The sequence below is a fragment of the Athene noctua genome, chromosome 6 (assembly GCF_965140245.1).
Source record: "Athene noctua chromosome 6, bAthNoc1.hap1.1, whole genome shotgun sequence".
Lineage (NCBI taxonomy): Eukaryota > Metazoa > Chordata > Aves > Strigiformes > Strigidae > Athene > Athene noctua.
Window position 1 is genome coordinate 49,752,893 of NC_134042.1, and position 69,605 is coordinate 49,822,497.

General features: G+C 55.0%; 2 protein-coding genes across 5 annotated transcripts; both read right to left on the minus strand.

Annotated features, from left to right (window-relative positions):
* Nucleotides 1-1,009: 1,009 nt before the first annotated feature.
* GNG2 (G protein subunit gamma 2) lies at nucleotides 1,010-26,138 on the minus strand. The gene is made up of 4 exons (XM_074908962.1): nucleotides 25,857-26,138; nucleotides 6,010-6,076; nucleotides 4,737-4,852; nucleotides 1,010-3,695 (listed from the first exon to the last, which is right to left on the minus strand). Exons 3-4 carry the CDS (start codon nucleotides 4,821-4,823, stop codon nucleotides 3,567-3,569), a joined length of 216 nt encoding a protein of 71 aa, XP_074765063.1. The 5' UTR covers nucleotides 4,824-4,852; nucleotides 6,010-6,076; nucleotides 25,857-26,138; the 3' UTR covers nucleotides 1,010-3,566.
* Nucleotides 26,139-32,978: 6,840 nt separating this feature from the next.
* FRMD6 (FERM domain containing 6) lies at nucleotides 32,979-51,867 on the minus strand. 4 transcript variants are annotated; one of them, XM_074908966.1, is made up of 14 exons: nucleotides 51,775-51,867; nucleotides 42,860-43,042; nucleotides 42,074-42,164; nucleotides 41,730-41,809; nucleotides 40,888-40,964; nucleotides 40,008-40,194; nucleotides 38,317-38,472; nucleotides 37,326-37,391; nucleotides 37,171-37,239; nucleotides 36,798-36,972; nucleotides 35,522-35,857; nucleotides 35,282-35,407; nucleotides 34,199-34,290; nucleotides 32,979-34,077 (listed from the first exon to the last, which is right to left on the minus strand). In XM_074908966.1, the coding sequence occupies exons 2-14, from the start codon at nucleotides 42,956-42,958 to the stop codon at nucleotides 33,793-33,795; spliced, it is 1,839 nt and encodes a 612-aa protein (XP_074765067.1). In that variant the 5' UTR covers nucleotides 42,959-43,042; nucleotides 51,775-51,867; the 3' UTR covers nucleotides 32,979-33,792. The 4 variants fall into 4 exon arrangements, with proteins under 4 accessions (XP_074765067.1, XP_074765066.1, XP_074765064.1 ...); XM_074908965.1 differs by having other exon boundaries at nucleotides 41,694-41,809; XM_074908963.1 differs by having other exon boundaries at nucleotides 41,667-41,809.
* Nucleotides 51,868-69,605: the final 17,738 nt, after the last annotated feature.

A 69,605-nucleotide genomic window follows, 5' to 3' on the forward strand; every position in this document is an offset into this window, starting at 1 on the left:
AAGCTGGCCCGACGGACACAGCAAGGGATGGGGAGCTGAGAGTTGAGCCTGCTGGTGCAGAAAACTCAGGGCACGCTTCTGCCATCTTCCCAGGGGTGCGCAACATTACCCTCTCGCTGAGATGCTCTTAAACTGTGTAGAAAACTAAAATACCTACACAGCATCGGCACCGGGCTCCGTGGTGATGGGTTTCATTGCAAAACCCACACTGCCACCTTGCTCCTTGCCCCAGAGATGACCTGAGGGCTAAACAGACTCAAACTGCAGCCGGCTGCTTAGCTGGGAAATCTTTCGCCTGTGAGGGCCCTATGAAACCGGAGTGAAAATTCAGGATGTGCTAAATTTGGTAGGAGAAGAGCATCCTTCTGGAAAGCTCCGAGGAAGGGAGGTGGGTGCAAGGGGGAGCACAGGGAATGTTTTGCTTTGCTGCAGCCCTGGTAAACTGGGCGTGGGGTTGAGCTGCTGTCCTGCTCTCCATCACCCCTTTCTGGCCTCCCACTGGAGCAAGGACAGGGCTCAGACCCTCAAAGTCTCCCCAAAACAGCCTCAAATGAGGCCATTCCTGCTCTGGGCTATGGGCTGGACCACAGCGAGCTGGATCCTGTGCTGGGCGTGCTGGAGGTGGCACTGGGAAGAGCCTGTACTCACTGCCAGGGAGGGGAGAAGCGGGGCGGGAGGGGGAAGGAATAGACAACAAAGTTAGAGCTTTTAGGCATCTTTCAATTTCTGAGCGATGGTGATTTTGAACAAGGAGCAGTGTCCCACCCTGAATAAGCCCAATCCCCCTGTGCTGGCTCGTTCTGCAGGAACAGAAAGCTGCAGCTCAGCAGGGGCTGAACCCCCTAAGAAGCTTCACTTTCCCTCACCGATGAGCACCAAAGCTCCTGCCAAACCCCACACCCCGGCAGGGAGCCCCCCTAAACCCACTGGGAACAGGATCCAGCCACAACCAGGATGGGAACCCACGTACCCCAGAGGCCGGCGCACACAGAGCATAGTCTCCAAAAGCTTGAAACAAATCCAAAATTTTATTTCCAACGAGTACACAGACCACGTGGGATGGGGATGCGCTACATCACAACGCCGACCTCCCCGTGCTGGCTTTCGGTTACAGCCACCCCCCTCCCCAAAAGCCTGGCAGTGGCAGGTTGGCACCGGCAGGACAAACTTGCCCCTGCCACCAGCAACCTTGGCAGAAAAAAAAAAAGTCCTTTTCCAGTACTCCAGAAATTTTTCTTTAAAAGCCTGGGGGTAGAGTTGAATGTCATTTGATACCACGCTGGATATACAGCATCGGGATGGAGAGATGACTGGTATTTTTGTTGGGGGGGGGGGGGAAACGGTCTTGGCAGGCTATCTCTACTTGGCTAACAAAGACGTATCTGTGTAAATATAAATACTGGGGTGAAATACCTGGCAGCACACCAATGTCAACACCACTACCAACATAAAATAAAGACCAGCAACGTAAAACACCTTCAATGAGTAGTTTAGGCTAATTCAAAATTCCCCCCCTCCCCCCTACTCCTCATGCAGCTTTTTAAATTCGTTTCTTTATTAAGAATTCGAGTTGTAAAATACGTAAGTCGTTAAAAAAATTATTACAAACCACTTCATGACAGCATTTGAGAAGGGTTGGGGTGTGAGCCCTGGGTCAGACCGGCTGTGCTTCACCCTCTGTGACGGTAAATCAGTGTTAAAAAGAAAAGACAAACCCAGGACAGGGTATTTACATGTCTGCCTTGTAACACCAAGAGTGAAACCAGCTGCAGAGCAAACGACTTCATCCATCCTTCATCCTAAAGCTATGTGAACTGTAGTAGAAAGATCGAAACAGGGAGGTTAGGGGGGCCGAAAGCCACCATGGGAAGGCTGGGACCATCTAGGCTACTCGTGTCATATAAACGTTCCCAGATGCCAAAAGTTTTGAGTCCAGTGTTAGAACAACTGGTCTTCTCTGTAGAAGACTAGAAAAAGAGTATGAAAAGGTAGAAAAACCAAAATGCACTTGTTAACGGGCTAGAAAGATTTGCCAAAAGCTACCCAGAGACTATTGCCCTCTTGAATCCACAGGGATTTTTAAGCTGATACCTGATTCAGAGTTATAGTTTAGTGGGGTCACTGCAGATCCCCCAAACCCTTACGCGACACCCACCTAATTTTGTACTCAGATCCCCAAGTTATGATTCCCAAAGTTTCCCAGGAGTGTAGATGAGCGGGGAAAGCCAGGAGGTGTTTAGCAGTGGAAAGGAGAGGCAAGCCACATCCGCAGAAGTATTAACCCGAGGCGGAGCCAGAAAAGGTGGCATGTGTCCCCCGAAACGCTGGCGGCGGATGAACCGGACCTGGGAATAATTTCCCAGCCTGACGTGGAGCTCAGGCTGTGTGTAAACAAGGTATCAGGCAACTCCGTGAAGGGGTGGCCCCGCGGCTCCCCAGGCTGCTCCCCCTGCCCCTACCCATTGCGGCGGGGCAGCAGCGGGAACGGGGGAGCCAGCGGGTGTGGGAAGGGGCAGAAGCATCCCACCATGGGACAGCATCCCGGCCCAGCCCCAGCGGGGAGGAGATGCTGCCGGGAAGCTGAAAGAGCAGGACAAGAACCAAGCGAGGAGGGCAGAGGCACAGAGGTGTAGGAGAAGAGGAAAGACCCGGAAAGAAGCGGTCAACTTTGATTTTCGGATTTCTAGCTACCCCACGATGCCTGGGCTGGCACCTACCCTAACGCAGGAGGTATTTCAGGCACATCTAAGGCAGGAGTTGTCTTTGCTTTCGGCATCGCCTCGGTTTCCTCCCTACAGCTTCTCCCACCAGCACGTGGTGTCAAACGATAGAAAAGAAAAGTCTGGAGCGGATGAACAAAGATAAACTCTCATGCACTACCACCGAAAGTCGTCACAGGAGTATGAAGCACCAACCACGACATATGATTCACTTGTACTTGCAGAGCCAAAGCTATAACCATATACAAAATGTTAGAAAGTGGGGCTCGCTAGAAACACGGAGCTGCCAGCACATGGGGTGCGGGCAGGAGCTGCCGGCGTCCTCGCTAACCCGCCACGGGGCCACTCAACCCCTGTGCTACGCTACCGCCAGAAATTAAAAAGCACAAGACCAAACATTGAGTAACATCATAGTCATCTAACCTGTCGCTATATATCTGACAACTTAAATAAAAAATAATACTTTGGAAAGAAACCGACAATATCATTCCAAGAAGGTTATACACATCCTTAGCAGTTACTTTGCTCAGCACAGCTCTGGTGCTTTAAATATGGAACAATCAAACAATTTTGTGAGCAGAAAAGTGACACAAATTTATTCTTTACATAATTTTTTTTTCTTTCTAGGCAACTCTACAGACTTCAGATCTTTTGCCTTGCAATGCAGATCATCTTATTCCCCCAAAGGTGGCCAGGTTCGTTAAACATGCACATCTCTGTAGCTTCCAGGCTGTGTATTTTACTTATTTTTGTTTAAATTCTGTGGACTAGCAGGTCGTCCCCGTTCCTAAAAACTCTACATCAGTGTTCAGGGTGGCCTGAGTGCCAGTCAGGCTCCTCGAGGGTTTACAGGATCACACAGAAGAACTTCTTCTCTCTAAAGGGGTTTTCTGAGGCTGGGACGGGGGTCAATAGAGGGTCCTCCTTGGCGTGGGCTTCGCAGTACGCCATCAGGTCTGCTGCCGCTTTTGACACCTGGAATAAAATGACCCCACATTAGGGATAGGCTGCGCTGGGGACATCCAACCTGAGAGATCCTACCGGTGGGGCTGGCCTCGCAGCATCCCCAGCCCAGGGGGTATACAACATCATACCAAAGACCTGACAGCACGTCCTCGTCGGGGCTGGTTTTTCATCTCTGGGCTCTAAGCTCGCCCGTCAGTACGCACTCCCGTGATCATCCTTTAGATCCTTCTCCCATTCGCATCCTTCACCCGACTCGATCGTAGACAGGACTGCCTTTAGCAGGCACCGATTCCCTGCCAGCTCTCCCTCCATCCCTCAGCAGGGATGTCCACAGCTGCTATAGCAACATTTGCTGCCCGCAGCCAACGACTTGGCTATTTATTCCAGACACAAGCCGCCGGAGCTCGCCCCAGCTCTGAGAGGGGAGGTTTTGCTTGCAAGCACCCAGACGTGCCTGCAGCCAGCAGCCGGCCCTGGAGCACCTCTCTCCCCAGCACTGGCTGTCATCCAAATCCACCTCGATGGAGAAAACAAATCCTCTGGGCTCTCAAGCGTGAAGTCAATGAGCTTTCGCGTGCCCAGAAGCAGCAATTCCACCAGGGTGGAGCAGAAGCAGTCTGAGCAGAGGAGACATCTCCTAGGAAGGACTGGGCTTATCCATAAGAAAAAGGCTTCAGGACAATGCTGCTATCAGTGGTCTCCCCACTAACCTCAAAGCTGAGCGCCAAGCACTGCCCAAAGGACAGTTTTAACAGCAACTGTGACAAACAGCGTGGGTTTAACCTGTTCCCAAGAAGGTGAGATGCCTCAGGGAGGGTCACTCCTTCCCACCTGCACAGCAGGACTCCAGGCAACACTTCCCGCTGCCTTCCACAGCCAAGCATCTCCTGCTGCCTTCAGCCACGACCATCACTTAGACCAGCATCCTCCATAAACACCGCCCTGCCACCACGTCCCAGCTCCCACAATGTGCTTTTGGCAGCTGCTCAGCAGCAGACACCACCTCACAGCATCCCCCTGAGCCAACAGCCAACCCCCCAGCCACGCTACCTTTATCCTGTCGATATTGGCCTCCATCTTCAGCTGCTCCACCAGCTTGCGGGCTTGCGCTATGCTAGCAGTGTTGTTGCTAGCCATGGGCGGGCCAGGCGCGCTCTCCGGATAAGCTGCGGTCACAAACACACGTTGGGCTGAGCACAGAGCTGCTCCCAGCAGCTGAAATCCCCAAAACGATGGGTTGGGGTTGCATGTGTGGAGCTGTTAAGAGCTGAGCCATGTGAATGAGGGTGTTGAGGATGGGAGATGCAGACCTGGGAATTACAGCCAGCGTTTAATCCTGGGTTTATACAGGGCCAGGGAGCCTCCAGCCTTTGTGGGTCTGCGGGTAGTCACACGCTGCCAGAGGTACCCTCCTGTGCCCTCCCCATCGTCCCCAGAGCACAGGATGCCCTATGAGCTGTGCTTCGGGGACACTGGGACCTTCTAGAGCAGCAGCAGGACCCCAGCTGAGCTGTATTTGGCTTTTGCTGTTACAGGAAAGGCTGTGGTGGCAACAAAAGGAAATCAGAGAACGGGCTCGCCCTGAGCAGCCCTGCGCTGCCCGGAGCTGCCAGTGCCAGGCTCATTCCCCTGCCCCAAGCCAGTGCCCAGACTGTGTCCGGTGTCCCTCAGACTCTCTTGCTTTGTCTCTGCTGCCAACTTGAACATTGAGATGCTAAACAGGATGCTGGAGTTTCCTGTTTCTTGAGATTTCTACCCCAGGCAGGCGGGGGACACTCATTAAGTCCACGCAGTCTCAATCACGGATGTTTTTCCGTTACCTTATAACAGCCGCAAGCTCTGGCAGCGGTGGCCAGAAAGCCAGCATTCAGCTCCTCTGGCAGCTGATGCTTTCACAAGCAGCGAGTATCTTACAGCTGAGGCACCACCATCCTGTGCTGCCCCCCCACCCTCCTGGCTGGGGCTGCCCGTGAGCTCAAAAATGGGGGTTTTGGGGGATGTCCTGCAACAGCAGGGTGCAGTGAATCCCCCCGGCCAGCCCCTCAGGTGATGGGGAAAGGATGGCACAGCCCTAAAATGAGGAGCTTGTAGTGTTTTAGGGAGGACACCTTCAGCTAAAGCCCATCTTGGGGGATATAAGGATGTTTGGACAGAGGCCCGTCCTGGGACTCACAGAAAAACACAACTTGACACTGAGCAAGGTGCCCCTGCTCAGAGGTGACCAGAGAGCGAGTGGTGCTGGGGCCAGGCAGCATTTCAGGATGAGACCCCTCCCCAGCCAACCCCTGCCCACTGGGGAGTACGAGGAGGAGTATTTTTTTACCAGAAGCAGGTCTCTCCGGTGATTTGTGCCTCTAGGGGAAGATCTGCTCCTCTCAGCCGTTTGCTACCTTTAAATAAAGAGAATATTAAAAAAAAAAAAAAAAAAAAGGAGCCAGGTTAGGTTACTGTGATGCCAGTCAATGCAACGAGAACATTATTTATGGCACCAAGAAACCCAGAGCCCTTGCACACGCTGAGTTCCGTACCCCGCTGGGGAGGCAGAAAGGCTGTGGGTTTCCTTCCGTATCCCCCTCCTCCCTCCCGTGCCCTCCAAGTACAGCCCCCAGCAATATTATTTGTTTGCATTCAGTGAGGTTTTCAGCACAGGAAGAGGTTTTAAGTCAGCGGGCAACTATCCGAGGGCTGTTGGCAGCCAGGCTTTCAGCTGTTCCCCAGCTTAGGGCGAGCCCTGCCACGGTGCATCGGTGCAGGCTGTAGGGTGCACAGCGAGAGGGGATGCAATTTAACCGTCTGGTGCACAGAGCACATGGAGGGGTGGAAAGAGCATCCCCCGGGGAAGGCTGCCAAAATCCTCCCCCCTTTGCTGCAGCCCAGCTCCCACGGAGCATCCCCGACAAGCCTGAGCTCCTGGCTGGGTCCGCTCTCGTCAGGCAAAAAGCTCTGCGGCATCGCTTGAGGTTTAGCTCAAGGTTTCGCACTGTTTCCGTGCTGGTTTTTCTCAGCTCTCCCCCATTTTTTTGGCTGCAGAGGCATTTGAGCAGCCAGCTAGCAGGGTACCTCTCTCCCCCTTTTGCTTCCAATTCTCCCTACAAAGCCATGAAGTGGGCAGCGGTGGTGGTGCCACCACACTTCTGGCGTTGGCAGAAGGATGGGAAAGCCCGTGGCCATACAGATTCGCTGAGGTGTACATCAAACCAAAATGCTGTTGTGTGGTTTGGATGCTGCAGAGGCTTTTCTAATGCAGCAAATGTTATTCTCGGTGATGTTGTGCCATTTCATACAGAGGACCGTGGTCTGTTGCTGCTCCAGTGATGGGGAGTCGCTTAGGGACTGAAGTTTAATGTCATGGAAGGAGACACAGGAGTGGGAAGGGCTAAGAGCTGCTGTACGGCTGCTACAGCCCTGATCTGTTGAAAAAATAGATGTATCCAACCCTACTACCACCCTCATGCAAGGAAACGCTCCCATGCTCGTACTACATCTAGCCCTGGAGTCACTAAGATGGAAAAGAGCCCCAATAGCAAGGCCAGAGAAGCCCGAAACCCCACTGGGACAGAGGAGGGGGCATCTGTGTGACCACCCTGCCGGGCACGGGGCTGCTGGGATGATGCTGGGGACGCAGGGACAGCTCAGCCACCTCGCAGGACCCTGGTGTCACTGGGAGCTGGCCACGCTTGGCCCCTCCGCAGATACTTCATGTAGGAATTTGAACCAGTTTGGGGCCAGCGATGGTTTTACAGTGCTGTGAGCAACTGGGCATGCTTCCTTCACTGTGAATAACAGAAAAATAGCAGGTGACACTTCGAAGCGAGCCTGTGAATATCCCCCACCGAAAAAACAACCCCTGCAACAAGCCCAGGCACCACCGTGGGCAGCAGCAAAGCTGTTCAAACAGAGCAGCCACAAAAGCAGGGGTTTTTTTTCCCCAACGTGAGGACACCCCACCGTACCCCCAGGAGGTTGTGGAGCCACCGGGAGTAAACCCAAAGCCTCCATACCTTTTCGTTTGGATTTAAACCGAACTGCTAGAGCATCTTCCTCTCCTTTCACCCCCAGAGCCTCTTTACTACTAATTGCAATCAATGAAACTACACCCTGGCAGGAGCCTCTGCAGCACCAGGGTGACTAAAACGCTTGCCCACCGCAGTCACCCAGGAACAACGCTGCCCCACACCACAGCAATATCTGTATTTATTTCTCTTCCCCGGGACCCAAGGAGGTGCAGGGTTCTGCCGCTGGACCCCGTGCTGATCTAGAAAATACTTATTGAAGTAGACAGTGGGTAGATGCTGAAAGCATCAGACTTCCGACAAATTAAAACCACCCTAGAATGTATATAAATCCTCAGATTGGAGGGAAAATGCCAAAATATTTGAGAATGGCTGTTAGAAGGAAATTTTCTTTCCAGGCAGCTTATTTCCTATCATGTCAGCCCTGGCAGAGCTCAGCTCCTGACCTTCACTGTCCAAATCCCAACCACAAAGCTAAAAATCACCACGCTTCCCAATATTTCCCGATTCCCCCCATCATCACGGGGCTGTTCTCACACTGTTGTGCTAAACTTTGCTTGCAAAGAAAAGGGTTTAATGACACTCACAAGGGAATACAGACGGCGTCTTATTTCACCCGCTTAATGGCTTGTGTGCCTGGATAATAGGATTCCTGCCTTGGAGCCCACAGGTTAATGAGTAAGGATGCTATTTTATTTTCATGCTAATGATGTTTAGCATGTACAGTACATGGACATCATCTCTTTGGGGCTCTGCACTGTAATTACAACTCAGGATCTCGCCAGGTCGTTCTGATACTTGTCTGTTAAGCAGAGGGGTCACGGGTTATTTACTGCATGTGGCAAGAGGCTGAATTCATTTAAAAGGATGCAAAAACACTTGGAAATTTTGGTGCTGATTTTTGCTAGCTGGTACCTATGCTCCAAGAAAACACCTGATTTATTTTTGTCTTTGAGTTTAATAAAGAGCGACTGATACTCAGATGATTTCCTTCTTTCACCAGCAGCACCCAGCAAAACAGGTACCAAAATTTGGGTTTTAGTTGGGCAAACGGTGATGGATGCCCCTGACATCAGGGCACCGATCCGGCATTTACAGCTGTGTCTGCTCTTGGTCCGCTCGCTCCAGCTTTGCCAAAACCTTCAGCTTTTACCCATGACATGGAGTAACAAAACCCAGCCCGTGAGCTGCCCACTGTCGCTGTTCCAGAGGGTGCACAGTGAGCTGCTGCCCAACGGGATGAGATTGGGGTTTCATTTGCTCTGAGTTAAAACCCACCACTGCTTCAGGCCAAGGGACAACCAGTCTTCCTCCATCCCAGCAAGCTCAGCACATCTACCTTGCTTTCTGCATGCGTTTCTCCCTCCCAGCACATTTATGGATCCGTTAAATATTTTTCTCACCCAGGGGAAAGCATCGGTGCTGCTCCCATCCCCTGCATCCCTCGACTGAGGCAAAATGCCCTCTACAACCCAAAAAAGCTGCTTGCAAAAGAAGCGTTTCTTTACACCAGAGGACTCAAACTCCCCTGTAAGCTGCCATCCTACTGCTCCCTCCCAAAATGGGCTCCTATGGGGCTCTGGTATCCCGCAGCTGCCAGCCCTACTTGCAAGAGTAATTAGCCTTCGTTTGCCAGCTCCTCGTCAGCACAGAGCTGTGCTGAAAGGCTGCAGAGCCAGCGCTTGGGCAGGGGGGTCCCCGGCCTCCGCACGCCTTGCACTGGCTCCATCACCAGCCCTAAACCCACCAAATCTGAGCCTGGCTTTTTCCCCCCCTTTCGCTTGGGTTTTATATCAAGTTGCACATGGGTGGAGACTGAAATTCTCCTAAATATTTTTTAAAATGGCATTTTAAGGCTGATTATTTAGCCTAATTACCTTAAATAGGCAGCTATCATTATGGAAGGGGTATCTCGAAGTCCATTTTGCACTGGGTTGGGTCCATCGCTGTTCAAAGCCAGCGCTAACCCTGGCTGGGACACCCCACATCCTTGCGAAGCATTTTCTTACACCCTTGAAGGTGCAAAAAAGCATCGAGTGAGATTTTCCAGGTGTCACGAGACACCTCCTGCGTCTCCAGGAGTCTGCAGCCTTTGCCCACCCAACGGTGGTCCTCTGCGTTTTTAAACCTGTGGATCACATCCTCTCTCGTCCTCCAATTTTCCAGACTTTTTTCACCTCCCAGTGGGTTTTTCTCTGCTTGGCAGAAAAACATTCTCCCCACACCTCCTGGCTGAACTGAAAGGAAAAGCGGCAGCTCTGTGGGAAAGAAACTGAAAGCGCTGACACCTGCCAGGGCAAAACCTCTGCCGTAAAGACCTAAAGCAGCTCCCCAGAGCACCGCACGGCATCACCCACCACCGAGAGCAGCTCCTTTTCAGAGTGAAAGCAGGGGCCTCCCTGCTTCTTAGTTTCAATTCAAAAGTTATGTTTTCCATCACTGATGCACCAGTATTTTCCACCCAGTTAGGAGCAAAGTGGGTGAACCCCACTGGGGCAGCCAGGATTTGGGGGAGCGCAGGGCTCAGGCTTGTTCCTACCAGGAAGGCATCACCCAGAGGTTTTTTTGGTCTAGAAAAGGTGCCAGGCTGGGTATCGTAACGGAGGGATTTGTTCCAGCTCTCACTGATGCTGGGATTCCTCCTGGCCCCTGCACACAGCAGCGGAGGCCAGCCCAGCTCGGGGCATGCCAGGCGCGCAGGGCCAGCGTGGTCCCTGCTGAGGCAAGTGAGTTTTCCTGAAAATTGCCTTTTTCTCCCTAAAAACCAGGTGTGACGTGGCACAGGTACAGATATAGCATGGATAACTGAGCATACAGCCGTGCTGTTGTGTCCCCCCCGCAGCCAGCGCTGCCAGTCACCGGCCGGCTGGAGCGTGGGAATCCCTGGTGTGGGGCCGGCTGGTTTTTCAAGCCATCCTGTTGCTTTTGCTAAAAGCCACGGCTAAAAATAGGCGGCTCGGCTGAAAAATAATTACTAAATATACACAGAAAAATATAAAAATATTACAGACAAAAAGAAAATAGCAAAAAGCCATGTTTCCAAGGAGTGGGAGCTGGTGTAGTTGCACTGATCTCAACAGCAGTTGCAGACCTGGCTGGGAAAGGAGCTTTAATACACCCAAATTACATGTGTTTCATTATTTCCTTAAGCAAAGAAAACATTAGGAGCTAGATTTGTGCCTGTGGGCTCCCATCACATCCCTTCGCTGGGGCAAAAGACCTTAATCCTCAGCGGCTGTTACAGCCACAGCTCCCAGCCCCCATCCACAGGGATTTTATTCCCTTTCCCAACGTTCCAATTCATACACCCAATGGCCAATATGGTGTTTAAATCACCAAAAAGCAGCTTGCAGGTCAGAGACAGGCTGGCAAATAAATAAATAAATTAAAAGATGCCCGAGTGGAAAAACCAGCCTGTTTCCATGGAAACGGCTTCGTTATCACACCAGCATCCGATCTCTCCCGCCAAACAGGGGTGAGGTGGGATGAGTGCCCGTTTCAGCTCTGATGACAGTGTTTCACCCATGTCGGAGGGTTTTAGTGCCTGGCCTCCCACTGCAATCACGGAGGGTGCCAAGTCTGTTGCCCATCTTAGCCTTGTGTGGCCCTATTCAGCCATATTTCACCCCAAAACCAGCGACAGGGGCAGACCCAGCCTGCCGCTGGCTCAGCCAGCCCTGGCTCCCCCAGCAAACCTGATTATCAAGGCAATGCAAAAACATCAGGAGCAAGAGGGAGCTGCCACAAAGATTTTTCTCTTCCCTAATTTTGCTGGGGCATTAAATAAAGAGCTCAGCGCTGGAACTGGCTTTGCAGAAAGCCTGGCTCGGGATGTCCCCTCCACCCACCTTGTGCTGCCGGAGCCACCCACAACTCCAGCCCAAACCTCATGAATAGCTGCAGTCGATAGCACGTTTTTCCCATGAATTTTGCGAGCAGTAAAGGTTTTAGCAACGTCCATCCCTCTGGAGATTTGAGTGTGTCCCAGCACAGCCCACCTGGGATGAGGCTCCAGGAGAAACCTCCTGCCCAAGAGGCACATACAGACCTGGAGAGGAGTCGGGGGTGGGGGGCAGCTGTGATGGAGCCAGGTGGCTCCAGCCCCACGGGGACATTTTGGGTCTTGTAGGGATGTCCCTTTTGCCTGGAGAAGTCACCACGCCGTGGGTGTCACGCGAAAGTGAGAATCTCAGCTTTTTATTTTCTCACAGGCATTTTAACGGCTCAAAACGAAGGCAAACAGAAATCAACCTTGACTTCCTTTTCTTTCTTTTTTTTTTTTTTTTTTAGCGTGGGGGTTTTTTTGTTGTTTTTTCAAGAAATGATGCGGGTGAAGGATCAGCCACCAGCCAGCACAAACTGGAACATCTGCTCCGGTCCCTCCTGCCACCATTCATAGGAAATGGTGCCTCTCTCCAGGCGGGTACCACGGGAAAGGAGCATCGACCCAAGGCTCCACCACTGGGGTTGCCAATTCCTGTGCTGAAGGTCAGGAGTTTAACAGCAGCATCATTTCCCCAGCTGATGAAGCTGGAGGTTTCCACCAAGCCAAAAATCTGTGTGACCACCCACGTAGGCTGCCCCAGGACCTTTGGGAACATACCCCTGAACAGGAAAAGCTGCCATTTGGGGGAAAAACCTGGGGAAAAGTGTTTGGTTTTAATGCACAAGGGGCAAACCCAGCAGTGTGCACAGATCAGGCACTTGGGAGGACGGGTGCCCCAGGGAGCTTGGCCAAATACCGGAGAGTAAGCTTGCCCAAATACATGGTCTAGTGGTCCAAGCAAGCGAACCTGCTGCTGAGCATCACCTTCTTCCCATGGCCTGAGTTTTCATCCCGATTAAAAACACCCATCATTTTGCTGACTCACTTCTGACCTCCCCTCGGCCCCTCACCGTGCTCTCTGTACCCACACACGCTCCTGGTGATGCCTCCCAGGGACAAGCAGGGGCAATGTCTGCTGTGGGGGGGACACAGCCAGGCTTCTCGCTACCTGATTATGCTGTGGCACAGAAAGAAAAAGGCCTCGGCTGTCACGTTTCGGTGTGACACACCAGAGGAGACAGATAAGGGCACACATCCTGTCACGCCAGCCCCAGCACCGCCTTTTGGGCTCTCCTGCAGCAGAGGTTTTAAGCAGAAGCTCCACTTCTGCTCTCCCCGCCAGGGCTGAGCAACATCACCACTGCACTTCACTAAAAATGAAAATTATTTAAGGGTTGGGAGGGGTTTTTTGTTGTTGTTATTGTTTGTTTTTTTTTTTAATTTAATGAAATATTAAAACATACCCAGAGGTCAGTGGGAGGCTGCAGACTCGCTGCAGTGCACGTGAGCGGAGGAGTAGGAACACAGTGAGCCTCTGCCCTGCAAACCCCCCGGCAGGCTTGTAGCAAAACCCTGGCAGTAAAGGACACAGCTGCTCCCCTGTTCAAGCTGCAGTTACATCTTCATCCTACCCAAATTTAAAAAACCACTACTGCTCTCAGCTGCTGGCATTTTATTTTTATGAAACTTGCCTGAGAGGAGAACACGCAGCTCCGGAAATTCCCTAAAACCACCGGTACCCCCCGGAAAACCAGAGTTTCTCAGAAATGCCCCATTAGCTGCCTCCTGCAAAGCAGCACCCACACTGTCTAGGGCATCCCCAACCTCCCTGTTGGGCTGGAAGATGGAGACATCTCCACAATCTTTGAAGTCCCCTGGATAGACCAAAGTGTCTCCAGCACACAGACAGAGCAGTAAATATGGAAAAGAGAAAGAGGAGAGAACGGGGCAGAGAGGAGAAGTGCTGAGGAGGGATGTAGACAGGTCACACTTCACCCCAGAGTCCTGCAGGTGTTTTTTGGCAGAGGAGCTGATGGGAGCCCCTCTGCCATCTGCCACCGGCACAGGCCTCCCCTCCCCATGTGCCTGCAGCCCCCACAGCAGAGCTCTCACCTTCCTTCCCGCTCCACCAACATGGGGGGCTCCCCTGTGGTCCCACATCCCCCCTCGAGTGTGACACCCAGATTTCTCCCCATCAGGTCCACGAAACCATTGGAAAAGTGGCCACTAAGCCTCAGGGCATGACAAACCCCCAGGTTTCTCCCACACTGGAGGGTCTTTCCCCTGCCTGGGGGTCAGCCCAGGCTGGAGGTCAGTGGCATTACCTGCTCTCCTGGTCAATGCACCTTTTAACGTCAGTTGAAACACTACACAGATATCCTTGAAAATACTTGAATGTTATTTTGCATTTCTACTGCAGCAACAGCTAAGGAAAGCCTAGTATCTCTCTTATAACACGCTGCACCCTCGCTATATAGCGCAGCAAACCCTGTCTTTATGATTATTCTCTGCCTGGCAAAGTACTTCCCAGGCTGAAGTGACCCTGATTTAACCACATCGGGGCAGCTGGTGATAACCCAGCTCTACCAACACCCCCACACGGATGGAGCAGCAGCTCTACAGTAAAAGCACGAATGAATCAACCAAATAAAAAATTCCTGTTGAAACCCTGATTGTCTCTTGACGACCAAATCCATCCCATGAAACCCATTTCCTACTGAAGAAGTGGCAGCAGGCTGGGTAGTCCTTCATGAGGCAGAAGTTTCTGCTGTAAAGGAGGCTCTAGGAAACATGCACCACCTCCTAGCTGGCCAGAAAAGAGCAGAAACCCTCAAAAAACCCTCTTTTTTCCCCATGGAGAGACCTCTAGAAAACCAAAATCACTCTTTAATTAGACACACCTATGATTTCTCAATTCCTTCCCCAAAACAACTCAAATTGACTCTGAAATAAATTCTTCATACACACCTTTCTCAAAAATCCCAGTTCCCTGCCTCTTCACCCAGAAAAAAAAGAAAAAAAAAAAAGAGAGATGGTTCAAGCTGCCGAGGAAGCAATAAGCTCCTGTACCAGGAAAAGGAGTTCAACATCTGTTCATACAGCTCTGAACTCCTGACCCTTAATTAAGGGAAGCAGTCAAGAGATATTATTTCATGTTAATTAACTGATCCATTCTTGGGTTTCAGTTTTTTTAACATCCTGCTTGCCAGGGTCCAGATACAGACCTTTAGGGTAAGTGCAAAATGAGGTTTGAAAGTGAAGGGATGAAGGGAGAGCTGCAGGGCGGAGGTGTTTAACCCAGCATCACATTTGCAAAAGGGTTTGGGTTATTTGGCTGTGTCAACACCTCTCCCAAAGGGACAAACCCACCCCGAGCCTCATGCAAATTCACCCTGAATTCAAGGCCACAGTGACTTACCAACTGCCTGACCATCAGCATGGGGGTACAGCTACCCCAAAGGAATTGGGGCAAGCCATTGAGTTGCCCTGATTTGGCTAAAATGGCACATTTTTAAGAGACAGACTTCCTGTAACACCAGCAAATCGGAAGGAGCATATGGATTTTGCAGTAGCTTGTGCCACACCGCTAGGTTTATCCTTCTGTAAAAGCATTTTTCAGCCCAGCTAAAATAAAGCTAAACCCGCTCCTTTAGCATACAATGCCAAGGGCCTCGCCTTTCCACCTGAATAACTTCTGCAGCATGTGAAGCCCTCAGCTGTAGAAATCATCGCAACAAGAAATCATTTCACCTGAATCAAACCTTTATTAGAATTTTATTTTAAGTAACACTCACACGAAGCCTAATAACCCTTTCCAGCCGCTGGGAATCACCCAACAAGTTACATCTGCAAAGAAACAACCCCGTTATCTGTCCCATTAGTTTAAGGCCCACCAGGAATTACCTTAGACTGCTTTAATTAGGTATCCACCGTACAAAAGAATTAATTAATTAGTGATAAGCACCTGAACCACATTACTCATAAGGCTCTGTTTCAAGCTTCAAATACAGCAAACAGGTCACAGCCTATCTGTTGTAGTAGAGCAAAGCCCTGGTGTTGCTGCCACCTGGTATTTCTCTTCCCATCCCTGCTATTAAAGCAGCAAGGCTGGGAGGTTTGTGGGTTTGTTTTTTGTTTTTTTTTCCCTTCATTATCTCTTTTTCAGGTTTTTCACAGCATCTAGAGCTGGTGCTTTCAGAGCCACTACTCAAACAGTGGGTGTAGCACATGGAAATGGGAGAGCTTTGTAATTACTTTCTGAGACTGGGTGTGCTTTAGGCACGGGCTGTGGGGTAGAACCCTGTATTTGCAGCTATGGGTAGCCTGCAAAGGTTTCACTACAAAGCTGTTGCGCTGCAGCGCCACTAAGAAACCTATTAAATGAGTAAAGCCTTTGCTGATGGCCAGATCCCAAGCTGCAGGTGGAGGATCACCACTCAACATGAGTGATTTTAGCAGGTTTTTTGGGGGGGAGAGGAGGGAAGAAAAAAAAATTCCCTGTGCTATTCTGTATTTTCACCATCAATAATTTTGAAAAGTAATTTATTGTGGCTTGCACTGCCTCTGGCATTTCATGGCCTGTTATTTCTCTGCTGGCAAACCTGAGGCTACCAGAAGTGTTTCTCCAAGCTGCCAGTCCTGGGCAGGGGTGCGGAGCCCTGGCAGTGCCGCAAACCAGGTTAGCTGGGGCTGGCTGGGGAGAAGTAGGTTGCTCCTCTGTCCCCGGTCGGTGAGTTGACCCATATTATCTCAATTAAATTTAACTTCTGTGGCCCACTGCTACCTCTTTTTTTTTGCCTGTAACCTAATGCATTTTGGTCTAAAGTAGGACCCGGTGACGGGGGCAGCGAGTACACCTGGGTCCTTCCCGATGCGATGAGGAGAGGAGGGCATGGCCGCGGTGGCAGAACTGGGACAGGGATGTGGAGGGGGATCGAGAGGTGGCAGCTTCTCTTTGCTCAAGTCCTCACCCACCTGTGTTTCTCCTGACCACAATGCTCCTGCAAAACTGCACAATTTGCTTTTTCTCTCCCAAGCTGCGTCCTTGGAGCCTTTCCCACGCTATTCCCCCGGCTTACTGAGCCCCTCTCCATCCTCATCCCCTCCCCGGCATGCTCAGCGCTTACTAACCTCCGTATACAGCATCTTGGTTTTCCCATGGAGCCTCAAATCCCTGAACCAGCCTGTTTTCCCCTTAAAACGCAGGCAAAGCATCCTTGCCACGCTTCCTGCTGAGTCAACGGCCCTGATTTCACCACCACGCTTTATTCTGGCTATATCGTGAAATGACACATGCTCAGCAAACACTGATATTACGCAGACGGGAGGAGAACGCCCAGGCTAGCAGCTCTGGGGTGGCTGTGTTTTTACACTTGCAATATCAAGCATTGAAAAAAAAAAAAGAAAAAATTTAAAGCCAAAGAAACTGTGCAAACAGCAGATTAAGCAGCACAAGACGGTGCTGCACGTGCCGGCTCGCCCTCCCCTCCCGTGCATCGATACCTTCTGTGCTGGAGATCAATCCATCCTGGCCGTGCCATGGGCTCCACATGCTTCATTTATCTCCCACCCTGTGCCTCCTCCCAGGGCTTTAATCCTTCTGCCAAATGAGCCAGAGCCACTGCGTTTGGGCCCCGCTGCTCTGCGAGCTGCTTTCCAAAGGGCAAGCGCCTTTCCCTGCCTACCTGGCTGCTGGGAAACCTCAGCACAGGGCTGTACAGTTGACTTCGATATTTTTCCAACATCAGCTATGAAAATCAATGAAGGCAGCTGCTCTTTGCAGAGCCGGGTTTTGGTTCCAGGTAGGATGGAGGAGCAGCATTGACTTCAAGCCGGTCTAACTGTTACATCAATTAATGCAAACACTTACACAGGGCTTAGATTTAGGCTTAAAAAAAAAAAAAAAATCGGTGCCTCCTTCATTTACTGCTTATACCTCCCCATAAGCCTGGGTTGCTGCATTAAAATCATCTTTTTATTTCCCCCGGCACAGTGTGGAGGGAGGAGGCAGGGTCCCCCCCGCCGGCATTAGCTGGGGAGCGAGGGAAGCACCGGACACAAATACAAACCCCCCAAGCGAGGATGTGAGGCTGAGCAGCAATTATATTAAATCAGCTGATAAATAATGCAACGTATTTTGATGGTCCCAGCCCTGCAAGCACCACACAAACACCATCACGTCTCCACGATATTAAAAATACAAGGGATGATGTGCAATCAGGTCAGCGTGACTTGAATAATTGAACCTAAAGCCTTTCTGAAACGCTGTTCTCAGGGCACGCCAGAGCTCTGGCCCCACGGCAGAGCCACCAGAACTTTGCCTCTTTGCAAGGTCCTACACAACCAGATGGACTCCACCAGACCTGGTGAACATTCAATGCATTCCCATCCAAGGTGGGAGGCCTAGAAGACTAATTAGAAGAAGTCTGAATAGGTTGAGAGGTTGTGGATGGCTAAGGAGCCCCCTAAGGACCCCAAATCACTGCAGACCCACCAAGGGGTAGGAGGTTCCCAAGAAAGCACATAGAGATGTGGAGAAGACCTGGCCATGTTTCTGTGTGACACCTTGGGGGCACCTGGACCCACATGTCCATGGGGACAGCACTGATCTGCCCATGGCCCTGCTTCGAGCAGAAGGTGGGACCAGAGACCTCCAGAGGCTCCTTCCAACCTAAATGAGTCAAAGACCATGCTGGTTCGTTACTGAAATCCCTGCTTGCTCTACTGAAAAGTGCCTGAGGGATCCAGAAAAGGAAAACGAAGGGGAGGTGGCACAAATCCTCGAGCAGCTCTCCCCATGGCCACCAGCTCTTGGGACTAACGCATCCTCCAGCCAAAACTGCAGCCAGAGACTTCTTCCATAACACACCTTCACAGCAAAGGTTGTCCCCCCTCAGGCTGTCATGGAGAGGTAACCATCTCCCCATGCTCTTCATCCAGCTCCTGTCAAAATGAGTCAAATTCCAGAGCTAATACAAGCAGAAGGAACCCCTGGAGCCAACACAACCACAATGCAAGTGAGATAAAACTGCATGACGTGCCAGTGGAGCATCTTCCAGAGCAGGTGAGGAAGCCAAAACCCAACCGTGAGGACAAAACCCAAGCTCCTCACACATGGGCAGCCATGGGTGAGGAAGTCTCCACCACAAAAATACGATGGTCAGATGTTTTCTGCACACCCGCTGGGACCCCAGGGAGGAGGATGCATCTCGCAAAGGATCTGCTGTCCTGCAGCAGCTCGGGGCTCACGAGAGCCTCGCTGGGGGGTGGAGGGGAAGCCTCAGCCCAAGGCACCTCCCATGAGTGGCTGTGGTCAGAGCAGCAAACAGCATAGCTCCGCTCAAGAGAATCTTTATGGAGATCACGAGAGGTCTGGTCTCGTCAGATAAGAAGAAAGAGCAGGAAGTGTCACAAGGTTTACAACCCAGCAGCTAAAGATCGAGTCTGCTCACCTCGAGGGTGACTAACGCCCTTTGTACAGCTCCCAGTACGCTCAGGCCACACTTCAGGGCTTCCCACGCCTGCAGAGAGGAAGCACCCATGATAATCCCCCTCCTAACAGGTACCAGCACTAAGGCTGCCTGTGCCCCCATAATACCTTAGAAAAATGGGCACTGAGAACTTCCCCTGTTCCGTTGGTCCTCAGGAGACTCAGACCAAGGTCGTGGTGCCCCTCCATCTGAGATGACCCTTTCAAGAGGCAAAAGGCAGCGAGGATCTGGCAGGAGGGTTTGGGAGCAGTGATGCAGTGAGAAGATGGTGCCCCTGGGCTCCATGAGCATATAGGGACCTCCAGGGACATTTATTCTTCCCCCAAAGCCAAAAACCTCAACCAGCTGGATGTGGCCTGTATGTGAGGAGCCACTAACACCATATTGAGCTGAGAAGGTCTCTGCAGATGCTGGGGACACACCTAATCCTCATCAGAATGGTGTCTGTAGATGTGAAAGCAAAAGAAGCAGCGGGGAAGAAGGTGGTGTCCTCAAGTCATCCCCCCTACTTCTCCTGCCCCGCAGTGTCCCCTGCGTGCACGGCCCCAGGCTCTCCACAGGACACAGCCCCATCCCCACAAGATGATGGATGCTTAGTTACTCTCCTGCACCCCCAACACCTGACTGTTCCTCCCAAGGTCTGGTTGAGGAGAAACCCATCAAAATGAAGAATAAACTCTTGCGAGGTGATTTCTGCTGAAAATGGCTCACATGTCGCCTTCCTCCTGCTGATGGCAGTGGGGAGAGCAAGCTGAAGCCCTGGTCCCCTACCCCGACTTGGCTGGCAATCACCATCCTGATCTGAGCCCCCATGGGTGATGGATAACTCACCAAAGGGGTTTGAGGCAATCCAGCCCAGACCCGCTGCGAGGCTGAGGCTACACAGCTCTTTGTGTTCAGCCCTTTGGAAAATCCAAACCCACCTGATGCTGTGGAGGAAGGAAAGGGACAAGCCCTGAGCCCAAAGCTCATCTTGGGAGTGCTCCTCACCCCAGCTCTACCCCAAGTTTGGCACCACAGCTGTAAACATAACGAAGCCCTAACGATGATTCCTGCTACAGGCAGAGACACACTGGCACTGTCCTGGCATCCCCTGGTGACAGCAGGATCGTGAAGACACATTTCTGGCACCTCTCTTGCATTTGAGATCTGTTTCCTGACTCTCAACACGTTCTTTATTCTGATTCTCTTCCCTTCACTGCACCCACTCCAAAGCAAAACCAAAGACACGGGGACCAAAAAGGAATTAAGTCAATACTGAGCATCTCACATCTGCTAGAAACTGGTGTTTTCTCACCCAAAATGGCCCAAAAAGCACAAATCCTCCAAACCCACGGTTAGTGCAGTGCATTCAGCCTGCAGGAATTCACGACTCGGGGGGGGGGGGTGGGGGTGGGGGTTTAAGGTGACTGAAGCCTGGAGTGTCCCGTCAGCATCTCCCTTCAGGGGATGACGCCTCAGGCTCGTGACTCTCGGATGCCCAGTGCTCCCCACGCCATCCCGGGTGGATGCTGCAACAGGTTAAATGCTCCTGCACTTCATCCAGCTTCAGGTCCCAGCTTCTCCTCTGGGACACGGCTCAGATGAGAGTGGGCAAGAGAGAAAACACAGCTCCTCCATGTCCCTGCAGGTGCTGGTGGGCACACAGGGACACCCTGCCTGTCCCCAGGCTGGGGGAGCTGTAAGTGCCCTGGTCCCATCACAACCGCTGCTTCTCCCTGGCTGCAAGGACTCGACACCACGTTTCCTTATCGGCAAACAAGCCAAGAAAAATTTTGATTAAAAGAATCAGCAAACCTGGGCGTCAAGCGTGAGCACAAATCCTGCCCTTGCACAAGCCCGGGGCTGGATGACGCTGGCATTCACCACCACTTGGCATAAAACCCAAACCACTGGTGAACCCCTCCCCAGTTTGAGCCACGAGGAGGTGCTGGGCTGGGACAGCCCTCTCGGTGTCATGCCGGGGATGCTGTGGGGACTGATCCGGCCGCAGGATCCATCCCCAGCTGTGCTGCCGCTGAAGGAAGCAGGTTTCCTACCACAGCGGCGCTGACACAGAGAGGCACTGAAACGACCCGACTATAATTAATGCACAAACCCACCCAATTCCTGTCACTGCTTTCCCTGAGCCAGGGGAGCGCCGGGCTGCTGAGCTGCTCCCGCAGGGGCGGGCAGAGGAAGGGGTTTAGCACCCACTTATCAGGGCATCTTCCATAATCGGGTCTGTGTTTCTGTGCAGAGGTGCCGGTGGCACCGACATCCCCGGGGTGCCCCCCTGCAGCTGGTGGCTCTGCCCTCGGGGATGGGTACAGGCAGCTCTGCCTGCACAGACGGGCACAGGCAGCTCAGGGAGGCAGCTCAGGCCATAGCCAGGCTTTGGGGCTGGGGTGCAGCCCCCCAGTCAGGAGGATGCTGTAGGCAGCAGGAGGAGGGATGCTGAGCAGCACGACGAGGGGTAAAACCAGCAACACAGCAGAGTTTGCAGTGGGAATATCCACACAGAATCATCAAGGTTGGAAAAGACCTTGCAGATCATCTAGTCCAACCATGAACCTCACACTGACTGGACTACTAGATGATCCGATATTGTGCTGGGGATTTCTCATCCCATCCTTTGGTGGGATTTCGCATGATCCAGGTAGGAGCACTGATGCTTGAGATCCCCAAGGCTCAGGCAAGGCTGCTCCTTCCCACCCAAACTCATCCCTTTTACAAACCCAGCTGCGCAGCTGGGACCTTCCCAGCCAGGAGGGAGCATCACAGGAGGGATAGAGCCAACTTTCCTTCCCAAAGCCGTCGGGAGAGTAAGATAAACCTGTTAAACCAAGACAGCAACCCAAGTAAAGGAGCTTATCTGCTGTGGCAGTGCCTCCACCCCACACTGGGGTGCCCCACTGTGCTGGGTCCAGCACTTTGGGGTTCATAGCAGCGCCCCTGAGAATAACCAACCTGCTGCCCAGCTGGATTTTGGATGCTAGATGAAAGCATCACCCACCACCGGAGACCTCCCTGCGATGCTGGTCTACTGACCACAGGCCAGCAACACCTGGACCTTCCTTCGGATAAACTAATTAGCCCGAGTTACAACAATAGCAGACAACAGGGGAAGAAAATTGCTGTGTGAAAAGCAAGGGAAGGATGAGATAAGGTGAAAACTAATTGTGTTTGGTGGGATAAGCAGGTCCTGGTGCAGCTCCTGCCCAGGAATTGAGGGTTTCTCAACTGTATGCAAAGAGCAAGGTGGTGATTTTTTTTAAGGTTTGGTACAATGACATTTTGGGGATTTTTTTTTTTCACCAAGCCTGTGAGAAATTTGGTTTGGTGTTTGAAGTCCATCAAGCCTACATGAAAGGCAGGAGATGCCTGATTTTAGACTTTCAGCCTCAGCACGGCTGCATCCTCACCCATCCTCGGTGATCCAGGGGCTGGCTGCATCCAGCTCCCGCTGCCTCCCAGCCCGCAAAGTGCTGGCGCTTTGCTTGCACGGCTCTGATCGAAGCCATCGTTAATTAATCACTGGCCTGACCCAATGCCCAGACTCACGGACACCATCCCAGCGACTTTGGGTGGGTTTTGGATCAAACCCTACTTCTGCGCGGAGCCAAATCCATGTCGTCCCAGCAGCTGGAGCTCGTCCCTCTCCCCAGCTCAGACCTGCCTCTAAACGGGGCGAGTGCCAAACGGCTCGTGCCAAGCGTGTGCGGAAAACCGGGAGAGACAGCCTGCGTTCCCCCGCAGCCATCACGCGCTCCCCCACGAGCAGCAGAAGCGGGAGCCCCCCCCCCTTTCACTTCTCCCCATGAGTTTGAGGGGGGCAAGACTGCTCCTGCGCTTTAAAGGGACCAGTTTTGGGGGTGTTTGCACCATGCATGTTGCGTGCTGAAGAAAAAAAAAAAAATACACACGAAGAAGGGCTGAAGCCCCACTGTAAGCGAGCAGGCAATAAAATTGTGCAAGGGCAAGCACAAAAATCCCCTTGCTAATGAACCATGCTGCACCCCCATGCCCTGCCCGGCAGTGTGGGGTAGCATCTCCCTCTGCCTTTCCCCCCATCCCTCCTCCCAGCAGCTGCGGTGACCCCACAAAGCAGCTGAGCAAGAAACCGGAGGGGAAGAAAACAGTGAGAAAAGAGTCTGAAAAGGAAGAAAAATTGAAAACCCACTCGTTCCTCCCGCTTTTGCACCGGCTGTGAATGCACCCGGCTGTATCCTGCTCCTGCATCCTGCTCCGGGCGCAGGAATTAAATGTTTGGAGAAGTCGCGCTGAGAACTGACACAACTCGTGCCAAAACTGGTGCTTTTCTCAGGGCAAACCCCTTATTCCCAGCCCAAAACGGGGAAATGGGCCAGCCGGAGGGAGCAGGCAGTACAGCCCCGTGGTCCCAGCAGCAGCACATGTGTCACAAGCGGGCTGGCCTCGAGCATCCTGGCACCGAGGCACGGGACAGAGAGGCACGGCCACTCCCGGACAGCGCTTTTTGGGGGTGTGTGGGGGGTCCACAGGGCTCCGGTGCTGGCTCACCAGCCCTAATTACTATGGTAACAGCCTGCGCCGGCGCCTGGCTGTCCTCCTTCGGTGACTCACTGGGTTTCAAAAGGAGAAGTGGTGCCTCGGCCGCCGCCGTTCGGAGGCCAAAGCACTGGAAGCTCAGCGGGCGCAGCCACATCTGCGGGGCCGTCAGGTGGGAAGGCATCACCCACCCTTCCAAAGTTTGCTTTTTTATGGTGTTTTCTGCTCGCAGATGCCCCAGCGCAGGGTAACAAAGCAGCAGGATGGCTTGGGGATTCAAAATAATAATAATAATAATAATTATTATTATTATTATTATTATTAATAATAATAATAATAATAATTAGAGCTTCATCATCAGCTCGTAGCCATCTAGGTGTGGAAATGCCATCGGGCTCCTGCTCTTGATAACCCCCGCGGGTCAAAATTTCCCCAGTGGACAATGATAACCCTGGTGCCCCGAGGCAGCCCCGTGCCAGGCTCCGGTGCACGCTGGTTCTTGTCCCCACCGGGGCCAGCCACAGCCAGGGTACGGCTGCTCATCCGAGCCCGCAAGCAAAATGTGCCCCACGGGGCCACCACCGCCTCACAACTGCGAGTAGCCTGGAGAAAATGCAATGAGCATCCTTAACACTGGTGTGTGCAGCGCTGGGAGCAAAGCTGGCAGCTCCCAGGGAATTTGGGAGAGAGGATGTGCACGCGTAGGCACTGTGTTAGTAGTGGTGGGACCTGTGAGTCCCCCCCAAACTGGGGATAACTGGCTGACTCCAGTTGTCATGCAAGTGATGCTAAGGCCGCCAAACTCGTGTCGCATGTGAGCAGCTGGCGGCGCACAGTGCCAGCGGCAGCAAGCAACAGCCCCTGCTTCCTCTTGCAAGGCTGAAAAAGCCAAAAAAAAAGCACCAAAACCCGTGCCAAAACTGATACCCAGCTTCGTGGGGAGCTGGGGCTGAGCTCCGCACCCCCACACCCCCCAGCACCGGGGGAGAAAAGCCCCGTTATAACCCCGGGAGCACCTCGAATCATCCTTCTGGAGGAAGGCTTCACCCCGGGGCTTTCCTGGCCATAATTAATTGAGTCATATTTCAATCCAGCCAGCGGCCATATGGTAGAAAAGAGGATTAAAATCGCATGCTCCAGCTGCATTCAGGGAAATCCAGTTATAAGGAAAAATCCTCCATGCCTGGCCCCAGCCTGCTGCCAGGGTACGTGCTGCTGCCATCCACACAGTCCCGGCCCCTTTCCCTCTCCTGGCCGGGAAGCACGGGCTCGCTTATGATGGTTATTCTGTAATTTGGGGGCCCAGAGGGGAAAAAGGGCAATAAATAACATTCCGGACCTGCAGCGATCCCCTTGCCCTGCAGGCAGCAGGTACAGGGGTAGCAGATGATACGTGCTCCCAGTCACCACCCTTGGGGGTAGCAGGCTTTAAGTTCATTAGTAACTCATTAGTAACTGGGGAGGGGATCGCTGTGCTTCAAGATTTTCCTTAAATATAAACACGTTTTCCACCGAGGAGGCAAGAAGGCAAAAGTTTTTTGCTGGATACCCCTCCCGTCGGGGCAAGCGAGCCCTGGACCGCCTTTCCCCCAGCACATCTTCCCGGCTCTGACCGGTGATTTTCCCAGGGTTACTTTTCCCGAAGCGCTCGCCCCACAAACCAAAAAAAAAAAAAAAAAAAAAAAAGAGAAGGATTTTGATGGAAAAGCTGGAAAGAGGGCGGCTGCCGTGGGGATGGCGGGGTGGGGCGTGTCATCACCCCCAAATCCCTCTTTCCTACAAGCAAGGCTTGGGGGCCGAGGGGGCAGATCCATCCCAGCTGAGGTTCCTGCAGGGATTTGGGGTTGGGAAAGTCTTCCCCCATCCTTCCCAGGGAGGAAAAAAAAAAAAAAGAAATAGAGCAAGAAAGAACACTACGCCTCATTCATCCCCGGGAAAAAGCCTTTCCTGTGATGGCAAAGCCGTTGATTAACCGAGGATCAAACCCTCTAAATCAAACCTTTGTTGGGGAGACTGAACTCTTTGTGCGAGGTACCTTTCCCCCGGCTCCCAGCCCCGGTAGCTGACCTCCCCCCCCCCCCCGCAGGTGTCACCGTCACCCGAGACTGTGGGGTCCCCGTGGGGCGGCCAGCGTGGGGTGGGGGCGATGCGGGGATTGTTGGGGGATTTTTTTAAATTTTTTTTTACTGATTTGGGGACCCACTGGCAGCGGGCGGCCGGGGTGGGGACCGCCCTGCCCAGTCCCAGTGTTCCCCAGTGCTGTCAGTCTCAGTCCTCCCAGTGCCCCCCCCTCACCCCCCACCCCCTACCCCCCCCGTGTGCCCGGCGGTACCTGGAGGCGGCCGGTGCTGCCCCGAGTCCCCCCGCGGGGCGGGCGGCGGCGGCGGGACGGGCGGACGGACGGAGGGATGGATGGATGGATGGATGGATGGATGGATGGATGGACGGAGGGATGGACGGAGGGATGGATGGATGGAGGGAGGGATGGAGGGAGGGCTGAGGAGGGAGGGCTGCGGGCCGGAGGCAGGCGGAGGGTGGTCAGCAGCAGCCCCGAGCGGCGAGTCCCCACCCAGCTTTGTCTGCGCTCATCCCTCTGCCTACAGGAAGCGGCTCGGCCCCGACTTCCTCCTCCTCCTCCTCCTCCTCCTCCTCCTCCTCCTCCTCCTCCTCCTCCTGCTCCTCCTGCTCCTCTCCTTTCCTCTCCGATCCCTCGGGTTTTGCAGATCTCTCCTCTCCAAACCCCGCCGCCTCCTGCCCCTCGCCCTGTCCCAGTCCCTCTCCCCCTCCCCGGCCTGGTCTCTGTCCCCCTCCCTGCCCGTTTCTGCCCAGTCCCTCCCGCTGACCCTTGTCCCTGTTCCCCACCCACCCATCCCTGCACCCCACACCCCCCCTGCACCCATCCAACCCCCCCTACACCCCACCCACCCATCCCTGCACCCCACACCCCCCCTGCACCCATCCAACCCCCCCTACACCCCACCCACACATCCCTGCACCCCACACCCCCCCTGCACCCATCACACCCCCCCTACACCCCACCCACCCATCCCTGCACCCCACACCCCCCCTGCACCCATCACACCCCCCCTACACCCCACCCACCCATCCCTGCACCCCACACCCCCCCTGCACCCATCACACCCCCCCTACACCCCACCCACCCATCCCTGCACCCCACACCCCCCCTGCACCCATCACACCCCCCCTACACCCCACCCACCCATCCCTGCACCCCACACCCCCCCCTGCACCCATCCCACACCCTGCACCCCACACACCCCCCCCGAGTTCCATCCCACACCCTGCACCCCCAGCCCCTCTGCACCCACCCCTGCCCTCTCTCACCCTCCCACACCTCACAGCTCCAAACACACCATGCCTGGATCCCCTCTTCTGAGCCCCCCCACACCCCACAGCTCACACCTCTGCCCTGGTGTGGGGCATCCCGACCAACACAGCCCCGCCCCACCCCAGCACCCCCAAGCCCTTTCCCTGCCCCCTCGAGCCTTTCCCAGCTCAAAAGTTCCCATCAGAGCCCCAACCTGCCCCTCCAGGGCACAGCCCAGGGGAACACCCAGCACTCAATATTTTGTATTTTCTTTTTAATCAATGTAAGCCCAAATGCCACTTTTTTTGGGGTTTCAAGTGGGAGATTTTGGAGGCACGAGAGAGCTGGCGAGCGCTGGTTGGGTTTTTTGAAGGCAGCCTTTTCCTTCTCTCCATCTGCACCCCGAAACTTCTGTCTGCTCATGGCTGTCCCTTCAAATCTTTCCTCTGGAGGGCTCAACAGCCTCATCTCAAACAGGAAAATATGTTGATGTGCTCCCCGGGCAGGGCTAGGAGTGCAGCAGAGCCGGGGTGCAGCATGCCACACCCCCCACACCCCCCCAAACCAGGGCACTTCAAGCCATGCCAGTGCCCCCAGCAGCAGCAGCACCGTGAGATGCAGCTCCCCGCAGACACGGGGCATCCCCCAAAAGGTGGCTGGTGGGAGCCCTCTGGGGCTGGCAGCTATGGGCATAGTGGGGGGGGGCTGCGTGTCACCCCTTGGCCAGCCAAGCTCTGCAGGGTTCGTGGCGGAGAAGCTGCCATAAAACCAGGTTTCCCCTCCCGTTTCCACAGCAACACTCGATGACTGATTTCTTTCGCTGCCCTGCTCAGCCCTGACACCCACAAAACCCACCCGCAGCTGCCCCCCGGGGCCCTGGCACCCCCTCCACCCCACCCTTGGGCAGCACCCAGCACAGGGCTGGGGCTGGCAGGGTTCCCCCCACCAAACACAACGCAAGGAACGGGCAGTACATCAAAGTGTTGCATCCACTGATAATTTCAGGGTGCAAAAGGTCCCCAGGCTAAAGAGACACTGGCACATGGGGTATTATTGTAATTATCACCAATTAGTCATTGGGGCCTGATTAGGGTGATGTCGATGGGTCTGTCCAGCAAGGTTTGTTTTGGAAGAGCTGATAAAAGGAGGATGTTCTGTGAGGCACCTGCCTGGGGACAGCCAGCCCTGCTTAATGGCAGGAGAAAGCACCGCCTGTTTTGATCCAGCGGCAAAATTTAAAAAGTTTAAAAAAAAAAAAAAAAAAAAAAAAAGCTACTGCAACATTTTCACTTTTTAAAGCGCATTTTGCAGTTGGCTCCGTAAAAGTGACATTTGCACGTTGTCACCCTACATAATCTCAAGGCTTCGGCCTCTCGGGCTGCCACGGAACGGTGACAGGAGGTGGAAAATCTGCCAGTGGAGCGACTGGAGATGAAACAACCCGGAGTGCAGCCTTTTTGTGAGAGCTTAAATCTGTGAAATGGTAACGCGGAGCAGCAGAGGGGCTGCCAGCAGCGGGGAGCATCCCAGGGAAAAGGCCAGCGTGGGTGCAAGGCTGCCTGAGGACACGCCAGGGTGGGAACTGGAGGACCTTTCCACCCCCGGGGACCTCTCCCGTGGTGAGATGAAGGAGCAAGGGAGGCCGAGCCATCAAATGCCTCCAAGACGGAGGCGGATTCATTTAAAAGTGTAACTGGGGGTTATGAGCCTTCACCATATAGAGCCTACGGGGAGGGGAGAGCCCCTTCCCTCTCCCCCCATGCTGGCACGCTCTGCAGGCTCATGCAAAAAAAACCCATTCAACATCTGGTTTTAGGAAAATGTCAGGTTTTTATAGGCCAAGGATGAAATCTGGAGACTATACTTAGTAGCAGACAATGCAGCACCCCTTCCCAGAAGTCGCTCGCTCCCTCGTGCTCCTCCCTCCTGCGTGAGGCAATTAGCTGACCCAAAAATGTCCGGTGTTAGCAGCAATCAGCAATTAGGGGCTGAGACCCAAAGGTCAGCACCCGCCTCACTGAGGACGAGGGTTATTTTTAGAGGACAAAGGGAAATCTCTGCTAACATGCAATTATTTTCAGAGCCTGTAGAAAAGGCACAGGGTGCTCCCTGGCAGCGCTCCACCATGGGTGCTGAGGGTGCCAGGGGAGGGGGGCAGTGGGGATATCCCAAGCCAGAGGGGCACAGCCCCAAATCTCTGTCCCCATCCCTCCTGCAGGGTGTTTGGGGAAGGGATGGGTGGCAAAGGCAGGCAGGCTCCAGCACAGGTCCCAGGGATGTCCTGGGCTCCTCGGGGGGGTGGTGGTAGCCCCAGTGGTCCCAGTGTTAGCGTGGCAAGTGGTCACACCCAGGCCGCCAGGACAGCAGCACGTTCTGGGAGAAACTGCTCAGGAAGTTTTACTGATGCTGCTTCCCCATGGGAGAACAGGGGCTTCATCTTCATCTTCACATAGAATCACAGAATCATCTCGGTTGGAAAAGCCCTTGCAGCTCCTCCAGCCCAACCATGACCCTCACCCTGACCGTTCCCAGCTCCCCCAGATCCCTCAGCGCTGGCTCAGCCCGACTCTTCAACCCCTCCAGGGATCCCGGGGACTCCCCCCTGCCCTGGGCAGCCCATTCCAACGCCCAACAGCCCCTTCTGCACAGAAATCCTTCCTCAGAGCCAGCCTGACCCTGCCCTGGGCAGCTTGAGGCCATTCCCTCGGGGCCTGGCGCTGGCTCCTTGGCTCCAGAGACTCATCCCCCCTCTCTGCCCCCTCCTGGCAGGGAGTTGCAGAGGGCCAGGAGGTCTCCCCTCAGCCTCCTCTTCTCCAGACTGAACCCCCCCAGTTCCCCCAGCCGCTCCCCAGCAGACCTGTGCTCCAGACCCTGCCCCAGCTCCGTTGCCCTTCTCTGGCCACGCTCGAGTCATTCAATGGCCTTTTTGGGGTGAGGGGCCCAAAACTGAACCCAGGAATCAAGGGGCGGCCTCACCAGTGCCGAGCACAGGGGTCAGATCCCTTCCCTGTCCCTGCTGGCCACATTTCATCTTCATCTTCTGCAGGAAATCAGGATTTTGCTGCTAATAACAGTGAACCCATAACATCAGACCAAGCAGCCATCCCTTATTTTCCTTCTCTCCCACTTGTATCTCAGCAATTAGGATCAGGTTGGGTGCAAGAGGGTAAATACGCTGAGGATCAAGAGATGCTCAGGTGACTGGGGAGGGGGACATGGAAAGGCTGTGGTTGTTAGTACCTTATACAACAGTTTTCTTTAGCTGGAGGAAGTAGGTGCCAAGATCAGCAAACCTGGCAAAATCAACAAGAAAAGAGCTGGCTAATTATGTTCTGAGGAGTTTAATTAGCGCTAGTGGCATAGGAGATCCGAGGGTGGCCCTGAGTGTTGGAGAAGGGGAAGGCTGTGCCACAAACCCTCTATCAGACACAGGAGAATCCACATGCTTCGCCCAAAAACATCAACTCAGGAAAGAGAAAATGAGTCCCCCCTGCCCATGCGCTTGCACAGAGCAGGGCCTCAGGAAATCCTCATGAGAAGAGGCAGCAGCTCTGCCAGCTTCTCTGCTCTGGAAACAGGGGAACGTTTTTTGGGGGAGAATCATTAGGAAAAAAACAAACGATGCCTTGCTCAGCAGCCCGGCCAGGACCAGCGTGAGGCTGCAGTGAGCTGTGGGCTCACAGTCCGTGGGGATGCTGGAGCCCAGCTGACACCCCAGGATGACCCCTTTGGCAAGCAGGGGGGTGCCCCAGCCCCGTGCAGCACTGACCCCCCCACCCTTCCCACTGGGCCCACCCAGCTCCATGACAGCAGCCACCAAACAGGGCTGAGCAGAGCCCCCAGTGTCCCCCCCCAAGCTCCTAAAGGTTGGGGACCCCCCCAAGCACCCCACTCATTGGGGTGCATGGCCCGAGCCATCGGTGTAGCACGGCTACAAAGAGAACAGGCACTCCCATCTGCCCCCCACCCCGTGCCCCCACTTATTTCAGGAGCTCCTGCAGGTCCCCCTGCGCCTCCTCCCAGTGCAGGAGCACTGGAACTGGATTCCACTTTCATAGAAATCACTAAAAAACAGGATTGAAAGGACCAGCTCATCCATTCCCCTACCCGAGGCAGGACTTGCCTCAACCTCTGCTCCTGCCTCAATCAGCGTTGCTGGAAGGGAGAACACAATAAATATAACACATTTGTTAAATCCGTAAGTGTTTCATCACTCGCTTAAGCCCAGGAGCATTTGAAAGAGTCAAAATAATACAAACAACTGTCACTTTATTGTCATTTCCAGCCGTACCGCAAAAGGCACACAACAAACTTCATTGGTACAAAATAATTTCGCTGCGGGGTTTTTTGTATAGTTTTCCTTGTGGGTTGGTTTTTTTGTTGTTTTTTTTTTGCAACACAGTCACTGGCTCTCCCATCGCCCTGACGGGAAGATCCTTTCACAGAAAGGACTATTTCGTTCGTGCAGACAGATAGCTCATTATTGCCAGGGAAGCGGCACGAAGGGCAGGCGGGCACGGCCACCCCCTGCCCCCGCGGGACCCGCGCGGCCACTCTGGCCACCTGCGGAATAAATGGCACCTCTGTGTGTCCCCCCCCAACTCCCCAGCACGGCCCCACTCCTGCTTGCCATGGGGTGATCTCCATCACAGCTCCCCCCCAACCCCCCCGACATCGCTCCATCCCTGGCTGGGCTGCGTCGGTCTGGGTTCGGCTGCAGGATAACAGGGTGGGGAAGGGGGGGGGGGCAAGAAATAGAGAGGCCGTGGTCTAGCTGCCCCCCCCAGTGCTTTCGGAACAGCGTTCAGCATTTCTTTACTTTACCCTTTCGCTCCCTCCAACTACGTGTTTCTGCAGAGTAGCGGGTGAGGGTCCCATGGAGGGCACCTGGGCTCGCCAGCGGATGGGGTGCCAGCAGGACCCCCCCAGCTGGGTGCTGCGGCCCTGCTGCCTCACAGGGGAGAAAAAAAAAATTAAAAAAAAGAGGTTGGGGGTGAATTTAGGGGATTTTCCAGCCTGCGTGGGTCCAGCACAGCAGACACAGGTTGCTGGTGCTCACACCAATCCCCCGGCACACCGCAAACCAGGCTGTGGGTGGGGGTCTGGAGTGGGGGTGCTGCTAGCAAACCCCGGCAGCCCAGTCTGGGATGTGGTGCCCATGAGAGAGGCTTCTGGGGTGTTTGCTGGGGGCCTCCCGAAACCAGAGCGGGGCACATAGCCCCGAGCCCCAGGGCAGCATCCCTCCAGCTGCCCCGGGTGGCTTTAGGGGAGATAAAGAGGCTTTAGGGGCCACCAGCCTCCCACCAGCATTTGGCTACCTACACTATTTTCCCATAATATCCAACATCTCCGCGTGCCAGGGGAGATCAAGCTCCGGGGTGGGGCCCACTCCTCTCCCCTACCAGCTCCCACATCCCAGTAACACTGAGTTTTTTTGCACTGTGCCAATAGCTACACTCCTTTTCTTTTGGTACCAGTTCCCCCTTCTTGGCTCCCTCCCCCAACATTTCTTATAAAAATAAGATTGTGCTTATTTATAAAATAATTATATATATATATTTTTTTTAAGAAAAGTTTCCAGTTAAAAAAAGGTGGTATATCAAAATACGGCAAAACTTTGGCTGTCAATAGCTAAACTCTAATTAAAAATATTGACTAAAAAGGCATTGTGCTGTGAATATTAGCTGCTGTAATGCTTTACCCTCTGCTACCGATGGTAAATCTTACTCCAGGGCAGGTTAACTTCTCTAGGACACACTCAGAAGCTGCCCTTGGGTTTTCCTAACACATCACCATCATCCTTTAGCAGAACTATTCAAACTGTTAAGAGACTTAAAGACGCATGAAAAGCCTTGGTAAAATACAACGGCGACTGCACCGGGAAGAGCCACACTTACAACGCGGTTGCATACATATTCTTCTCAAGAGGAAAGTCTATTTTCTCACCTTAGTGCTTAGAAAAAAAAAATATGATTGTTTATACGGTTCATTAAAGAAGAGAGGCAGATCCTTTGTATAAAAGGTATTTTAGAGCAGAAGTAAAATGCAAATGGGTCTATAAGATCCAGACATATATAAACATACATACCTCGATATATTTATATATGTAATCTCTATATATTCAAAGTTTGGGATGCATTATTGCAATATCCTTACAGGTGACCTATTTTTTCCCATTCTCCTTTGCTTTCGGTTTTCTTGGATGGGTTGTTTTTTTGTTTTTTTTGGTTTGGGAGTTTTTCTCTCAAAAAAAAAAAAGAAAGAAAAAAAACCAAGCTGCAAATGGCTCCAAGAGCTCCCAGCCACCAGCTGCCACGCTGGGACCGCTCTGGTCTGACCTCCAGTACGTGTTTTTTGGAAGAACTGGGTTGATACTCTGCCCCAGAAGCTGCTGGCTGTGCCTTCCTCCACGGTACATCACCCGTGCCCGGAGATCCCCCCGGCTGGTTATTGCTTAATTCTCCCTCTCCATACTGGCCTTTAGGGTATTTACATTTCTTTGGCTTGACTTGAACACAAGAGTCTGGCACTTCCTCTCCGGCATCGGTCGCCACCAAGCGCTGGAGCTGCCAGCAGCACTGAGGGTGGGGGCAAGGAGGAGAAGAGGCCACCTTGCCACGAGGCAGTGAGAAAGCACAGGTTGGCTTCTGCTCGCTCAAACAAGTTGTGTATCTCCCAGTCGAAATAAGACAACTTGCATTTGGCATCAACTCATCCGGAGGAGAAAGGATACTGGGGGACCACTGGTGGGACTCTGCCATGCCCAGGGGTCTCCACCCCACCCACCGTCGGGGTGATCCTCCACGTGCAATGGTTTCCACGGCCTCGGTTTGCAGGGAGCGGTGCGGGGGAAAGGCGGCGTTGACGGCCCCCGGTGCAGGGCAGGGAGCCCCAACCTCCCCCGCTGAGGGCGTGCAGCCAGTCCTGCTCCCCGCGGCCCTCAGACAACGAACTCGGGGACTTCATCGTGGGTGAGATCCAACGAGAAGTATTTGCTGGTTCTTTTGACGGGGAAGGTCTCCTGGATGTTGATGCACTGCTGGGCCAAGCAGCCGTTGCAGTAGAGCCCTTCCTCCTCCAGCCCGTGGGCACAGCCGAAGGTGTAGCTCTGGGCCGTATCCTGGCAGAGGTTGGCCAGCTGCAAGAAGTCCTTCTGGTAGAGCCGAATGTCATCCAGGCTCAGGCTGTGCCGGTCCGTTGACGTCTTCGGTTTCCTGCACGTTGTCTGGCAAAGCAGAGAGGAGGCTCAGGACCCGCCAAGGAGCCAACAGGGAGGTTGGGGAAACCCAAAACCCAGGTGCCAGCAAGACTCTGGGTTTTACCAAAGCTCCACCAGCACCATGTACCTGGGGTAAGGAGTCAGTGCTCTGGCCTCGCAGCTTCACCACCGTCTCCGAGGAGCTGGAGGTGGAGGAGCTGATCTCTTTCACGATAAGTCCTGTGTGAAGGAGAGAGGAAGAGGAGGGTGCAAAGGTTATTTCGAAGATTCTCAGCTCTCAGGATCCATGCCTGCTGCCCCTGGGGGCTTGCCCTTGCTTTGGGGTGAAGGTACCCTCCACTCCACGGGGTTCCATCACCCCAGCGGCTCCACTTGCAACCAGTTTTACCTCCAAATCCTCCCAGTTTTGCACCAAAATGGCATCCAAAGCCAACCCCAGGGAGCCTGGCACCCCAGAGACCTCCCAGTAGCACCCAGCACAGAGCTGGAAAAGTGGGTGCAGGCACAGCTCTGGTGAAGCTGGGCACACACATGTGATAACAGCACCCGTGCTCATGGGAACAAGAAGGGGTTTTCACAAAAATGAGAGTGAAGGCCAACAATTGAGAACATCACCAAAATGATGCCCATCGCCCACGGGCAGCTCCTGCCATTATCCCCTGGTATCTCCAAATAACCTGGTGTGCCTGGGCACATGTCCCTGTGCCATGGGGAGGCTGCACGGAGCATCCATCCTGCTCTGAATAAAACCTGCACCTTTCCTGGGCAACCTCTTCTTTTTACAGCTTCATGAAATTTACCCCATCCCTCCTTCAACCCACTGGGCGAATGGCTTTCCCTGGTGTTCCAAATGGATGCCTCAGGCTAATTTCATTCTGCTGAACACCAAAGATGTGACTTGCACTGGGGAATTACAAATGATATAACAAGAGGGAATGGCCTCAAGCTGCCCAGGGCAGGGTCAGGCTGGCTCTGAGGAAGGATTTCTGTGCAGAAGGGGCTGTTGGGCGTTGGAATGGGCTGCCCAGGGCAGGGGGGAGTCCCCGGGATCCCTGGAGGGGTTGAAGAGTCGGGCTGAGCCAGCGCTGAGGGATCTGGGGGAGTTGGGAACGGTCAGGGGGAGGTTCATGGTTGGACTGGAGGAGCTGCAAGGGCTTTTCCAACCCAGACGATTCTGGGATTCTGTGAACTGGAACTACCTCCACCTTACCTGAGTGCCCGTTGAACTTGCGCGACAGCAGCATGTCCTCTGTGATATAGACACACATGTCGGGGCTCACCTCCATCTCACCAGCCTGCTCCAGCTCCCGGGGGTCATCCACCAGCATCTCGATTTCTGCAGGCAGGGAGGAGGTGGGACAAGTTATTGCCTGCACCTTCAGAGCACCCACCAGCCCCAGTTACCTGGTGAGAGCCAAGCTGGGAAGCCCAGGCTCCGCCGGTGTCTCACCATCATCCTGGGAGTCCTCCTCCAGCCGGTCCTTCCCCCCGCTCTCCACCCCGGAGGTGTGGGAGCTGCCGTGGCTGGTCATGGAGCTGCAGGTCTTCAGCTTGCGATGGGCACCGGCACCCGAGTAGCCATCCTCGGGCCCCATCTCCCGGGGTTTGGGGTCGGTCTCGATGCCCGAGGTGTGGGAGCTGCTGTGGCTGGCAGTGGAGTGCCGGGACAGGCGTTTGTGCCGGATGCTGCCGGCGCTGCTGCCGCTGGCCCGCGAGCGTTTCTCCAGCTGCTCCATGTCCAGGTCCAGGGTGTCACTGATGTAGGACTCACGGTACTGCTTCTTCTCTGCGAGGCCAGTGGCACGTCGTTGGCACGCAGCAGCCTGCACCTCAACCCCCCCTGCGGGGTGCCCTGGCACCCCTGCGAAGGGCATGGTCCCCCTCCCCCGGCACCCAGGGGCACCCAGGGGCACTGTCACCTAAATCCAGCGGGGTGGCACACCAGGAGCCAGCACTGTCCCAGTGGCGTCTAGGGATGGTGGGGTGGGGAGCCTCAAACTCGCTGTGCTCTGTGCTGTGCCATCCCTCCAGAGGAGGAGGAAGAGGAGGAGGAAGAGGAAGAAGTGAAGGAATAGGAGGAAGAAGAGGAGGGAGAGAAATAAAATTAGGAGGAAAAGGAGGAGGAGGAGGAGGAGGAGGAGGAAGATGAAGAAGTGAAGGAATAGGAGGAAGAAGAGGAGGGAGAGAAATAAAATGAGGAGGAAAAGGAGGAGGAGGAGGAAGAGGAGGAGGAGGAGGAGGAGGAGGAAAAAAAGGAGGAGGAGGAGAAGAAGGAGGAAAAGGAGGAGGAAGAAGAGGAGGAAGAAGAGTAAGAAAAGGAGGAGGAGGAGGAAGAAGAAGAGGAGGAGGAGGGGAAAGAGGAAGATGAAGAGGAAGATCTCACTTTTGCACAAGGGCTTTCTGAGCTTGGAGATGGGATGTGGGGCACTGGACAGCGCTGTGTGGAGGCACTGGGAGAAACTGGGCCACCAGGGACAGCAACAGGGCTTGTGCCCATCCCTAAAGAGCTCGGGGTGGGGGTCTGTGGGCCCCCAGCCCAGCCAGGATCTGCCTGTGGGGCAGGGTCAGGGTGACCCCTGCATGGTCGAGGGGGACGTGGGGGCACCCACCCCCAACACGCTCCCAGGCACGGGGCTGGCACGAGGACGTACAGGCAGAAAAGGGGTGTGGGAGCCGGGCTCGGCTGGGATTTGCAGCCCAGGGCGGGGCGGGGGGGTGTCACCTACCCTCATTCTCCTCCAGCTTGCGGACCTGGCGCAGGACGGGCTGCAGGTTCATGTAGAGCCGGTGGCTGCTGCTGAGCAGCTGCAGGAGGTGGCGGGAGCGCAGCGGGCAGCCCGTGTAGTAGATGAGCTTCCTGGCCGAGGGCAGCCCGTCCGGCAGGATCTCAAACTTCTTACCCTGTGTGGGAGAGGAGGGACATCAGCCCCAGAGAGAAAAATACTCTAATTCTCACCCAGCCCTGCTGCAGCCCACCTATGAACCCCCCCAGCTCGCAATCACCCCCCTTGAGGTCTGGGCAACGTCACCCTCGTGCCCAAACCAGAACCCAGGAGTGACACGAGCAGAGATGCTCTGCCCGGGGATGGTGGCACTCACCACAAACACCAGTTTGCCCACATTTGTCCAGGGGAAGTCGTAGAGCAGCTGTTTTTCTTCATCCAAGTTCTGCAAAAAGAGGAGAGGCAGGGGCTGCCCACACTTGCCTGGCAGCAGGCAGGGAGCTGAGCCATCACCCTCATTCAGCCGCCTACCTGGAAGATTTGGATGCCCCGTGTAGTCAGTCCCAGCGTCAGGGAGGCCTCCACCTCCCTTTTGTCCTAAGGGGGGAAAAAATTAGATGGTTTTAAGTACACTATTTGCAGCACAAGGTGGATAAATCTGCCCCCCTAACCTCCTGCAGTCACCCCATCTCCCGTCCAGCAGCAACACCTGTAGGTGGCACCTTAATGATAGAATCATTTAGATTGGAAAAGACCCTTAAGATCAAGTCCAAGTTTAATTAATGATGCACACACACCACCTGCTCGCATCCTCCCCAGTCTCACCCCCAGGTGCCTGCTGCCCTCCTCACCACCCAGAAACACCCCAGCTTAAGGGTCTGGAAAAGCAGTTTAACCTCAGAAAACTTGGGAGGACCTTCAGAAACAGAGCTTGAGCCCAACCTGTTCCTGCACTGGCAGCAGCACAGTGGCTGCAGCCACGCACACCACCACTGTCCCCCACGCATATCTCCTTGGAGGGCTGGAAACAAGGTTTGTTTCTCTTTTTTTTTACAGCTCTTTTTAACAATGCACCCCGCTGCCGTGCTCAGGTGCTCTCTGTACTTGTCTCTGTGCTTTCCCAAAGGCTTCTTCTCTTTAACTTAAGGATGTTACAAATCGGGTTGCAAAGCACAAGCTCCCAGCAAACAAATCTCTTTGCTGGGAGAAAAACCCAGCGTATATTTCTTAAGGAGAGGATACTAAAAAATAAGACCCCAGAAACCTTGCAGCTGCCTCCTTGCACCCTGGCAAACTTCTCGCCTCTCTGTAACTTGTAGAAAATGGCAGGACTATAAAAAGCTGCCTCTCACTGCCTCTGGGAATGAAGCATAGCCCTCGAGCCTGCTCTGCTCCAGCCAGCAAGTGTCAGATCAAACACAGCTCTTCCCAAAATACCTTAGAAATTGCTCGGCAGTTGCTCCTTTCAATAAAAAGCAGCCCTGAATCTGAAGCCCGGCCTGGGCTTGCGGCCGGGGCTCACCTTGTATAACCTGTAGTAGTGCACAGCCACGTCGTCCAGCCGGACGGCCTCCTTGATGTACTTGAGGTGGGCTTCGGAGGCCGTCAGGGCAAACTGATCTTTGTGCATATTTGGGACGTGCTTCAGGATGTAGTCTTTGCCCCGCTTTGCAACCACCTGTTTGAAGGAGAAGAGAAATTCATCCAGGGGAGCTGCTCCGGGCTTGCTCCGGGTCAGATGCCCGCCCCAGTGTTCCCAAGCAGTGGTGATTTCAAAGGAAAAGGGAAATTGGAGCGATAGGCTCCGTTATAGAGATCTGCAAGCAAAAATAAAAACGATACAGCAGCCAACAACTTCTCAGTGCCTGTCCCGTGGAGCTTACACCACCAGTGACACCCGTGCCAGGGCAGGGAGAGCCATGCACAGGGTCCCTTCGTGGCTGGGGACATGGCCCCAGGGCCATCGCTTCTCAGTGACATGTACAACAAAAAGAGAAGCTGCTAAATTGGGGGAAAACTCCAGAAAATGGGCAACAGCGCCCACAACTTTTATTAATTAATCTTCCCCTTGCCAGGGAACCACGGCAAAGGTTCAGCTGCTTGGGGTTTGGGTACCCCAGAGAGGCTGTCACTGTGGAGAGGGGTGTCCCAACTGAAGGGGGGTCCCTGCTGAAGGGGGGCCCCGCCAAAACAGGGTCCAAGCCAGGAGTGCCTGTGTCACTGAAGTGCCATCCAGGACTGCTCCCTACTCCACTCCTGTGCAAAGTCATCGGGGTGGCATCGCCCTGGCTCTGCCTGCCAGTCAGAGGTGACCCAGAGCTGGCTGTCACCCCATGCCCTGCCTCAGTTTCCCTCCAGGACTATCTCAGGAGCTGCCTACACCCGTGGCCACTGCCAGCACAGAGGACACACTCCCAAAGGGCTGCAAAGCCCGAGAGGATGCACAAGACGGTGGTGGGGCGATGCCATGTGATGGCACGTGGCACGTGGGGAAGCCCCCAGGAGCATCCCTGTGGCACGCAGGGAAATCCCCACTGGCGGTATGAGCCACCACACCGACCCCAACCCTCCCTGTCTGCAGCTATTTGCAGCCCTGCAGTTGTCTGAGGTTATTAATAACCAGGACTAAGCCAGAGATAGGGAGGCAGCAGGAACGCTGGAAGGCTGGGAAGCCTCCAAGCAGCCCAGCATCAGCAGCCTCAGAATCCCAGAATCACAAAGGTTGGAAAAGCCCTTGCAGCTCCTCCAGCCCAACCATGACCCTCCCCCTGACCGTTCCCAGCTCCCCCAGATCCCTCAGCGCTGGCTCAGCCCGACTTTTCAACCCCTCCAGGGATCCCGGGGACTCCCCCCTGCCCTGGGCAGCCCATTCCAACGCCCAACAGCCCCTTCTGCACAGAAATCCTTCCTCAGAGCCAGCCTGACCCTGCCCTGGGCAGCTTGAGGCCATTCCCTCGGGGCCTGGCGCTGGCTCCTTGGCTCCAGAGACTCATCCCCCCTCTCTGCCCCCTCCTGGCAGGGAGTTGCAGAGGGCCAGGAGGTCTCCCCTCAGCCTCCTCTTCTCCAGACTGAACCCCCCCAGTTCCCCCAGCCGCTCCCCAGCAGACCTGTGCTCCAGACCCTGCCCCAGCTCCGTTGCCCTTCTCTGGACACGCAAAACCTCGTAGGGGTTCATACGACCTTAAAGCAAGGACCCCATATCAGCACGCTTACCCAGGCGGGGAAATAGGCTTCAGGCTCAAAGTACTTCCCATAGTGCTTGTTACGCTTGAAGTCGCCCAGGTCAGCTTGGAGGGCGAAGGCGGTGAGGAGGAAATAAGCCTCCTCGCGCAGGACACACTGCGAGTGCAGCACTTGCTTCCGCAGGTGCCAGTAGTAGTAGTAACGTGCTGTCCGGTCGCTGTTGGGGAGCAGAGAAGAGTGGGGAGGAGAGAGAAGCCAACAGGACACCCACCCATGACTAGACTAGGGGGTGGGAGACAACTCCAGCACCTTTGTCCCACTGGGAAACTCTTACAGAAGGAGAAGGGCTGGGTGCCGAGTCGTTCACTCCCTTTTCCTCCATTCCTTAAAGCTGGGGCTCCCATTAAGTGGCGCAAAACTGCAGCTGCTTCACTGTGCTGAAACTTCCAGGCCTCCCACAGCCAGAATTACCCCCCCAAAAGCATCCTGCGTGGCTGCAGATGCTACCATGTCCCCGTGCACCCAAGACCCTGAAAATCACTTTTTCCCCAAAAACAGAACCTGAAGGTCCCGCGCAGCCACAGGCATGCATGTGAATTAAAATCAGGTTGTGCCACGGGTTAAACTGTGACAAAACCTTCAAACCAATGTCCCCAGCCCCCCCCAAAAGCTTTGTTATCACTGGCTGGGAGGAGTGTCCCCACCAGCTCCTACCACCAAGCCACAAACAGGCCCAACAGAAGGGACGAGCTTTTGGGACACGCGAGCAGCATCCCGCAGCATCCCGCAGCATCCCGCAGGATCCCGCAGCAGCCCAAGCCAGGGGAACCCCGGGGTGCTCCCCTGCCAGCTGCTCGCCCTGGGGGGGTGCCCACCGTGGTGGGGACGGGGTGCGGGGGGTGCACCCTACCTGATCAGCCTGCCGTTCTCCACGTAGTACTGCACTCGGAAGTGGATGATCATCGGGGGGCCAAACTGGTCGATCCCCTGAAATGGAGGAGATATTCAGGGCTCCTGCAGAGACCCCAGCATCACACCCCAGCCCCCGGCCCCTCGCCTCGGCTCGTCTGGGACCAGATCCCTCACAGTCACCCCCTTGCCCCCATGGGGTGAAAGCCACAGGGGAGTGTTCACTCGCTAACACCAATCACACATTTTTCCTGAATTAGGGTTTGACACCCATTTTTTCCTCCCAATACGCTGAAACACAAAGGGGGTTTGGATCTAAAAAAGCAGACAGTTGTGTTCAAGACCCCCAGGGGTCTGCAGGCCCCCGCCACCACTGTCCATCTCCCACCCCTCCGCAGCCCATCACCCACCAGTCCCCATCTTGGGTGCCAGCACAGGAGCCTTCACACCAACCTCCTCGGCACGTCGAATCAAAATAATTAAAAGGTGCTTTGTGAGGAAAAAACCCCAAACGCTTGGTTTTAGAAACTGGAAGAAAGGGACAGCTTAAAAATTCTGCTGAAGTGTAAGGAAATAAGGGAGGGAAAAAAGTCACAGCTCCAGGGTGGGGAGCGTGGAGGATGTGTCCCCAGCCAGGGCATGTGGTGGCACTTGGGTGATGGTCATCAAGCATCATCTAGGGGTTTTTTTTTGGCACGCCCGTCCCCCCACCCCGTGCTGGCTAACAGCCTAGTGCCCCCCCCTCGCCCCTCGGCTGCATTCCCGTGTCCTGGAAGTGACCTGCGACGGGGACAGAGGTGGCCTTACTGCCGTCAGCTCTCCATGCAAGACCTCACTGCTGACCTTGCTGGCCTCCTTCTTCCACTCCTTGGGGCAATACTTGTAGAGTTTCTGGGCCAGGTCCATGTACACGTGCTCATTGTCTAGGCAGGACAGAGGTGGCATCAGTGTCCCCCCTTTGTCCCTTGTATCCTGCCAAGCCCTGCCCTGGTCCCCCTGACCCATCGGTGGGTGGTGTCGGTGGGGTCCATAACCTCCTCCAGGCCACCAAAGGGCTGGATAAATTTGCCCCCACTTCTGAGCAAACACCCCCCACTACCCGGTGGCATCACGCCATGCTGAGCCATGATGGCATCAGGCTGGCTTTGCCCCGGGCACCAAGCCCACGGTGTAAACCCCTGACTTACTCTGGATGACGCTGAGCCCAAAGAGGTGACAGTCCTTCAGCCTCAGGAGGTCACACACCTGCACCAGTAACTCGTGGCACAAAATCTTCACCTGCAAAAAAACCCCACACGTGGTCCTCGCTGCACCTGTGCCCAGCTGAGCTGGGCAGGAGGCACCAAACCCCCCACCAGCTCCCCAGGCAGGACTGGGGGGGTCACAGGCTGCGCTGTGGGGCTCATGTTTCCATGAGGCCAATGTGGAAGTCCCCAAAAGCAGGCTCCCGCCCTGGGGTGGGTGCAGGCTCAGAGCTCTCCCAGGGATGGGATGCATGGGGGGACCATGGGGTAGCTCAAGAGCAGCGGGTTGTGGTGGAGACCTGGCTGCAACCAGCCTGGGGCAGGGAGATGGCTTTGGGGGAAGAAAACAGAATACTGGGCGGTGGTGAATTAAAAAAATGAAAAGCAGAGGAATTTCACACTCAATGCTACATGCGAAGCAGAGCCAAACCCCCTCCTGTTTAGTCACTGGGGTACAGGAGGCTGAGTTGCCATCCACAGCGAATGTGTGGAGCGAGGACTGAAAATCACGGCGCTGCCAGCAGCCCGTCAAGTCGAGACGAAGCAGAAGAGCGTAAAACACTGCTGCAGCCTTCAGGGGGAATAACTCCTGTGCATTTCTCCGGCAGGGCGAGAGCAGGCAGGCTCAAAATTAAACCCAGAAGCAAAACCAGAGCTTGCCAGTGCACCCAGTTGTGAGGAAAACGTCGGTGCTCAGGGGGGTTTTCCCTGGCCCCCGCGCTGCCTTACGTTGATGATGATGTTGAGGGAGTCGTCGTTGGGGAGGAAGATGCAAACGCTGCGGCGGTCCTGCATGACTCTGTTGTTGTGGAAGGTCAGTTTGTTCATCGTGGTCCGGGCTCAGGGCTCGGGGCAGGCGGCGGGCACCTCACCGGTGGGCCGGGGCGGCCTCGGTCCCCGCGGGCGCCATCCCTGCGGGAGAAAGGGGGGGGCTGAGCCCTGTGTGTGGCACCTCCAGCTTCCCGCACCCCGATGCGGGCATCCTTGCCACCCATCACCATTTCCCCCCCTGGAAGCGGGGTGGTCCCCAAAAGCCCTGAGCACACCCCACCGCAGCCACCCCGCATCCCAGCCCTGGCGCCGCGGTTAGGGCAGCACAGGATCGCGGCCGAGCCCAAAAAACCTGACCCAGCAGTTTTATTCTCCCGGCTCGCTTTCAGAAAAACCTCAGGAAAGGCTTTCCTGGCATAATTAACAAAAAAATAAGTCTATCTGCTGGGAACAAACCCAGCTCGACCAGAGAGGAGCAGCATGCTGAAAAGCAAAAAATTTTGTCAGCAGCAAAAAGACAAGGGGCTGGAGTGGGGTGTCATGGCAGAACCCCCACATCTTTTCCAGCATCATTCCCCCCAGCTCTTCACGGTGGTTAAATAAAACAACCCAAGGTCTACCAGGGATTTGCAGATGGGAATTGTCATTTCCCAGTGTTCACCTAAATCCGTGGAGAGAATCCATCCCAGACTAACCCCAGGCAATTCTTTTGAAGGGCAAATATTCCTTAAGCACTTTTTACCCCATGACCAGCTCCAGGGACACAAATGCACATGTGATGCCACCAGCAAGAATCTTTAAACTCTAAAAAGTAGTTCAACCTTTTTCTAACCCACAGATTCACGCTGGCACCGAGGACAGTACAGTGTCTCCCTCTTCATCAAATATTTGCTTTGGTCTACATGAGAAAATGCCTTTGGCTTCCAAAACAGTTTAACTTGCATATTTGTATAGCAGGGAAAAAAGTGTCCGGAGGTGACTTTGTGTTGGGTAGTTACTGGGGTTTTCCAGAACTTGGGAAAGCCAGGGGTGATGCTCCCTCCCCACGCCACTCCGGATTTGCACCACCAAGGCCCCATGCAGCCGTGCAGCATGGCTGCGCATTGTATCCACGGATCACGGCCACGCACGGCACGTGCACTGTGGCTGTGTGTTGTAGCCGTGCATTGTGGCCACGCATCTGTGCACTGTATTTGTGCCTCCTGGCTGCACATCGTGACCACACACTGCATCCATGGCCATGCGTTGCACCCGTGTATCACAGACGTGCCTCGTGGCTGTGCACTACACCTGTGCATTGCATCCATGCACTGTGGCCATGCGTTGCATCCATGCATCGTGGCCATGTGTTGCATCCGTGCGTTGTGGCTGTGCACTGGAGCTGCACGCTGCATCCGCGCATCGTGATGGTGCATTGCGGCCATGCATCGCAGCTGTGCATTGCATGTGTGCATCGTGGCCACGTATTGCATCTCTGCATCGTGGCCATGCATCGTGGCTGTGCATTGCATCCCTGTATGACAGCAGTGCATCACACCCATGCACTGCATCCGTGTAGCACAGACGTGCATCGTGGCCGTACATTCCATCCACACATTGCATCCATGCATTATGGCAGTGCAGCGTGGCCATGCATTGCATCCATGCATTGCACCCATGTGTTGGGATGGTGCATTGTGGCCCTGCATTGCATCTGTGCATTGTATTTGTGCATTGTGGCCATGCATTGCATCCATGCTTCATGGCCATGCAGTGCAGCTGTGCATTGCATCCATGCACCGTGGCAGTGCCTCATGGCCATGCATTGCACCTCTGCATTGCATCCGTGCATTGTGGCCATACGTTGCAGCTGTGGATTGCATCTGTGCATTGCATGCATGCATTGTGGCCATGCATTCCATCCACGCATCACAGATGTGCATCATGGCCACACGCTGCATCTATGCATTGCATCCAATGCATCGTGATGGTGCATTGTGGCCCTGCATTGCATCCGTGCATTGCATTTGTGCATCACAGCCACGCATTGCATCCATGCTTCATGGCCACACATCACAGCCATGCATCACAGCCATGCATTGCATCCATGCACTGTGGCAGTGCATCGTGGCCATGCATTATATCCATGTATCACGGCTGTGCATCACGGCCACGTGCTGCATCTCTGCATTGCATCCATGCATCGTATTTGTGCGTTGTGGCCATACATCATGGCTCTGCATCGCATCCATGCATCGTGGCCACGCACCGCATCCGTGTACCACAGAGGTGCAGCACGGCCACACGCTGCATCCCTGCATCGTGACGATGCGCCGAGGTCGTGCATTGCACCCCTGCCTCGAGTGCAGCACGGCCGTGCCCGGACACGATTGATCCCAACGGGGAGCAAACAGCGCAGCAGGCGGGTTTGGTTTCAAGGTTCACTAAAAATCACAGCGGTGAACATAAATGGGGCTGAAGGTATTTGGCAAACGTCCGCGCCCGACGCAGGGTTGGGCGTGAAGTGACATGCAGGGGCCGTGGCAGGGAGGGCACCACATCCCCGGCAAAGCAGCCATGCCCGGGGGCACCCTCCAGCACCCTCTGCACCCCCCTCCCACCCAAAGCTCTCCCACAGCCCCCACACATGCAACAGAGCATCTTCTTACCACAAAACTACCACCGCAGGCACGAACCACCCCTGATTTACCGGTAAACCCATCACCAGGACGTTATTCTCTACCCCCAACCCCGCACACCCAGGGACGAGCGAATAAGCCCAGAGCAACTGGTTGGGAACGGGTCATTCCTCCATCACAGCCTCTGCACCAAGCCCTGCTCACAACAGGTTCCCCGAGGAAAACACCTTCTTAAAACCACTTGGCAATGAAACCAAGGCTTTAGGGCACTGGCGAAAACCCCGGTGTCACTGCTCATCACCTCACTGCCTCCAAACTGCCTTCAAAAACCAGGCATGGAGCCCCACCGGTGTCCCCCGGGAGAGTTTCCCCACGGCACCATGCTGCTCTTGGCATCCTGGGGCTGGTTGTCCCCACGCCGGTCAATATATTTACTCCTCCTCCTGCAGCCTGAATTGGTCCCCGAGCGTCAGGGATTAAAACACACGGTGGTGTCAGCGGAGCACGGGCATCGTGCAACTCGGTGAGGACAGCACCGCCGGAGCCAAAGAAAACATCACCCCCAGCAGCAGGTTCCTACCTCTGAGAGTAAGCAAAACACCGGAGGAAAAAAAAACAAAACACAAATATATTTTGGTGTTTGTATAAAAAAAACTCCAGTTTCTGCTGCTGAATGATAACACACCATCAGACGACCACATAGAGCACCATGAGGGTGGCCAGTGGCTTTGTGAGACCCCCCTCAACTCCAGGAGCTTCCCCCAGGGCTCTGCCAGCCCTCTGCGAGCTGGAGCCACTGCAGATTTAGCAAGTAGGCACAAAAAGGCCTTTCCAGGGTGATGTGTCTCCAGCAGCCTCAGCCAGACGCTGGCAAATTCTTTCCGAGCATCTGCTGCTCATTCCTACAATGTCAGCTTTGATTCCCCGGGACCCCGCACCGCTGCCCTCACCGAGTCGCTTCTGCTCCGGCGCAAGCGCCGATGAGAGACATGAACGTATCCAGATCCGAGTTGGAAAAAAGCCTGGATTGCAGGGAGAGCCCCCCTGGAATGTCACACCGCAGGGGGGGGGTGACACAGGTCATCCCACAACCTGAGTGGGAACTTCCACCCTGGGGAGTTTTGCAAGGGGTTTTCCATCCGGAGAGCAAAGCTGGCTGGAAAAAACACTGGTAGTGAGGACTCAGGCACGGATCAGCCTCTGCAGAACTGGGAGATCCAGGTCTTCCAGCCACATCTTCCCTGCTATAGGGAAAAGGGCATTAAAACTCCATAGGAAGGGAGTGCAAACGCCTTATATGCCTTGTAACTCCAGAGCTACGCAGAGAAAATTCCTCCATCTGCCGTGTTTTTCAGCCCAGGCTGCCGGAATATCATCTCCCTCCCTCATACCAAACGCCACGGGATAAACCCCGTCGCAAAGCTCTGCTGTAAAGAAAACATCACGCAATAAACCTGCCGGTCGGTGCGGCTTGGAAAAGCAGCTCGGGCTGTCGCTGCTGACTCGGCAGGGGATTTATTCAGCACGGGGTCTTGCAAACACGGCCGAGGGCAGGCAGAGGCTGGGCCCAGTTCAGGCAGAGGTGCCGGAGCAGCATGCCAGGCTCTCATCGGAAATATAAATTCGGATGCAGTTCCAGGGTTGGGGATTTAACATCGCTTGAACTTGTCGGCTGTAGTGGGTTTTTCTTCCAAAGAAGCAAAAGCGCGGGTTCTGCGCATGCGAAGGGAGGCTGGCTTGCATGTGCAGCATTTCTTTCCCCCTCCACGTATTTAATTACATTTAAAAGAAGCGGCTGAACCTCCATGCTCATGGTTTTGGGTCAGGTTTATACCCCCATGGTACCCACCAGACCATCACAGTGTCGACCCCACAATCCCCAGCCCGCAGACAGATCCAGCCCATTTCTCCATCATGCAAACTCATCCCCTGCTTTCCAAAATATCAATTAAAAAAAAAAAATAAAGTCCTGCCCTATCAGATACCTAACCCATCGCCAGACTTTTGTTCCAGCCCTCCCAGGGCAAGGGGAGGGACACGGCATGGGACCCCAACATAGACACGGTCTGTCCTGCAGCGAGAGACAGTCCAAAGTGCAGAGCGAGCTGGGAAGATGAATTCACAGGGCAGGAATTTCTTGTTTTTAAGAGTTTAGAGTCAGTTTTACCCCACATCACAGGGTGCAGGTATGCGTGAGCTGTTATTACAAGTTTTAAGGCCGTCACTTAATGCAGCTTCTACTAACCCAAAAGCCAGATTAATTCCTGCTTGTGGTTGCCCCGTAATTAAAATCGTCTCCAATTCTTCATGAACTCAACAGTTTCCTCCTAATGAAGAGAGGCAGATGAAAGAGACCTTCACTGGGAAAAAGGACTCGGTTATAAATATTACATTACTTCATCCACCACAAAAGCTATTTGGATGCTGGAAACTCAGCCTGGGCAGCCGGGGGCCAGCCCCACCAGCCCCACCAGCCCCAGAAGATGCCCCCAAGCATCTTTAAAGGGAGGTATCCAAAAAGCCTCTGCAAGGAAGGTTCCCCCAGGAGCTTGCCTGTCTCCACCTCTGCAACACTCCTCTTCCTCCTCCTCTTCTTCCTCCCCTTTGGCTGCTGCCATGGGACAACAGCGACGGGCAGAGTGGGTGCTGGGGACACCCAGGGACAGCCGCAAAGGGCCGAGCCAAGCGCATCATCCAAAAACTGGGATAATGGCCCCTCTGTCCCCTCCTATTTGTGTCACAGCTGCAATCGCAGCCAGCGCTGGGGACGAGCCCCGTGGGACATCACATCAGGGCACGGGGGAACATGGGCTGAGCCACGGCAGCTCGGGAAAGCGCTCGCCCTGCCTGTCCTTCTGCCACGCATGGAGCTGAATCCGGCCTGGAAACGCTGATTATCCATCCGCCTGCAGCCCACGGCAGAGCCATCCCAGGCCTCTTCGTTCCTTTCCTTTGGCGAACTAAAATATAAATGAAGCGGCACAGCCTCCGCCGAGGACGCACACAGAAATGGATTTCGCCTGGCACAGGCTCCAGAGAGGGAGGGACGGCGCCTGCTCTTCCTCTTCCCTCTTCTGCTACTGAACCAGCCCCTTCCATTTTATTTCCTTCCGGAAAACTGCACCCCAAGCCTTTGGGATTAGAGCGGTATCTGCTAAGAGCATCCAGTTGTATCAAGACTGGGTTGGGGGACAGGGGGTCATGCTCAGGACTCCCCAGCTCCCCCATCCAACTCCGGATCCTGCTCCCCGCCACGTTCCTGGGGGCTTTATGAACCATCCCCTGGCAACAAGCCCAAAACCTCCCAGAGCTCAGGTGCCGCTCCCAGGACCGCAGGCATCACGAAGGATGCACGTGGACGTGAAGTGTGGCTTCTTTCCCCGCTCCGTGGGCAGGCCGTGCCCCACACGAGCAGCAGCAGCTGTAAATCCCTTGGAATTTGGCCCTGGGCCTTGGCTGCGGGATCCCCGGACCACAAAGCACCAGGGTCACCATCCCGCATCCCCACGCCGCAGAGAGCGCAGCCCTGAGTTTCCAAACCATGGATCTCCTCCTTATTTAACCCCACCCCCACCCCCCACGATGCTCTGGCCCTGTGCGAACCCTTCCTCCCCTGGGGGAAAGAGCTTTTGGGGAGCCCCATCCCCAGCACCCCGCTCCCGGGCGCACTCCTGTACGTAGGATCACACCCAAACCCATCCCTGCTCTGTGGAACGTGCAGCGCTTTGTGCACGTGGGGAGGACAAAAAAAAAAAAAAAGGATGCAAAGCGCTCTGCAGACAGCCGAGAACCCGAAAACCAGCTCCATTTTATGCGAAAACACATGTAACTCCCCCTGGACTACCCAGAGCTCCCTCTGCCCCCGCTGCCGTCCGCGGCGTCCTCGCCTCCAGCTCCAGATCCGGCAAAACGAAGCCAAACCAAGTCACTTTTTTTAATCCTGGCGCGGCAAAGGGGGGATTTGTCTTCCCTCAGCCATGCCGCTCTCCAGTTCTCCAGCTGGGATTGCTCCTTGGCCACGCCGGAGCCTCCATAAACTTCCCTGCCCCAGCAGCAATGGGGAAAAGCTTTTTTGTTGTTGTTGTTTGTTTGAAAAATATCCTAAGCCTGCTTTTCAGACGAGGGAAAAAAAAAAAAAAAGCGCACAAAACTCAATTAACAAGCAGGCAGATATTTTAACCACCGCCATCATTTGTGTACTCCATCTGGAGTCCAAAGGCTGCTTTTTTTTTTTTTTTTTTTAGCAGGAGGGAGCTGACATCATCTTAATTTGAAATTCACATTTATTTTTACATCTGGTCTGAATTAATCTTTTTCAACGTACTGACTTTCATGTAATGGAATAATTGCTTACAGACTCGGGGTTTAAAGAGCCTGAAAAAACCCAGTTTAAAAAAAGAAACCCCTTTACAAAACGATAGTAAAAAGCCAGTACCTATAACCAAACCCCAATACGCCTTCGGGACTGGGAGTTTTAAACGAAACAACATCACTTTCAAGCAAGAGAGCTCAAATTAATGCTCGCTCTATCCAAGAATCGGCGAGGGTGAACGAGGCCCGTGGAAAAACACTGACACAAACCAGCCCAGGAATAGGGCAGAGCAGCAAAGCTCTGCATGCCCAGCTCCATGCCGAAGCATCTCCGGAAAAACAGAGTTTGGCTTAGAGGGGGAAAAACATCCTCGTGAACAGAAACGCTTCAGCCATGAGCAGAAAAAAGCTGATTTGGGACCACGGGGCAACAGCAAAGGTGGCGTTGGGGGGGTGGCAGGGTCACGGCGGGGACTGGCACTGCCTTACTCCCACGTGTGAGTCAAAGGACACGGGAACACCGAGAACGGTCCTGGGAAACCTCAGCCCTGATTTCCTCACTGCCACGAGGGCACGATGTCAGTTAAAACGGCGTTTAAAGAGCTGCGTGGGTTTATCCTCGCCACTTCCAGAACCTGGCAGGGCTTTGCATCCCCGGTGGGAAACATGAAGACCACCAGGTCCCTGCTTGCATCCCGAGCCAAAGCACCCCTCCAGCTCACCCATGGGTGAGTGGGACCCGTGGACAACAGGGTCCCACAGGTGACGGTGACCCTCTCACAGATGAGGGGATCCACAGGTGAGGGGACCCACTGGCAAGTGTGGCTCATGGGCAAAGGGACCCACTGGTGAGTGTGACCCACAGGTGATGGGACTCAAGGGTGAGTGTGACCCATAAGCAAGGGGTCCCACACGCAAGGGGACCCGTGGGTGAGTGTGGCCCAAGGGTGAGGGGTCCTGCAGGCAAGGGGGGACCTGTGGGCAAGTGTGACCCAGGGGCAAGAGGTCCCATGGACAAGTGTGACACAACAATGAGCATAACCCCCAAGAAAGGGGTCCCACAGGCAAGGGGGCCTATGGGCAAGCGTGACCCAGGCGTAAGGGGTCCCATGGGTGAGGGGACCCGTGGGCAAGCGTGACCCACGAGCAAGGGATCCCACAGGCATGGGGACCCGTGGGTGAGTGTGACCCAGGGGCAAGGGCTCCCATGGGCAAGCGTGACCCGGGGTGTGCGGTCCTATGGGCGAGTTTGACCTGGGGACGTGGGGTCCCATAGATGAGGGTCCCCGTGGGTGAGTGTGACCCAGAGGCGAGGGGTCCCACTGGTGAGGGGATGTGTGGGCAAGCGTGACCCACCAGCAAGGGGTCCCATGGGTGTGGGGACCTGTGGGCGAGCATGACCCAGGGGCAAAGGGTCCCATGGGCGTGGGAAATTGTGGGTGAGCGTGACCCAGGGGCGAGGGATCCCACGAGTGAGGGGTCCCACGGGTGAGCGTGGCCCGGGGGCGCGGGGTCCCGCCGACGAGGGGCCCCACAGCCGGGGCGCGCACAGCCGGCGGGCGGGGGGCGGCCGTGGCCGTGGCCGTGGCCGTGGCGGGGGCGGTCCGGCGGAGCAGCCCGGCCGCTGGTCGCCCTCAGCTCCCCGCGGGCGGGCGGGCGGAGGAAATGACTCGCATTCCTGCAGCCGGAGCCTCTCGCACTTCTCCGGCACCAACTCATCCCCCGAGCGCAACAAGCAGCCGCGGCGGCCCCACGCCGGGCCCACCCGCGACAGTCCCGGGATGGGGGGCTGGGGGGGTGGGGGGTGAGGACGGGGGGAGCAGCAGCGGGGCCGGGAGGACGGCAGCTCCACCGAGCTGAGCCTAACCGAGCCGGGCCGGGCTGAACCGGGCCGGGTTTAAGCCGGGCCGGGAGAGCGGTGAGGAGCGCCGGGCACGCACCTACCTGCGGCTCCGGGGACCGCGCTGCCCTGCCGAGCCGAGCCTTGCCGAGCCGAGCCGTGCCGAGCCGAGCCTAGCGGAGCCGTGCCCAGCCCAGCCCAGCCCAGCCCAGCCCAGCGCCCCCGCCCCTTCCCGGCCCGCACCGCCCCGAGCGGCACCGGCACCGCCTCCCGCCTGAGCGCCGGCCCCGGGACAGCCCCGGAGGGGGGGGGGGGAAATGGGGCAGTCCCGGGGGGGACACCCCAGCAGTCCCAGGGAGGGGACTCCAGCATCTCTCCCCCCAGCCCCAGCGAGGGGAGCCGAGTATTTGCCCCGGAGGGGGCGCGGAAATTTGCCCCCCCCTCCCGCCTCCAGCCCCTGTCCCGGGGGGTGTGTGGGGGGGTGTGTCCCGTATTCCCTTGGCGGATCAAGAACCTGCTCTGGGAGGGACCCGAGCAACCCCCCGGGGGACGTGAGTAGCTCCTGGGGGGGGCATAAGCCTCCCCAGAGAATATACCCACCCAAACACACCCAGGGAGAGGAGCTGAGCATCCTCCTGGGGGGCCCTGGGCATCTGCCGGGGAAGGGACTCACACGTCCCCCGTGGGGAACCCGAGCACCCCTGGAGAGGGGACCCCAACCACCCCCCGCACCCAGCCCGGTATCCCCAGCCCTGGCTGCACCCCTGGCTTATCATGGCTGCACCCCTGGTTTATTAAACTAGTATTTAGGAGCGGGGTTAAGGCAGGAGCAGGATTAGGACTAAATCCTGATTCCATTAAAGCCCCCCCCCCGATGTCCTGGAGCTGGATCCCAGGCGAGTTGGACTCATCCATGACGGGCCGGACGCCGCTCAGGGTACGGAAAGGAGCTAAGACACACACGGGTCTCTCCTCCATAGGTGACCCAGGATGGGAATAGCAGCAACAGCACCGTAAATTAGCAGCAAAGCATCTCCGAGCCGCTCCTTCATCAGAAGTACCATCTGGTGAGATTGTTTTTGGAGTAGTTATTTATTCCGCGCTTTTAAGTGTCTATAGGCATTTTTCGGGATGACCTGTGAGGCCAGCTCTGCCCCCACAGTCTCTACGAGGCTCTGGGAGAGAACAGCCGCTTGTTCCCAAACCTAAATAAAGAGCAGCTCTGCTGCGAATACCCTGACACTCATTTCTAAAACCTGTTTGCAGCTCAACAGATCGTGCTGGGTAATTACATTATGCGAGCGCGCGGGACCAGCAGTGGGAATCCAACGCGTCGCTCTCATGGAAAAAAACAGCCTGGCTTTCGGCAGAGCCGGGGCTGGAAAACCCTCGGCTTTGGGCTCGCCCTTGTGCTCTGATCCGTGCCACGTGAAATTGAGAAAAGCATTTCCACCCGGCAGCTTACTCCTGCTTGTGTTGTGCCGTGTCCCCACAAAGCCGCCCGCATCGAACGCTACCACAGCAGGGACCACCACGCCAGTCAGAAATGGTGCTTTTTTTTCCCCAAAAAATTCACTCTGGAAGCACCCCTCCTGCAGATAACACAGGGGACTAGCCAGTTAGGGGCCAGGTGCATGGCAGAGCTGCCGTTTGGCTCATTTAGTCCAACTCATAAAACATTTTAGGGGTTGGGGAGGCCACGAGTGGGACACAGCCCCGTTGCTTTGGAGGTTGAGTCCATCCTGCTGAGCGTGTCCTGCACGGCCCCTGCCCCATCGCCTGCACCCCCACGGCCTCGTGTAACACAGAAATACAGTAACACAGCGCCTGCCTTGCCGCAGAGGCTAAATAAAGCAGCAGGAAGAGCTCTTGAATACCAGCAAGGCGATATATAAACATGTACGTGGATGGCACGTATGCTAATGCTGTTATGTAGCCTACGAAAAATGCCGGGTCTCGTATCGCCACAAGATGCTCTCGTGGCTGGAGAAGAGTCTCCAGGAAAAGCCACACTCGGCATGAGCCATCCCAGGCTCTGCTGTGGGGAGAGCTCGGAAAAATGGACGTTAGCCAGTGTCCGGTCTGCCTCTCTTCTTTGTGAAAGGAAAAGCCCAGAGACTCCGGTGACATTTCTCTTTAACAATTCTGGAATTAATCTTGCTTAAAGTCCCAAGAAGCGGAAACACAGATGGAAAATGTAATAAATGGAACTCTTCATTTTTTTCGTTTTGGGCAAGGTTTCACTGAGCTAATTGCATTGCTCGGCGTATCTCAAACAAAAAAAAAAAAAAAAAGGTGTTGTGGTTATGACTGAAAATACCATTCACATAAAATATACAGATTTTTCTCGCACTAGATATATTTATATTAAGAGGACGGGAAATAGCAGCTGTTCACTGTGATCCCGCATTATCACCAGCCGAGTATCTTCCATCCCAGCATTTCAATAACAGCATTGTTACTGGCAGGGATGGTGGCACAAACGTGTGAGCTCTCTTATCTCATACATAGTTTCCTGATGATTTTGTTAATGGGATAAAAATTATAAACAAAGCTACGAGTAACAACTAAATCCATCCGGCTCGCAGCACCCTGTTCCATTTCCCAAGGCTGACCCTCTTACAAGGATCATTTCCAAACCCCCCTGGGGTGTGCTGGTGCTCAGCATCCACCCAGCTGATTTTTCCCATGTCCCGCTAGGAATATTTACCCTGGACCAGCAGCACAGGGACCTCGGTGTCTGCCCGTGATGCTCAGTTTTTTGGGGGGGCAGCCAGTGAGCCTTGTGGGGTGCATTTGGGGACAGGGGGGTCACCGCTGTTCAACGACGCCTGGCACGGCATCAGGGCTCCAGCTCTGGCTGCAGCTGAGATTTAGAAATTCTTCCCTAGGCCAGATAGGAAAACAAATCCCAGCTACTGAGAAAGGGCTGTGCTCGAGCTGGGGATGCTTTCTCAGCCCTTAAGGGGAAGAAAATAAATAAAGAAACCCCGGCGCAGAGCCACAACAGCCGGCGCGTTGCTATAAACTCCAGAGAGGAGCTGGACCTTGCTCCGTTTCTTGCATTTCATGGGGGATTTCCAAGGAAGCTCTTCCTCCCTCCCCATCCAGGCCGGAGCAGACGTGTCCCCCCCATTCCCCGGCACTGGAGCAACCAGGGTGGAGGGATCTAAGCCACGTGTCGGGGAGCGGGTTCTTCCTCCGGCATTTTCTGGGCCCTTTAGGAGAACGCTGTCTAATTTTTGACCACTTTCCAGGGACATAATCAAGCCTCCGCTTTAATTTGGTTTATGATTAAATGCCTGGGCACACATCGGCACCCCTCCTCAGAGTTTTTGCCCCGACACCACCCCACTTTGCTATCTGCCTGGGTGTAACCCCCTGAGACAGCACACACACACCCCCAACAGCCCTGACTCCATACATCCCAGTCCATCCCAGTTGAACAGTCAGCGAGCTGGGAAAGCCACTCCCCAGCGTGCAGCAGCCAGCCCCGGATGGTGCTAAACACCCCCAAGCTGGCCCCAGGGAAAGAGGGAACTTCCTGGGGGGGTGGCCTGGGGACACCCCAGCTCAGTAGCCGGGGGGTGGCCGGGAGCAGGATGGCCCTGGCCGGCGGTGGCACGCAGCCATCGCTCCGCAGCAGGAATGCCAGCAATGCAGAACCACCCCCGGCTCCCCCCAGCCACCCCGGGGATGCTCACAGAGGGGGTGCTGCTGCCAGGTTTTGGCTGGGGATCGTTGTCTATTTAACTGGGACCCCAAATCTCCCTTTGTATTTACCCTGCCATCCTCTCTCTTCACCTGAGAAGGTGGCAAGGATGAAAATAAAAAGGGGACCTGTGAGATCTAAGTCAAACGGGGTTGGAAAGGGAGAAAATCCAGGCTTAATACGCAAGTATTGGAAACATCAAGAAAATCTAAGCGTGGATCCCGGCGGGGAGGCATCCCCCCCCCCGCTTGCCGCTCTGCCGGTAGTGCTGATACAGTATATTCTGCTAATCTACCCCGCAGTATTTACAGCTGCCTATAACCCAGGATCCTCTTTAACGTCGAGTCGCAGCAGCCGGATGCGATTAGAGTGTGTGAGATTCCTCGGGATGGCCGGACGGAAAGGCGGGATCGCCTCGACCCACCGGACCCCCGGCTCCTCGCCCGACCTGGGACCCCGCGCTGGGTTTTATTATCAAGTTATTGATAAATAAGGAGCAAGATGGGCAGGGACTTGACACAGGGCAGGTCCCCCCAGGCCCATTGCATGGTAAAACACAGGCTGCACTCAGCATCTCTGCAGCCCCTCGGTAGAAAAGCCTTTGCCCCCCATTCTGCTCCTGCTCTCCCATCTGTTCCCTTTTCTGGGGCCCTAAAGGGGCTTTTTGGGACTCTGAGCCTGGGGGTTATTCCCAGGGTTTGCTCTCAGCCTGCCCGAGCTGCTGAAAAGCCTGTGGAAATGTGTTATAAAGCAGGAAAGGCAGCGGCTGGTGAGGAGGGGCAGACAGGGAGGAAAGATCACAGAAACAGGGGAATATTTTTAGCCCGTCTGTGTGCCTGCTTGCTGGCTTCAGAACTGTTCGGCTGACTTGTATCACATTCGACGGAGGGGCAGATGTCTCAGAGCTGCTCCTGTCCCCTGAAATAGGAGAGAAACCCCAGCAAGAGTCTGTCCAGGGAGGTCGCCAGCAGCCCCAATGCTACGAGACATCAGAGAATCCACACCAGCCTGGTAGGGCGGGAGGAAACCCAGTCTGAGAGTTTCTCTGCTGGAAAATTAATTGCAATTCGTGGAATTTGGGTGGTGAAAGCCTGCAGAGGCCCAGGGCACCCATCAGGGCCCAGAGTCCAGGGTTCCTGCAGAGGAGGTGGGCTGGGGGAGGCGCATCCCACCCCCGGCATCTCGGCGATCCACCTCCCCGCTCCTCGGCGCTCCTGGCACGCACGTGCTTTCCATCACAGCCTTTGGCCAGTGGGTTTTGATTATGGGCTTGCAGAAGTCTGTGGGGCAAATGCCGGGAAGGGAGTGATGAAGCGTGCAAACCGGGAGCAGAGGGAAGGGGAAAGTGTCACTCCGGGATAAAGCCGGGATAAGGGGCCAGTGCTGAGCTGGGTAGGGGAGTGGAGCTGGGCTTGCTCTGTCCCTCTGCAAACTGCAGTGACAGCAGGAATGAGTTGTGCACCAAGGGTCATGGACCAGCCTCCCATTGGCACTGGGGGAACTGGAGATCTGCCACCACGCTTCCTCTGCCGGCGCGACTCCAGTTGCACCCTTGTGCCCTGAGCCGGTGGTTAGACTAAGCTCTTGCCATATCACAGCATCCCAGAATCATCTCAGTTGGAAAAGCCCTTGCAGCTCCTCCAGCCCAACCATGACCCTCCCCCTGACCGTTCCCAACTCCCCCAGATCCCTCAGCGCTGGCTCAGCCCGACTCTTCAACCCCTCCAGGGATCCCGGGGACTCCCCCCTGCCCTGGGCAGCCCATTCCAACGCCCAACAGCCCCTTCTGCACAGAAATCCTTCCTCAGAGCCAGCCTGACCCTGCCCTGGGCAGCTTGAGGCCATTCCCTCGGGGCCTGGCGCTGGGGCCTTGGCTCCAGAGACTCATCCCCCCTCTCTGCACCCTCCTGGCAGGGAGTTGCAGAGGGCCAGGAGGTCTCAAAACCAACCAGGGCCAGCAGCTGGCTGCGAACCCCCACAGCTGCCGGTTTCCAGCGCAGGTTTCAGGTGGGCTTTGCGAGGTGGATGGTGCCGCCTGTATCCCCAGGGAGGGTGAGCAGCTGGGGGTGCAGTTGGGTCCCTCTTTGCCCAAGGAAACGGCACGCTGGCCTCGTGCTTTGTGAATACGCAGGATTGCAGCAGGGAAAAGCCAGCCCAGTCCACCCGTCTGTCCCCCACCGAGGCGGCGAGGAGCTTGGCCATGGCCTGATGTATCTGTCACCCATCTGTCAATGATTTACTGCCGCTGTGAAGTGCTGTTTGTGCTGCCGGGGCTTCCCAGCGGCCCCAGCCAAGGTCAGCGCTCTGCTCGGATGCCGAGGGGGAGAGGGGCCGGGAGCCCGCGCGGTGCCGGTGGGCACAAGGCAGGGGCAAAGCCCCCTTGCACCCCACCAGCACGACGGGCTCACCCCCAGCATCCCTCCTCCCGCCGTGCTGGAGGACCCTGGGGCAGGCGGGGACATCCACCTAACCCCGCTCTTACACCCCGAGGGGTTACAGAGCTGGTGTAAACAGCACTTGCTAGGGCTCTGCGTCGTGGTGGGGGGGTGAAAATCCCCTTTGGAGGCCAGGAACCGCTCCCTGCCGGGGTCACCGACCCAGCGGCCAACACAGCCTAAAACAACCCCCAGAGAGCACCAGCGGCCGCGAGGCGCTGGGGTGTTGGGGCTGGGCCAAACCAGGCACCTCACATGAAGGGTGCCGGTGGTGCAGGGCAGGATTTGTGCAATTGCTTTGCTTTTTGAAGCCACCGCAGCATCCTTTACATGCCTGACCAAATGTAAATTGATTTTAAAGAAATGGACTGAGCAGGGCTCCACGAGGATCCGTAGCCTGGCTAATATTTATCTAATGGGTTCCCACAAATAGCTTGTTAGTTAAAATTGTATTTAATTAATGGCCAGCCTGCTGCAGCTGAGCTCCCCAGGCACGTTGCTGGGGTCCCCTCAGCCCTGCGACCCTTCACTCTGGCCACCTCCTTTTTCCTCCCCCCTCCACCCAGTGCCTCTCATCCCCCCGCCCTGCTCCATCACCCACCCCAGGGCCAAAAAAGCCATTCGCATGGTGAACCAACACCAGACACTTTGCACCCGGGGCCAGATCCCTGGGACATCTCACCGGAGAGGTGTCACCACCAAGTGACACAGGGGAGGCTGGAGGGGGACAGCATGTCTGCCCCCCACCCAGGAGAGGCTTGAAACCTCACAACTTTAGGCACCGGTGGCAAATATCTCACTGCAGCAAACACTTTATTTATCTCTTTATTTACTTATTTAGCCGTGAAGTAATATCAGAGGCTTGAGAGCAAGGGAGAAAATGCGTTGCGAGGGGGGGCTGCGAAACTGCGGTGCATAATTTCAGTGTGCCAGGACAGTATTTTGGGTCACTCCTTTTGCAGGGAATGCACGTGCAATGCATGTGTACACGTGTATAAACATATCTGTACACGTATGCACACACACATACCCATAAAACCCAGGGAACTCAGCATTCCCCCCGTGCCCACAGCTGCCGTCTCCCCTGCCAGTGCCCACATCGCTCCCCACCCAGCCCGCGGGCTCCCCAAGCCCCCAGCTTCAGGGTGCCCCCTCTCCAGCACAAGCTTTGGGGTGCAAGGGGGGTGCTCACTGCCCCAGCAGAGCTCGCGAGGTGGCTGGAGGACGACAGCCTTGCTCTTTTAATTACCAGCTGCCCAATTTCTCCCAGAGCATCTTGCTGCCGCCAGACCACGGCCCGGCGCGAAGGCGAAGGGTGCCTGAGATCGCAGCAGCGCTGCCAGCACCCGCTGCCCTCCCTCCCTTCCTCACAGCAAAGAAAGGCAGCGTTTTGTTTTGGTTTTAAGGGCACTTTTCAGTGGAAACATTTCCCAGACGCGCCATTTCCCCGGGAAGCGGCAGCTGGGCCGTCTCCGCCGGGCGCGGGTTTCTCCTACCAGCTCGCACATGCGACTCCTAATTAATGGCACGAAGAAAAGACCGTGTTTAAATGGTGAGTCAGGCACGGGCGATCAAGCCCAGCTTTCCACCCAGCGCAGTTATTTTGCCCCAAAGAGCAGGTACCCCCTGGGGAAGCCCCCCCAGTGAGGTGGGGGAAGGCAGGCGCAGGCAGGGCAGGCAGGGCTTGGGCAAACGCCACCTCTCCGAGTACCACTGGATTTCAACTTACTGGAAAATACAGCCCTGAAACGACATCATCTCCCCTCTCGTGTCTGGGATGTGTGGGGTACCCGGATGGGTCGGGGGGACACCGAGGGTCGGGCTCAGGGATGTGCCTGCTCCAGATGTTTTCCATCCTGGATTCCCTCCAGCATTGTCTGACGTGGGTGGGAGGTCCCTGGGGTGAACGCAGTGCCCAGGCCACCCACCGTCGGGTGCTGTGGGTGCCCTGGCATCCTGCAGATGGAGGAGCAGACCCAATGCTGACCCCAACCCAGGGTCCTACATCTCCGGGAGGGAGTTTCCTTGGTTTTCAGACACCCCTGGAGGGAGGAACCACAGCTTTGGGGACTCAGCTGCACCACCCCAAAAGCGCCCCAGCCCCTCGCTGCCCCGCCAGCCCCCCTACCCCTTTTTTAGGGTCCCAGCCCAACAGCGAGTGCTGCAGCCCTTGCCTACGTGCCCCAGTCAGCAAACCCCTGATCTGCTCGCGTGCATGCTCACATTTTCATGACACCCAAAGAATCCCCAGGAGGTTTTGAGGGTGCCGCTAACAGCCCATGGCAGCGGCAGAAGCCAGCACCATGCTGCTGGCCCGGGCACTCTCCACTTTGCAAACTCAAGCTGTTTATGAGCTATACGAGCACAATAAAGCAAAAGCAGCTGTGGCTACTACCAACTCCTTTTTATGTGATTTTTTTTTTTTTTTGGTTATTTTTCCTAGCTCCCCTCCTCTGAATTTTTATGATCCAGATATAAAGCCTTGGGAAACACAGGTTTAGAGTAGAGCGCTGACACCCATTAATGCAGGGGCATGAGATGCAGTGCCCTGACTCTCATCCATCCCAGGAGCCGGAGGTAGGGATGGGGATTACAGTAGTTCTCACCGTGCCAGCGTGCACAGAGCCTCCGTGCCTCAGGGCACTTATTTCCAATGAACTTTTATTTTTAAGAAAATACTAAAAATAAAGCACCTGGAAGATGGTGATGGGCAGCGGGGGAGAAATCCCAGGTGTTTCTTGTTCGGCCCTGCCGTGACTGCTGTTTGCACAACACTGCCCTGTACCAGCATTTCTTTGCCCAAGGTTTTACCCAAACAAAGGTGAAGGGGTGAAGGATGCTGGGGGCATCCCAGGAAAGGTCTGGGAAACAGGTTTGTCACCCTCACCAAAATCCTGCTTCCAGCACTGTTGCTGGCTCTTATTGCTTTGTCAGCACTTGCTGCATTTAGGATTAGTGTATTTTTGCTCTTTTGGCCTTTTGGAGAAGTGCTCTCAGCTTTGGAGTGGTGAGCAGGAGAGGAAAGCAGGGCCTTAATATCAGAACATCACCAACCCCTGGGGCCAGGGACACCCTCGGGGAGTGACCCCAGGAGGGGCTTTGCACCCACCAAGCACCCAGCAAGCCAGGTCAGGGGAAGGCATGCTGGAATATAGATATATTTTTTCAAAATAAAAGAAAAACAGGATTAATTTTATTTCCCCCTTGTCCTTTGCACCCCAGGCTGTGGCAAAGCTGCTGTTTACTCCCGCAGCACCACTTGACCCCAGGGTGGAGCTGGCTGTGAGTGGCCTCAGCTCTCCCTGTCATGGCTCACCTGCCATGACCTCGGTGCCATCCCCTCCAACGTGGAGCAGAGGAACCGGGGTTCCTTCTGCGTGATCCCACCCAATAACCCCCATCCCACTCACCCACACAACCCGTCCTGCTCCAGAGCCCAGAGCAGGTGGCACAGATACGTCCTTCATCTCCTTTGGGTGCTTTGCAGTAAAACAGGGTGCCCCCAAGCACAGCCATCCCAGCTAGCTGACCCCCCGCACCGACTCCCCATGATTTACACCCCTCCTGCTGTTGTATTTGACAAGGCAGCTCATCCCCCTCCCCTGTTTTACACAGACCCTTCAGCACACACTTGTGGCTGGCAGAGCGGCTCTTATTAGGTCACCGGTGATTAGAGAGATGCTGCATTGCCCCGTAGCCTAATTAATAATGGGAAATCTGTGCTGACCCAGCACTTTGTGGAGCAGAAGTGGTGCTGCCCACACAGGCAACAGGCTGTCTGCGAGCCCCGAATCCAGCCAGCAGTGAGTGGTTTTGAATCCTCACAGTCAGAGCATCCCGGCCCCCTGGCATCGGGCAGCCGTGCTGCTTGGAGGTGGGCAGCTTGACCCCATGAAGGGCTGGAGCCTGCATGCACCCGAGCATCCCGCAGCCCCAGACCGCAGCATGAGGCCACGTTATGTGAAACAGCACCACTTTTGGTCTGTGGTTTACGCTGGCCCTTGTGAAATGAATTGAATAGTCACGGGTACCCCGCAGCAGGATCCTGCACATCGTTACTGGGACCCTCATCCTTTGGCTCGGCCCTGGGGTTGTAGGGTAGGATGGCTGTCTCATGCACAGCCCCTCTCTGCAGCTCGGCATTCCCCACTCTTTTCTTTTCCGTGATTAATCTTGGAGAAGGGAAGGATTTGGCCTGTGAGAGTGGGGCATGATGGCTCTAACCAGCACCGCAGTGCTCTGGTGAGCCTGGGGGTCCCTGGGGCTACGCTGACACCAGCCGCTCCAGCTCACCACCTACAAACCAAAAAGCCCTCAAAACCTAAAACTAAAAAATCAGAAAGACCCAAAATATATGCTCTGTCTGTAAGGGAAGAGCAGCAGCATCATTCCCTGGAGCAGCCTGGCCCCCCCTATGCCTGGCACGGGCTGCAGCCCCCCAGGCTGTGCCAGCGGCTGTCCCTGGGGTGAAGGCTGGCACTGCTTCTCCCCGCCACCCCCTCGCCCGACCAGCCGGGATGGTGGGGACGTGCCAGTGCCAGAAGGCTGTGGGTGTCCCCAGTGAGGGCTGGCTGGGCTCCGTCAGCTCCATCAGAGCCCCCGCGCCAGCCTTCAGGTTCCAAGAAGAGTCTTTTTCTGCTAGTACCAGTGCAGGGGGCTGGGGCAGAATGGTCCCTCCCATGGTAGGACCCATCCTTGGGGGGAGCAGCCCTCGCCTACGGTGGGGATTTTCCCCTTTTACAGCACAGCCAAGAAGCGATATGTCCCTTGGCTGAGGCTTTCTTAGCTCTTCAGGGGTATGGGATGCAGCTGCAGATGTGCACCAGCCCAGCCAATGATCCTAACAGGTGATCAGACAAACAAGGCAGAGAAAATAATGCTTACGATATATTTTTTCAAGGAAAAATCCCTGTTTTTCAAGTATAATCAGGCCGGTTTGCAAGGCAGAAAAGTTTTTTTTTCTATTTCTCCATCATCAAGCTCAGCAAACAACCCTACCTGTGGAGCAGGATCGGATACTTTATCACATTCCCCTGTTTGTGTTTATGACAGGGCTGGATCCTAAGCTGTTGCATGAAAAATACCAGGCCTGCCCTCCTTTGCATTGGGCTTCACACCCAGACTAAGCTGATACCGCACCTCGTCCTGCCCCTGGCCATCAGACACCCCAATTACCATCCACAGCGATTGCTCAGAGCTCTGCTCCCAGCACCCAGGCTTGTGCTGCTCCTTCCTGACCCACACCAGCTCACTCTCTGTGCGTGATGGAGTGAGATGCTTCCATCCCCGGCCATCCCAGTGACACCGGGGAAGGATAACACATCTGTGGGACCAGCAGCATCCCATCCTAGCATTGCCCCATCCCAGCAATGCCCTATCCCAGTGGCGTGGGAAGCTTCCTGCAGCAATGCCCGGGCCAGGCGGGTGGGGTGAGCGTGGAGAAGACGTTTAATTACACAGTGTTGGGTGTTTTTCCAGTTGCAGAGGGCCGGCTGCATTTGCTCTACCTGCACCAGGTGCCATTAGTCCTGTTTGACAGCTAATTGGCAATTAATAATATCTTTGCATTATGCAAATGGCTTTTGAACGTTCTGCAGATTGATTTTGTTGATGCCTTTGCATTTGCTTCTAAGTACAGCGATGTTTTGGAGCTTGGCTTATATATATTCTTTTGCTATCAGCTAGAAATCAGGTGTTTGGGGATGCCAAAGCAGGTAATTTTTCCTGCAGCACCTCGCATGAGTTGCCAGCCCAGGGGATGGCTGGCACAGGAGTTTCCAGGGCTGACCCAGCACGGGGTGATGGCTGCGAGGCAGGGCTGAGCCTGCTGCCACCACTGCCACTGCCCAGCTGATGAAAGGCCACCGGGACGCGTCTGTCTGCCCGTGCGGGCAGCCGAGACGTGCCAGGTTGGCCTCGTCACTGCTGGTAATGCTTTAGGTGGCCTGGCGGAGTAGGAAAGAGCATTAAAAATAGCCTCAAATACCAATAGGAGAAAGCAGCTTAGCACAGTTGAAAAAGAGCTTGAAGACAGCATCCAGCCAGCTTAGCTTTGCTTATGCTAATCAGGGAGAAGACGTCTGCAAACAGCTCGAGGTGAGAAGATCGGGCGTCAAGGAGCGAGCTGGGACTTTCCACAGGCAGGCAGCCAGCACAATCCCTTTTATCTGCTGTTGGGAGTGTCTGGTTCCGCGGGGACAGGCTGCCCGGCCACCCCTCACCCGGTGGGGGCCCTGCCCAAGGTGCTGGTGCTGGGGGTGAACCCCATCCACGGCCTGCGTGTCTAGGGTTGGGGTTCACGAGGAAGTTCAGCTTCCCCCGAGCATCTCTCACCTGCGCCCGGCTGCAAGAGGCTGGGGGAAAGTTGGACAACCAGCACATGGTCAACCTGGTGTCCTCCGGTAGCTTTGGAAATGCAGCACATGGGGGTTTTTGGGGGAGGATAGGAAACACAGCATCATTTATGTTGTTTTCTATTTCCAAGAGCACTGTACAGCACGGTCCTTTCCCCTGAATCTCCCCAGAGGGACCAACTGTGTTACTGGGCTTGCAGTAAGTAAAAGCCATGGTGGTAACCATCCTGGCTCAGCCCTTTAACTGCTTTAAATTCATCAGGATGCAAAGCTGAGGTGCTCTCTCATAGCACAGGCTACTTTCTCATGCTCAAAGTTGAGCTCCCACATTGCCATTTCCTTTAATTGGGGGGGAGCAGATAGTTTGCAACAGCTCTGCTAACACTGTTGGCTGCCCGGCGAGTCTTGCTCAGAGCTTGAAGAGGCATCTTTAAGAAAGATAAGTAAGATAAAGAAATTAAACCACCCAAAAAAAAAAAAAAAAAAAAAAAGGCATGCTGAGTGCAGTGTGAACACCTGCGCTTTTGTCTCCCTGAGTCTGGGACTGGTTTTGCAATCAGATCTCCCGGCATATGAACTTACACAAAGAACATGGAAAACCAGCAAAGGCCCCATTTTTTTCCCAGTCTGGGCAATTCCCGGCGATAGGTTTGCAAACCTGGAGACCAGGAAAATGTAAGTCACTCGTAAAATTGGCTGCATGATGCTGTCAAGCGCGCAGGGAGATCTTTTGCAGGGGGGGAGAAAGCTGTTTGGGAAAAAAGCAAAGGTACTTTTTTCTCTGCCTCTGCCCAAATGCTTTGTCTTACACTGAGCAGACCCTCCTCAGAGGAGCACCCTGATAAACACTTTGCTTTCCAGGCTACGCATGAACTTCTTAAAGAAACAACCTGTGTTCCTTTGATAAATCGTTTGCATTCAAGGTAATTAAACTTTAATCAGTAAAGCCAAAGGAGTTGAGATTTTTTTTTAGCAGAGATGAAATAGATGGACCTGATTAGCTATCAGACATAACATGCCCCATTAAAACTGCCCAGCTCCTGAAAGTCTCTCCTTCCCTCTTGTAGTGCGAAATGAGATGAGGGAGAACAAAGGGCAGGAGAAAACGGCAGGAAAATTCATGCATTTTCCAAATGAAATGACATTGCTTAGTTCCCGGGGATAAAAATTACCTGCTTGTTCCCGTCTGCTTTCTTATGCCTCAGTTGCAAACCCTCAGTGCTGGAAAAATCCTCCCCACCCAGGTGGGGAAGCCGAGGCGCAGCTAAAGTGCTTATTAGCTGAGCTGGATGAGCCAGCGAGCAGGCAGAACCGCAGGCAGGCCTTGCACTGCGGGCAGGAGGGTGCTCCCTTTCCCTTTCCCTTTCCCCATTCCCTCCTTCTTTCCCTTCCCCAATCCCATCTCCTCTTCCCCATCGCCATCCTTATCCCCATCCCCACACCCATCCGCATCCCCCTCCCAGTGAAGGACAGACCTCCAGCAGCTGCAGGGAGATTGCAGGTTGTTTTACCCTGGTTTTTAGCAGGTTTTTAGCTAAAGCTCAGGTTTTTGAGGCTGGCCAATGTGCAGGGCTCAGCCAGGCACCTGCCCTGTCTGTGGGACCCAGCACGTGGGTGACAGCCCTGCTCGGTCACTTCCCCGGGGATAAAACCTCCTGAAAGCAGAGAAGAGCGTGGAAACGGAGTGAAACCAGCCCTGGGGACAAGCTGTTTGCAAAGCCACTGAACATTCCTTAACACACGTCCATCTCTGTTAATAACTTGTCGGGACACCAAAATAACAGCCTGCACCCTTCCTGCATCACGGGGCACGCCGGCTGCTCGGCCAGCATCCTTGTGCTGGAAACGGGGAGTGCTGAGAAGGGCCAGAAAATAATGGCCAGAAAAACAAGTCAAACCCCGACATTGTTGGGGTGCTTTGAAGGGCCAGAAATGGGTCTCTGGAAGGAAAAGGCTGGCAGGCACCCCAGGAAGCTACTGGGAGCAGCGTGGGTCCCTCCTGCCACCCACCACATGGACAGGGGACCAAAACCCAGTGGGAAGAGAAGCCCGAGGATGATGCTTTTGGGAGGGGGTGCTGGGGGTGCTTGTGGGGTCCCCAGAGCATGGTTTGCTTTGCCTCTTTGCCCTAGGAGAGGGGCAGGTGAGATGGGGGAGAGGGCTGGCTGGAAGGGGAAGGAAAGAGAGGAGGAGGAAATGAAAACTAATTAACTAATAAATGTGCTGGGTTGGCTCGGGGGCAGCAGGAGAGCAATCCAGAGGGCTGACTCACTCTGACTCAGTCTGCAAAGAGTGGGTTGAAATCTGGCGCGGGCGCATCTCCTGCCCCGGCTACACGGCCTGGCTGTGGGTACCGAACCCAGACCTGCCGGGGCCCGAGCATCCCCGCGGGGACCCGCCTCGCCCCAGTGCTGCTTCTTTTGCAGGAGAGAAATCACTTTCTCGAGGGAAACAAAGCCAGATTGGCTGGCGGGAGCAAACAGCTTGGATGGAGCCAGGCCTTTTGGGTGCAAGTCCTTATCTCCCTATTTTCACCTCAAAACTGGGCAAGTGCAAGGCGGGTGGGAAATCCCCCCTCAGCACAGCCAAACCCACGGCCGCCGTGGGAGAAGAAGATGTAACCACCAAGGCGAGGATCCCAAACGCTAACCCCGAAGCTGGCAAACACATCCAGAGGCATCAGGATGACCAAAGGGATGGGTTTGAAGGGATGGATTGACCCCGGCGGGGAGGCAATGCCGGTGCTGCCTGGCGTGTCGGTGCATGCAGGCGGGGAGGCACTGCCTTCCCCTCCGCTCCCGTGCACCCCAGCTTCGCCTCGTTCCTGCCCGATGACTGGATGCGATTGCTTCACCCCACAGGCTCCGGCCGTGGGGCTAAGGTCCCGTTTGCCACCCATTCCCTGCTCCCCGGGGTGCTTTCCCAAGGGGACAGGCATGGCAGGGGGATGCACTATTTGGGAGAAGGGCGCAGGTTTAGATGCAGTCAAGAACATCACCCAAGGCTGGGGGGGTGTCATCTCTAAGAACCCCCATTTCCGAGGGGCTGTGCTGGAGGTTTCAGAGGAGATGGGGCTCCTCAGGGTGAGCACAGCTCCCATCTCCCCTCCTCAACCCACCAGGGACCGGGCTTAGCTGACACCGTGCTGTTTGGGTCGGATGAGTTAGGTGAGAGGTGTCCTACCCTCTGCACAAGCATGAAGAAAAGGAGAAAGAAAAAAAGTTCTGTAGTCGAGTTGGTTTTTTCCCACCCCCGGAGGCTTTGGCACAAACTTACTTTTTTTTTTTTTTTTTTTTACTTGTTCTTGCTCTCTTTTTTTAAAAAAATATTTTCAACCAATGCATTACTGAAGTCTTTCACCTCCTGACAAAACCCAGGCTCCCTGCCAGCACACATTTCTGATAATTCATCCATTATTAAATGAAATCAAAGATATGAGCTAAAAAAAAAAAAAAGAAAGACATGGGACTGTTTGCATCCAAGAGAGGCTGTTTACAGCTGGGCTGGAAGTTTCTTTAACTGCAAAAGAATCTCCCCAAGGAAAACCCACCCAAAACGCTTGTCCTGCTCCTCAAACTACAAACATCTCCGGGTGGCCATGCCAAAACACAGGGAATCTGTGGTGTTTTCCTGCCTGGATAAAGGCAATTCCATCCTTGCTGGGCTGATAGGAGCCCTAACTGGGGTGGGTGCTGGCTGGATACGTCCCTCCCTGCCAGCGGGCTGCCCGGGGAGAGCCTGCAACCCATGGCCAGAGACAGCCTGACTGGATCAGCCGGTCCTCTCCAAACCTGAGAGAGAGGAAAATCTGATGGAGAGGGAGGGGCACAGCAATTACAGCCTTTTTGCTTTAATAACCCTCGCTGCTTCCCCGAGTCCATATTTACATCCTTCTCGGCTCAGAAGTAGTAATTAAAGTCTCTCCGCTCAGGTCTAAACAACAGCAGACCCTCCTGTTATTAAAAGCAGAGAGGCAAAGCTGAAAATAAACCTGATTTTTATGGCTAGGGAGCCTCAAACCACTCTCTGTAAGGTGGTTAATCAAGGGGGGTTAGCAGGATTTAGAGCTACGTGTCCATGCTCTGCTACACGTATCCATGCTCTGCATTGATACGTTGCAGTTATCTCCACGGGATGCTGGGGATGGAAAACCACTTGGAAAACAGTTCCGTGCCACTGGTCCCTTCTCACGCCATTTTTCAGACATTTCCACCACCCATAAGGGAGCAAATGGGTCTTGGGGTCTGCAGGCAAAACCACAGCCGTGTCAAGAGCTGCTCGGCAGCAGCTTGTGCCTTACTGGAGCAGCTCAGGCCCTCCTCTAGCTTTAAAGTAGCTATCAAGAAATTTTGAGAAAATTAATTATTCACTAAGACTGCTAATTAAGCTGATTTCCTCTGCGAGGGCATGGAAGGAAATGAGCTGGAGAAGCTCTTAATTGTTTAAAAAGAGCCGTCCTACAGGCGTTCCTCCTGAGCCGCTCTGCTCGCCGAGAGCGCCTGGCCCCGTGTTTTGCCAGGTCCGGAGGAGTTTGCTGACGTCGGTGCCAACCTCACACCTTGCAGCTGCTTTCAAAGAAGCAAAGGTCAGCAGCAAGCCCTGAAGTGCTCCTAAACCCCCATCCTCAAACCGGGTGACCCAACGCACCCAGTACCACGCTGTTGCCTCATCCCCAGGGAGTGAACGGGGCTCCGTGGGGTCCCTGGGTGAAACCAGTCCAGAAGAAACAGCACGTCCCTCATTCAAGCTATTTCTAGATGGCCCAAAAGCTTAAGGAAGACCTCATCCTGCCCCGGGTGCAGCATGATGTGGCACTGGCTCCTGGGCAGCCACAAGCAGAGAGTGGGTCAGGTCTGCACCGTGGACATCCATTGTTGCTACCACTGCCTTGCCGTGGGGTGCCCCATCCTTTGTCCTAGCCCCAGCACCATGGTCCGGGCAAGCCCCCTGCCCAAGGGAGCGGGGTCCCCATGGGGCATCTGGGATGATCCCCCAGTGCCACCAGGCTTTCAGGGAGGGGTTGAAACCGCAATGGTGTGGTCAGCAAGCCACTCAGTCTGCCTATACCCGTGGCCAGAAGGAAGCTTGAGCATCAGCTCTCCATGTCACCATGATTTGGGCAACCCAGAGGGCCTGCCAAAAATACCTAAGGCATGGCTGCCATATATGTAAAAAACTCAAAGCTACAGGCAGCTTTATAGTCCAGAAATCTGCAACCCCAGCTCATTTCTAGGTCATGGCACATGCATGAGCTGTTAGCAACTGGTACCTTGACCCTAAGGCAGAGCCCTGCACCCAGTCCCCAAAGCACCCTTGGGTGGGTGGGTGGGTAACAGTGAGCCCTCGGTGCCCTGCAACAAGGGAATCGGCTTCTTCCCAGCTGCTGGCGTGCAGCGGGTGGGAGCAGAGGTGCCCAGGGACCGCAATCCTCCGGT

What these genes read in the sequence shown, in the direction of transcription:
- GNG2 (XM_074908962.1), bottom strand. Translation starts at nt 4,823, where the DNA reads ATGGCTAGCAACAACACTGCTAGCATAGCGCAAGCCCGCAAGCTGGTG. An exon ending in CCAATATCGACAGGATAAAG is followed by an intron (nt 3,696 to 4,736) that starts GTAGCGTGGCTG and finishes ATTTTATTCCAG; the next exon opens with GTGTCAAAAGCGGCAGCAGA.
- FRMD6 (XM_074908963.1), bottom strand. Translation starts at nt 42,958, where the DNA reads ATGAACAAACTGACCTTCCACAACAACAGAGTCATGCAGGACCGCCGC. An exon ending in AAGCCTATTTCCCCGCCTGG is followed by an intron (nt 38,473 to 40,007) that starts GTAAGCGTGCTG and finishes TCCTTCAAACAG; the next exon opens with GTGGTTGCAAAGCGGGGCAA. An exon ending in GGGGCATCCAAATCTTCCAG is followed by an intron (nt 37,240 to 37,325) that starts GTAGGCGGCTGA and finishes CTCTTTTTGCAG; the next exon opens with AACTTGGATGAAGAAAAACA.